Source organism: Myripristis murdjan, chromosome 16 (genome assembly GCF_902150065.1).
Source record: "Myripristis murdjan chromosome 16, fMyrMur1.1, whole genome shotgun sequence".
NCBI lineage: Eukaryota > Metazoa > Chordata > Actinopteri > Holocentriformes > Holocentridae > Myripristis > Myripristis murdjan.
Window position 1 is genome coordinate 23,863,259 of NC_043995.1, and position 70,944 is coordinate 23,934,202.

The 70,944-nt window shown below is 41.3% G+C and overlaps 4 protein-coding genes across 6 annotated transcripts; all 4 read left to right on the forward strand.

The window, feature by feature from the left end:
• Window positions 1–1,087: 1,087 nt before the first annotated feature.
• Window positions 1,088–12,501, forward strand: csf3r (colony stimulating factor 3 receptor). The gene is made up of 17 exons (XM_030073505.1): window positions 1,088–1,199; window positions 3,823–3,910; window positions 4,739–4,813; window positions 5,068–5,361; window positions 6,484–6,616; window positions 6,841–7,007; window positions 7,725–7,894; window positions 8,027–8,177; window positions 8,465–8,547; window positions 8,678–8,885; window positions 9,018–9,206; window positions 9,431–9,532; window positions 9,847–9,993; window positions 10,075–10,215; window positions 10,841–10,940; window positions 11,027–11,105; window positions 11,290–12,501. Exons 3-17 carry the CDS (start codon window positions 4,750–4,752, stop codon window positions 11,773–11,775), a joined length of 2,514 nt encoding a protein of 837 aa, XP_029929365.1. The 5' UTR covers window positions 1,088–1,199; window positions 3,823–3,910; window positions 4,739–4,749; the 3' UTR covers window positions 11,776–12,501.
• Window positions 12,502–12,848: 347 nt separating this feature from the next.
• Window positions 12,849–18,717, forward strand: mrps15 (mitochondrial ribosomal protein S15). Its single transcript, XM_030073156.1, has 8 exons — window positions 12,849–13,143; window positions 16,203–16,271; window positions 16,389–16,464; window positions 16,633–16,681; window positions 16,816–16,900; window positions 17,027–17,085; window positions 17,886–18,077; window positions 18,407–18,717. Exons 1-8 carry the CDS (start codon window positions 12,984–12,986, stop codon window positions 18,509–18,511), a joined length of 795 nt encoding a protein of 264 aa, XP_029929016.1. The 5' UTR covers window positions 12,849–12,983; the 3' UTR covers window positions 18,512–18,717.
• A 2,973-nt stretch (window positions 18,718–21,690) lies between these two features.
• Window positions 21,691–29,810, forward strand: oscp1b (organic solute carrier partner 1b). 2 transcript variants are annotated; one of them, XM_030072724.1, is made up of 11 exons: window positions 21,691–21,926; window positions 22,861–22,902; window positions 23,486–23,640; window positions 24,175–24,342; window positions 24,668–24,748; window positions 24,918–25,021; window positions 25,556–25,684; window positions 25,830–25,899; window positions 26,587–26,726; window positions 26,866–26,929; window positions 28,635–29,810. In XM_030072724.1, exons 1-11 carry the CDS (start codon window positions 21,815–21,817, stop codon window positions 28,752–28,754), a joined length of 1,185 nt encoding a protein of 394 aa, XP_029928584.1. In that variant the 5' UTR covers window positions 21,691–21,814; the 3' UTR covers window positions 28,755–29,810. The 2 variants fall into 2 exon arrangements, with proteins under 2 accessions (XP_029928584.1, XP_029928585.1); XM_030072725.1 differs by lacking the exon at window positions 22,861–22,902 and having other exon boundaries at window positions 21,694–21,926.
• A 2,069-nt stretch (window positions 29,811–31,879) lies between these two features.
• On the forward strand, window positions 31,880–51,297 carry stk40 (serine/threonine kinase 40). Of its 2 annotated transcripts, XM_030071974.1 has the most exons (12): window positions 31,880–32,105; window positions 35,496–35,527; window positions 35,732–35,858; window positions 36,451–36,536; window positions 37,206–37,349; window positions 38,511–38,735; window positions 39,056–39,108; window positions 43,890–44,005; window positions 45,815–45,959; window positions 46,552–46,671; window positions 46,985–47,069; window positions 47,378–51,297. In XM_030071974.1, the coding sequence occupies exons 3-12, from the start codon at window positions 35,741–35,743 to the stop codon at window positions 47,594–47,596; spliced, it is 1,311 nt and encodes a 436-aa protein (XP_029927834.1). In that variant the 5' UTR covers window positions 31,880–32,105; window positions 35,496–35,527; window positions 35,732–35,740; the 3' UTR covers window positions 47,597–51,297. The 2 variants fall into 2 exon arrangements, with proteins under 2 accessions (XP_029927834.1, XP_029927833.1); XM_030071973.1 differs by lacking the exon at window positions 35,496–35,527.
• Window positions 51,298–70,944: the final 19,647 nt, after the last annotated feature.

Here is a 70,944-nt window from a genome sequence, read left to right on the forward strand (position 1 = left end):
TGAGGTGTAATGACTGTCCCTACTACACTAGACCTTATCTGTAATCTCAAACACCATTTAATTTTGCCACCGTAAATTCAATTACAGTGTTTTTTTTTTTTTTTTTTTTTTTTTTTTTACAGGATTAAATAGGGCATTCACGACTACTGGATTTCATTAGTCATCGACTGCTCACAAAAAGTAGTTGAGTGGGGGATGAGGCTGTGCTGCTGGGCACTAAGGAAATTTCCACCCTGGGCTTTTTGGTTATCTGAAAAGCTTTAAACAGCCTCCTGTGTGCAATGGGATTTTGATTGCGAGCACTTGCCAGTAAACATAAATGTCCCAAGGTTGCATAAAGTTTACAAATGTATTTGTTCATTGAAACAGATAGTATTTTAGCCAGTTCATTAGTGGACAGAGCTAAAATTATAGCCAAAATTACAGTCTAGCTGACACTTTTGCATAGTGTTGACTGGCAGGGTTGTGTGACCTACTAACTGACTAATCTTTGAAAACTCTTGTTTTAAATTGATAACTAATCGACTAATCTGTGAAAACTCTAGTTTTAAATTGATAACTAATCGACTCATCTGTGAAAACTCTAGTTTTAAATTGACTTAAATGCCCGTATCATATTTATCAATTTATCAATATTTAGAATTCACTACCTATACCTACACCTCAAAACTGATCATAACTAAAACAGTTTCTAAAGCAGCAGACATACACTCACACCTAAAAGTAAGTCTGTGTCTGTTTGTTGGTTTTCTTGTTTGTTTGGTTTTTATTGCTCTTATTCTTACATCTTTTATCGTGTCTCCAAACACTGAAAATTAATGATATGATGATGATATATGGCATCAGAATATTTATGAAATGTTCTGTGTATATGAATCTGGCTCTATACAGTGTAATAAGAAGTTTAAGTTCACTTATGGAGAATATTCCAGATGATCAGTTTAACTATTCAGCTCTTTTATTTCAAGAACATCCTGACTCAAACCCTCGACTTCGACCGGGGCCCCATCAGTCATGTGTTTCATCCTGGAAGTGGTCAGGTTTCATAAATTCAAAACAAGGATGTTGCCGCTGCTGCTGCTTGGTTAACACACAAATGTCCTCCAATCTGATCTGCTTTGAGCCGCGCTGTTTCATCTGATCCTATCAGGCCTGATGACAGCCTCTCCTGTTTCTGGGTCTGCTGCAGCTGCTGTGTGGTGAGTGGCAAGTCTCTCTGATGGCTCTCCTTTATCTTCACATCAAGCGATTTACTGCTCCTTTCATTCTGCTGCTAATGCCAGATTAAAAAGGAAAAGCCTCTCAAAAAATTGTTTCTGAATGACACAGGTTCAAGCCAGAGAGTTACATTTTCATCCAGTTTATGGACAGATCAGCATAATGTGTGGATGAACTTTTTTTAAAATACTTGTTTCATCTAATTTTGTTGGCTGTTCTGTACTGTACTCTTGCCAGTTATCATCCTTTATTGTTTACTGTGTAATAATGCCAGTTTCTGCTTTTCGTTTGAATCTTTTTACATTAGATGGAGCTTCTATAAAGTATTTCAAGTAATGGCATTTGAAGTTCAGCACTCAAAAAAGAAATAATAACACAAGTGATTATTTTTTAAAAAGCCTCTAAAAAGGCTCTTTGTAATCAGAGATAAAAGGGCAGCAAACATATCAGTTTTATTTTCACAGCAGTCAACTTATTAGATTTGTTTTTACTTGTTTGTTTGTTTGTTTGTTTGTTTGTTTGTTTTCCCTTCAAATTATGGATATGACCTTAAGGGATTAGCTCTGACATGAAGAATTAGATCTAAAGTATAGATCTAAAAAAAAAAAAAAAATGTTCACGCAGTGGCCATCCATTGAAAAAAGGATGTGAAACTGATTGCTTTCCTCCTTTCTTATATCAGGAATTTTAAAAATGTTGACACAAAGGTCACCTTAGCTAAGCTTGGCCAAGGAACTGCGCTGTGATGAATTTTCTCAAAACACAAACAGCATATTTCCATTAAACCTTCTCAGATTCATTTACCACACAGTCTTTGGGGTGATGAAGAAGATGTAAAAGGAGAAATAGAGGCAGGTTTGTCATTGCACTCCCCCATGAGGATATTGCCAAATCCTGAAAGTGGGCGTTTTGTAACTCCTGACTGTAACAGAAAAGGAAACACAGGGTGTAACAAAATGGTGGGTATAACAAAAACATCCAGAGTGTACCAAACAGTGAGCAGGGCCACTAAGACACAATTATGCTAAAAACTGAGCACAATAAAATATTTGCATTGACATATGCGGTAGATTATTAGTCAATACACAGGAAATGGGCAGTGTCATTTTATGCTCTCATTATATTAAGCATATCAAATTGTGTGTGTTGACAAAATGCACTCCAAATTTAATAGCATCTCTCTCTCTCCCTCTCTTTCCTCTCTCTCTCCCTCTTTCTCCCTCCCTCTCTCTCTTTGGCGTACTTTTTGTCCAAGGCAAAGGCAATTACCCATTAATAGTAACCAGAAATACTAAAAAGGAAGGCAGAGAAAAATGGAAGGCTTTCTGCATACAGCTGATAAAAAAAAAAAAAAAAATAGAGGAAAAAAAAACCCTCCATTTCTTCCACATCACTTTCACACAGACTTCACAAAACAGTAAATTACTGTTGGGCTATGGGCTGAAATCTGACAGTGGGTTTGAGTGATAGTTTATGAATTATTAAAGTAATATTTCCTAATCTTATGTGGCTGCTTCCATGCCATTCATTTGAGCATTTTAGCTACTTTCAGGAAATACGCCTGCCCAAAAGTAAAGATTTTAGCCCAAAGCTAGAGTTTGATTTCATCCCAGAAAATATGTGCCATAGATCGTCAGGAAGACTAAACTTATGTGTAAATCTGGAATAATCTTAATTTTCTGTTCCCCTTGAGAAACAAATTAAATTGAATCTAAAAGTGTCTGTTGTCAGAAAGTGTGAGGAACGCAGAGGAACAGACTCCAGATACTTTTCTCACAGAACACAGACAAAGGACCTGGGAACGATTGGTGCAAGACCACAGGAAGTTTCCCAACCCTGTGGTCTCAGTTGCCTGGCATTAGACTGGCTTTGTGTGTGTGTGTGTGTGTGTGTGTGTGTGTGTGTGTGTGTGTGTGTGTGTGTGTGTGTGTGTGTGTGTTTGTGTGGGGTGTGTTGGTGTGCGTGTGTGCTTCTACATCTACGTCATGTGTGTCTATGACTGCTTGCAAGCATGTGTGCAACTGTTGGCGTGTGTGTGTGTGTGTGTGTGTGTGTGTGTGTATGCGTGCGTGTGTGTGCGTGTGTGGTTGTGAGTATTTAGATGATGACACTCAGGATCCAGAATTTACACACCAAGCACTAACTGCTGGTGAAATTCCTCTTTGGCTGATAAATAAATAAAGGTCACTGTGACAAAGTGGTCAATAGGCGAGACGATTGCATTTGAATGCCTCTATTATTTTGAGCTCTGTTGCATTTCTTAATAAACATCAACCTCAATCCATTATACAAAGGAGTCTATAACACAGAAATATTCCTTATGTCAATGTGAAATTATTGGGCTTTTTTCAGTATTCAACAATCAAACAGGAAAATACAAATATAAAAGACAACATAAAGACTTGAACTGAACTGAACTGAACTGAACTGAATTGAATTGAATTGAATTTAACTGAGTTGAGTTTTATTTTTTACTATCTCATTTGTTATTTATTTCAAAGTTGGGTTTTGTAAAATGAGTGACAAGAATCAATTAGTAACCAGCCGTCCTTCCTGCTCCTACAGGAGTTTTCAAGACTGATGACTCTCTGTCTTTCCTCCTAGACTGTAAGAGAGACTCAGGCATGCTCTGACGGCAGCCATCTTGTGTCAACAGGATTAAGTGATTTCAAACTTTCATGATTGTGGAATGGTGAGTGTTTTGACAAGAGGACATAGCACCTTAGTCAATGTTTATATGACTTTTCATATAGGACTACAGCGCAATTGTCCCATTTGAGTCTTAGACTTAAAAACACAAGTTGTTCATTGCTGCCTAACATCTAATTATGTTTACTTCCGTCTGCTAAGCTTACAAAGTCCCATCTTCTGCTCAGTATCTATGGAACATGTGGCCAAAATCAAAGTCGATTGCCTTAAAACAACTCTGGTAACACTAGTTTCCCAGCAGTTTTGCAAAGTTTTACCCATCTAACTGAGTGAGAAGCAATAGAGTATGTATAGGCAGCCACTGGTGCAATCTGTTCATTCTACCTAGGGAATTTAAATTTCACTTTGTATTAGATAGGAGAGCTTTAAATGTCAACTAGGCTATGTAATCATTCTACATGAATGTGTAATGAAGCTGTCATAATTGTTGATTCTTCATTCACAGGGGCGTCATGTGTCAGGGCGCAGGTTTGTTCTGAGCGAGCTATGCAAACACCTCACAAAAAGATAGCCGTGCAGAGTTTCCACCGCTTGGCTTTTGGACAGCAGCAAAACCTTTGTTCGGTCGTGTGTTTATATTGAATTATTATGTACCATGGAGATCACATCCTCACTCACAACAGCCTGTCATGCCAAACACTTGAAACACCACAGCGTTGATGTCCTTTGAGCCGGCAGACATTATCACATTCAATACCGCTCACCCAATCCAGCCTGTCCCTCGGAAGGCATGGCAGTTTAAATGCTGTTTTGATAAGGCACGAAAGTTTGTAATTTAAGAATAATGCCTTTTCTTTTGGCTGCTTAACAGGTTTTATCAAGATGACATCCACGTGGGTATCAGTGATTGCCATGCTGCTGGCTTTTGTGAGCGGAGCAAGAAATGGTGAGTGATGATCCTGAGAGCGAAACAGCACGTCTAAATGGAAACATCTACAGCAGTTACAAAGGCAATTGTTATCACACATTCCCTCCCATTGCCTGAGAAGTTATTAAAAAACTAAATATAAAGCCTCAGCACATTTGGTAATTATGAGAATGTGAAGATTGAATTTGGACAAAAAAAAAAAAAAATCCCCTCAATCTGCTCAGCAAATGCCAGACAAATGTTCTGCTTTAAATTTAATTTCTCATTGACAGAGGATGAGATGCTGCCGTGTGCCAGCGTCCAGACGTCCAGCTCAGTGGTGGTCTTGGGGTCACCTGTCACAGCCACCTGTGTCATCAGAGACGGCTGCCCTCTGGCCAGGGGACAAGCTGTTCATATAGAGTGGCACCTTGGCCAGCGCCTTGTTCCCAGCAGCCCTGCAGCCAATGACAGCAGGACTTCCATGGTTGTCATACCAAGCTTCAATGACACGATGGCTTACCTCACCTGCTGTGTCCAGGCCTCTCCCTGTCAAATAGTGGGAGGAGTGGCCATCAGAGCTGGATGTGAGCGTGATTTAAGCTGCCTGCACATTTTTTTGCTGATGTACATTTTGTTAGCAGCTACAGCATGAGTTCAGTCAGATCAAAATCAAATTACTTTGCATCGCACATGTTTATCTGTGAGCCATCAAAACAAACAGAAACAGATTTATATAACCTGGTAAACAAGATTTCATTTTATTTTAGCACATGGCTTCAGTGCTGCAAATCTTAAAGTGTTTATACTGGTCAAGGCATCTGACACAATGTTGTGGCTCTATAGATCGGTACAGTTTTTAGAGACAATGACTTTACCAGAGGATTCATGTAATCACATCGAAGAAGAGGCTGCACATTTTATTCTGGATGAATCTAAACGTTTTAATCGGTGTTCATGTGGCCAGGTATAGCTGTAGAACTTCAAATCTTTTTAAATGTACAATGCACTTTTAAAAGTATAAATGATTGCATGTGAATAGTTTAGATTTGTTAGAATTAAATGCAGATTAAAAAAAAGCAAAACATCAGAACAAGAATGAAATAACAATAGATTGTGCAGGTGAGATACAGAAAACCCCTAGGGGCTTATAGGAGAATCACACCTCAAAATTTGATTACATAAAAAAAAAAAAAAGAAAAAATGTCAACAAACCAACAAAAAAGGGCAAATATACATTAAGTCAACGCAAATATACATTAGATCAATGCAGTAAATGTGTGTAAAAGTGTGTAAAAAAGAGTGTATAGACCTATGTGAGTATGTGTACATGTGTGAGTGTACATGTTTATGTATGAATGTGAATAGGAATACGACTGTGTGAAGGCAAAATACGAAACAAGAACACCAAACCCCAACTACCAAAATAGTAAGTTAAAGTTGAGTTAAATCTATAAAACTTGAATTGGTCCGCAGCTCCACCACTGCTCCTGCAGAACCTCAGCTGTCAGCCTCAGCTATCATCCGGCTAGGAAAATATGGAAAATATGGGTGGAGATTGTGAGGGAGTAGTATCTGTGGTTTTGGCCTTGAGCAAGACACTAAACCCTCAACTGATCCAGCTGCTTGTGTTGTTGAAAAAGAGAAGGCAGCTTTACATGGATATATAAAGATTCACATGAACCTCTAAAAGTTGTATCTATGCACAGATCCACCAGCGGTCCCACAGAACCTCAGATGTCAGACAAATCTCACCTTCCCCAGCACCCTGACCTGTAGGTGGGACCCTGGGCAGAAGGAGACCCACCTACGAACAAACTACACCCTTCATACAGAAATAAGGTAATATTTTCTTTATCATTGTCCTGACCATCTAGGTTATCAAAAAAAAAAAAAAAAAAAAAAAAAAAAAACACTCTTTCTGTAGTACCTCAAAGAATCATCAGACAACCATGAGAATTTTAGGATGGGAATATCTAGCTTAACCCCAAAAGAATCTCATTTTCAAAATACATCAGTGATGTTGCATAACCGTGTTTTCCATCTCATCATTTCCTCATTTTCAGAGATTCGCAGGAGAACCATACTTATGAGCTGTCAGCAGGAGTCCACCACTACACAATACCTCGCAAAGACTTTTCCTTCTACTTAGAAATGACAATAAGTGTGAAGGCAGTGAATGAACTGGGTGAGGTGTCCTCAGAGCCTGTCATTTTGGAACCTCTCAGGTCAGGTAAGGATTAGTGCGTGGGTATAATTAAGAAACTGACCACACTAAACATGGTACACATAGTATACAGCACTATAGAGGCAACAAGAGTTCGGCCAAAATGGATTTTTAATGGAGAAGGGGTAACACTGAGCTTTAACCTCCTTATGAAGCATTTATAAAGAGTGTATAAAAAGCATTTGCTTACACTCATATATATAAAAAAATGAATGTTGGGTTGGTGGGGTTAAAAATAAAGCATAATCACTGAAGCTGATTTGCCCTGAAGCGGCTGATAACCAATATTTTGCACCAATATTCAGTATCTCCACCAAAGTATTCCACCAAGTAATGAGAAGTGCTCTCTATTGCAACCCATACTCATAATGCATTACCAACCTTAAATAAATAAATACAAAAATCTAATATTAAATAAAGAAATAAAAAACATGCATAGAAAAAAAAATTATGAGGATAACAAGTAACCTCCAACAAATCAGCAGCAGCTGACTGCCCTTTATCAAATATAAATATGAAAGGCTGACACTGGTCCAGTTTATCAGTAAATCAATAGTCTGACCAAACTCAAACAGTAATAATATTAACTTTTGCTCAACTCTTGTGGTCTATTTATAAGCCCTTTGAAATCTTCAGAGTCATGTGTCCGCTGATAGTTCCCAGTGTCTATGTTGTCAAATTTTTTAATAGAGTGTCTAATAGTGGTTCACGGCTTCATTTCAGCTAAATTTGACCCGCCGAAGATCCTGAAGGTTCAAGCTGGACTTAAAAAGTACGGCTGCCTGGGGGTGAGCTGGAGCTTGTCCCAGCAGCAAACCTGGGTGACCATCTCCAGCCTCAACCTGGAGGTTCGGCTGAAATCTGCTGACAGTAATCAGTGGAGTGAACCGGTGGTGAGTACAAATTGTTTCAGTGCCCATACATTAAATGCTCCCGTTGTGTTGAATAAAATGACAGCCATACTATAATATAGTCAGTCTGAACATGCAATCATGCGCATGCTGTATGTTATACATATATATTAGATCCCGATGACCCGTGTAATGCTGAAGAGACCTGTGGAAGTGTGTCGTCTGCTCCATGGGACAGAGTATTACGCCCAGATTAGAGTTAGATACCAACAAAGCCCCTGGAGTGAATGGAGCAGCCGCCAATCTGGAGTCACCTTGGAGAAGGGTAGGACTTGGATCAATTCAGCAAAACACAATTCGTCACTCTAACATTTTCCAATCTATTACCTTTTCTTCCATTTCCTGGTCTTTTCAATATATGCTAATGTCATGTTCTACATCTCCCATTAGTCTCTTCTATAGCACCAGCAGAATTGATGTATTGACTTTTGCTGCACACTCGAGCAGTGAATCTATAGGCTTGTCTTGTATGGAAAAGTTTTACTTTCTACTGAGTGAGAGGTACAGGCTTTTGATGAGCTGTGAAGTTGACAGCCATCTCTCTCTTCTCAGCTCCCACTGGACGACTCGACTCCTGGATGAAAGTATCAGGGGACCACAAGCAAAAACATCTCAAAGTACACTTGTTTTGGAAGGTACATACACGGCATGCAATGCTTGACACCTGTCAAAAACTGACATATTTGCTGTTATACCTCAGGTTGTGATGGTTGTTGTGTGTGTGAAGCCTGCCCCTGAAAGGTCTCCTCACTTTTCTTGTTTTAGCCATCAAAACAATTCCGCGCCAACAGTCAAAATGTGTCGTACATTGTCTCACTTCAAAGACTGCGGGGTGAGAGGAGACAGGTCTGTTTCTCGCTGGGACACTACTGTAGTTTCCAGCTTCCCACAGGAGCAAAGAAAGTGTTCCTATTTGCTATGAATGCAGCAGGGAAATCCAACCCCACTGAGGTCCCTGTGTTTCAACAAAAAGGTAAAGGTAACATCTTTAAATATGCTTGAATTGGTTCAGAAAATGACATAGCTACAATGTGGTATGATAAAAAAAAAAAAAAAAAAAAAAAAAATCAGTCCACAATATGCACAATGCGTTTTGTGTCTCCAGCTGGCACTGTGATATCAGATGTGACCGTCCTTCCTCGTGATGACACAACCCTGCTTGTCCAGTGGACCAGCCTTGCCTCCCCTGGCCTCACTGGTTATGTGGTAGAATGGAGACCTTTGCTAAAATCAGACCCCTCCCTCCTTCGCTTTGAAATCACTGACAGAAACCAGTCAGGCCTTGTGATAACAGGTGTGTGTGTTACATAATTTGCATTGGAAATCTTAGGGTGCATATACCATTATTATACACAACCAGTATTTGTCTACATTTCTACCGTGAGAGCGTAAGTACAATGTCTAATACTACTAAACTTATGCAAGATCTACTTCTTTTCCTGTGTGTGATCTGTCTGTACATAACGTTATATACTTACAGTCACTGATCCACTTTAACTTCCTCACTCTGGTCAATAGGGAACTTTGAGCCGTACCAGCCCTATGGGATCTCTGTGTATCCCAGGTTTAAGGACGGGATAGGCCCCCCTAAGACTGTTAATGCCTACTCAAGACAAAAGGGTAAGTCGCCGAAGACACCAAGAGGATCACACAAAGAGGAGAAGTGTCTCCCATTTGAAGAAGTGAGAAAAGAGCTTGCCAAATGCATAATAAAAATTAGTGTAACTCATCAGATCCACTTGACTAGTGATATCATAATGCCCTCTTGTGGATAAGTAATGAATAACACTTTTTGCCAGCCCTGAAGTTTCAAAACAAAAACCATGAGCACTGACAATAATGTTGAGCTAAAGGATAATGGTTAAAATTCTCATAACCCAATAAATCCAGCACAGATTCAGAGTGGTTACTAATGAAGACCCCTCTTTTTGCAGCACCATCCATAGTACCAAAAATATGGGTTAAAAAGACCTGGCATTCCTATATTGAGCTTTCCTGGGATGAAATCCCATTAGGCCAAAGGAATGGAATCGTCCAGAACTACAAGATCTTCTACTGGGATGAAGAGGGACACATTGAAAGTAGGAAGATGGTCTATATTTGTGACCTTCTCAGCTGTTTTGTTGTATATGCTGGATACTAAGTTGACGTGTGTGTTTCAGTTGTGAATGCTGACCTGGAAAAGAGGAAGATCACCTTGAAAGAGCTCAACGCGATGTCCTTGTACGAGGCGTTCATGATGGTTAGCACAGAGGGTGGAAGTCTGAATGGGTCAACGATTAATTTCAAAATTGAGCCCTTTGGTTGGTATCAGCATTTATTTATTTATTTCACATTTTATATCTTTATATATCCTTTGTTTAGCCAAGAAAATCCCATTGCGATACAAGTTCTCCTCTTCTAGGGAGTCCTGGTCAAGACGGCAGCACAGTTAATTTCACATAAAAAAAAAAAAGAAAAAATCATATGATAGCACACGCAGTGCCGTCGTATAGGGGGGAAAGGTGATGACAATTCTAAGGGGCCACGGCCCACTAGGGCCCACACACAGTTAAAAAAGTGCCAATGAATGGGAGAGGGGCCCACACCAATATTCTTTCAGGGGGCCCAGAATTCCTTGCAACTGCCCTGAGCACACATACAAAACATAAAAGCAACACAAGGAAAATAGTTAAAGAAGAGAGGCATGCAGGCTATACCAGCGATATTCAATTAAGTCCTCCTCGAGTCAGTGCAGTCATGTAAAACAGCAACATGTTTCCTTCCCAGCAGTTTGTAAAAGACCTTGAAAAATAAAATAATAAAAGATGGGAGTACTTCTAGGGTAATGGTATTTTTTATTATTATTAGTCTAGTAATGGCTATGTGGAAACATTACAAGGAAAGTGTACTCCTGTGCTGAGATTTCATATTTATTAATTTTCCCAGATGCAGTCGCTGTTGTTGTGATGATTGTAATTCCATGTGGAGTTGGACTGTCACTACTGATTATTATCACAGTCATGACATGCTTCTCAAACCACAAGAGGTGAGAGCTTATCCAGCCTATAAACCGCTGTGCTGTAGTGTGGCGTTTGTGCTCAAATTAGGCTTTATTTGTTACCTCCTCTGCAGGCTGAAGGTGCGTTTTTGGCCGATGATCCCTGACCCGGCCAATAGCAGCATCAAGAGGTGGACATCGGAGTCTATGCAGGTGCTCAATTTCTGTCCTGTTGCTGTGTGGGAAATCACTGATAGGGTGTTTTTTAATGCAAAGCAATAAAAAAAAACAACACTCACACATCATCACACTGCCATGTGATGAGGTGATTTGCTACAGGCACAATGATTTGTTGCTCTTATTTAATGGCAAAGACTAATGCACTTCCCTTTAACAGGATATCCCTGCATTCTCGGACTTTGAGGAGCCCAATCCAATATACCTCTCCCACCTGAGCTTCCTGGACCTACCCAAAAAGTTAGATAAAAATGATGATGTCCATTGGTTACACCGTGGTTCAGAGGACACCAGTGACCTGGGAGAGTCTATTTGTGGTTCACCGCTCAGCCCCAGTTACTCAGGAACAAACAGCGACTCTGTCCCGTATGCCACCGTGATCTTCTCTGGTCCGTACACAAGTCAGTCCGCCAACCAGCCGCATGTCTACCTACGCTCTGAGTCCACACAGCCCCTCCTGGAGATGGAGGAAGTCTTCAGCCACAAGAGCTACCAGAACATGCCGACGGATGGGATGACCACGGCACAATGTTTTTTTGGGCCAAGCCAGGATGATGGCCCTGAGGAAAGGGCTGATGCAGGCATTCTTTGGGGTGACTTTCCTTTTCTGCAAGCATTAACCTTCAATGAAGCTCAAATTGACTAAGAGTGCTTCACTAACTGTATGGTTAACTGCTTTAGAAAGGTGTTCAATGCAAGGGGACGCATGCTTGGGTCTATGTAATGACCTTATTGAGTTTAACTATATTATCCAGCGTATCCTGTCTAAAAATGCATATGATTTTGATCACATATTATACTATAGTGATTATGAATACATCACCTTCCTGTGAAAAAATACATTTTTGTCATGATGTCAGGTGCTTAAATGACTCAACGCCTATAACGAACTACTCCACCAACAACTTACACAGAGCTAGACTTCACACTTTTATTTTAGCCTTCCTCAGTCTGTCAGATCAACATCAAAATCACAGGACATCTTAGAAGTTACCCGTGACAAGTCACCTGGTTGACAAATTTTCGCCTTTTTTAATAGCTTGGCTCAGAAAATTGTGCAAATTGTGCATTGATCTTCATGTAATGTGCAGGGTAAGGGTCTTTTTTTCCATAAAAGTAAGATTCAGAGTACGGGCATTGCTTTATTTCTTTGTCTAGTTGATAATTATAGGACATTAATGTTGAGATCATTCTAACACTTTTTTTTTTTTTTAATTGCATTAACCTATTAAATTTACTTTAACTAACATCAGTTAAAACTGCTCAAACCAGAGTTTCAGTCTATCCCAGTACAGATATAGTGTAGCATAACACCACATTACTACTGTTAAAATATGTAGAATTAGGTGTGCACATGTGTGTGTGTGTGTGTGTGTGTATGGGTGTGTGTATAAACAGTAGTAAAAGAAAAAAAAGTACAATAACAAAATAAATTCACAAAATAAAGTGAATAAAGAAAGAAAAGCCTGGTTGCTCTTTTTTTTCTATGGTGACTGATCATTTACCGCTGACAGCTCTGAACATGACCGAAATACATGCTTATAGGGAGCTTACATAATTAATTAAAGCAAGTAATACTTAATTCCTGCGTTAATACTTCCATGCACACATAGGCTTATAGGCATAGATAGGCACAACTCAATCACAAGGAAAATGTAGGCAGGTATTATGGAAATCCCATAATTGTCCCATCGATGCGGTCTGACATCGATAGCGCAGCAACTTATCCTCAATCGGCTAGTTTGGTCTAGCCAATATGGCGATCCTCATGTAGGGGACGAGTGTTATTGCCTGTCACATTTTCGGCACTTCAGACCTTTATTTATTTTTATCTTTAATATTATCCAGTCCGTCATGTTCTCCAGCGTGGCTTTACGAGGCGCTGTGAAATCGTCACGCGTCGTTTTGCGGGAAAGCGGCGTTTTGTCAAAGCTGACAGGATCCTGCGCGGCGCTGTCATCGAGAAACTGGACGTGCATCTCCGCGGTAACATCTAGACCGACTGTCAGCTGTGGTGAGTGTGGACAAATAGGGGAAAAAACACCATGCATATCTAGTAGTTGGCTAGAGAGGCGTGTAGCAAGTAATACATGACATTAGTCTGTCTTTCATTCACACCGTAAACATTTCAGCTACACGCTCATTATGTAACGCTAACAGGAGTGGGCACTGTTGCTACATGTGAGGACGGATAAGGTGATGTAAAATAACACATGCATGCCATTTTACGGCACTAACCAAGACAACACACACACACACACACACACACACACGAGGGCCATTTAAATTTAATTTGGCAGCATGAGTGCCTATTCTCAGTCAGGGTCCCACTCCAAACTTATTACTGATACAAGTGAACTGCACTGAAACAAGGCCAGGGAGGATATATTATTGCACTGGTTGACCCGCTGCTCATATAAAATGTTGAAAACCTTTTAATCCTCTTCACTGGCAGCCCTCTGAACTTATGAACTCATTAAGAGGATGTGGATAATAATAATAGAATTTCTTCCTCATGTCAAGTGGAATGTGTCAGCTGGATTTCACAGGGCTGCATCCTCTCCAGCCTGCTGACAGAGGAACACGCATGCATCCACTGTACACTCGTGATTATAACCCCAAAAAATAAAATAAAATACATATGTTGTTGTGAATCATTCATCATCACACTCCCATGAGAAATGAGGAGGAACAGAAGTCACATGAATAACCGCAATAACAAATAAATAAATCCTCATTAATGGTCTTCCAACCCCTTGTCATTTTATTGGTTAAAAATAAAAACGTATAAAAAAAATCTCTATATATGTCACTTTGGCTAAAAGTGTCTGGAAAATGTGAATTGCAATTGTAATTGTAAATTATATTAGTGCAAAAGTACTAAGAAAAGATAACATGGCACAAATAGCCAGGTATTCTTACATTTTGTAGCTGCCAAAATGAAGGTAGCACAGGTTTATTTTATTTTATTTTATTTTTTTGTTGTTGTTTGTTTGTTTGTTTGTTTTTATGGGAAGTGAGCACTGACCCACAGCACAGCACAGCAAAGTTGTCTGTGCGCCTCAGCAAAGTTTATCTACGTGTCTTTGATTTTTAGAGGCAGGATGCGATGCCAGCCTTTCACAAAAATTCGATCATTTGATATTTTGATAGAGATAATTGTAGAAAATGCCTTCTGAGGCACCACTGTTGGACCTCCAGTGAATCAGTAGTTGTTTTGAGATCTGGTGACAGGGACAGCCATAGTTTCCATCCTCCTCACACCATTGTTAAATGATTAAACTCAATGTAATGCACTGATAATACACACAAGTATTACCATCCCGGATGATTCCCGTCATAGTAGAGATGCTTCACCATTTAACTAATGTGGTCAGTCACATTGGCTTTGCATTTATGACTGTATTTACTATGTTTTACAGTGTTAAATACAATGTAACTATGTTTATAGCTAATAGACTAATAATGGAGACATTTAAAACTGCAGTGGACTAGATTTTTTTTTTTTTTAAAATATGAGGTGACAACAGAGAAAAGCATACCATGCCCCCTAAGGTAGACGCTAGATTTAGTCATGTCATTATCATGTCACAAAATTATTGTGCTAGGTGTGATCACTATCAGGAGTTTTTCTCCGCATACAGGAGGTGACAAATCTAAACTACAGATCGTAGTCAACTGGAGACTAAACTTACTCAATGAAATCACGCGCACATTGTGTCCACGAAAAAGCTAGACTCACTAATATCAGACATTTAGCCTCTCTCATGTCTCTCCTGAAACCGTAAGAAAGAGCATCTACCGTTTGTCTGAGGCATCACGAAGGTGGATGATCTTCCTTGCAGGCCCTGCTTCAGAGCTTTCCATCCAGGCTCAGTGATGTGTTAGACCTGCTAGCCGGGGAGGCATTTGCTTCAGTCCTGATGCTCATGAAACCGGTCTTCAATTTGTGTATGGGACATTATCATCTTGGAGAACACTGTGAGAAATCAGTGTTTGGAACATACGGTGTCTTTGGTTCTGTAAATGACCCTGTGTGACTCATTATATGACCATGCAGAGCAATCAGCAGACCTAATGAATCATAGATGGCTGCCCAGGCCATTACAGAGCCAACACCCTGTTTATTAATTTTCAGGAGACATTATTGCGGGAAGGATAACCCCAGGCTTACTTCATAGTCCAAGCCTGTCCAGTTATTGGAAGAGGGTGTAGAGAGATATCATCAGATCACATTACTACCTCCATTGCTCAGGTCCAGCTTTTGTGCTCCTATCACCAGGTTATTCTTTTTTTTCCTGTAAAGATTTTCCAAATGGCTGCTCTGATATAATTACCTGCTTACCAGCCATAATTAGCCTACTTGGTCTCCTCTCTCTCTGTGGTCCCTCTCGAGATTTCTTCCATATTTCACTGTCCACCTCTGGGTTTCTGGGGAGGTTTTTTTCTTGCCCACCAGGATGATTAAGTCGGGGGTGTCATCCAGTCATGTTTGCTGTAAACTCGTGGGCCTGGAAAGCCCTTTAAGGCTGTAATCAGTGATTTTCGGGGCTCTAAATAAACTTAAACATTGTGAAGCCTCCATTTTGAAACTGTGTCAGACGTTTTTACTCAGTTCTGTGGTATTTTTTTTTTTGTACTGCGTGAAGTTCCTGCCTGTCCCACTCAGCTCTGACTTGTGACCACTTCTGCTGATTCAGTTTGTCTGTGTTTAACCAACAGTGTCATGATTTTCATCACTGTTTCCTTGTGTTTGTTTCCTATAGTTGTATATTCTGTCCTCATTCTTAAATAACTGCACTAGCACCTGTTATGCATATTTATTTTCTGTAATAGCACTATGATTGTGCTGTGATTATATTGTGACTTTATGTAAAGCACATTGTGTTTCCCTGTGTGTGAAGTGTGCTACATAAAAAAAAAGAATGTCGCTTTTTATCTAGGCTATATACATTCATTATGTATTTAATATGTCACACTTCTTGTCCAGAGTTTTTCCTGTGATGTCTTATGAAATTAATTGATATATTTATTTATTTATTGACTTCTTTTTTTCTCTTCCTCTTTTGTCAGGTGGAGGGAGCTTTGCTTCTCAGCCAGTAGTGAGACATTATGCCAGTGCTGCAAAGAAAAAGAAGACAGGTATTTGATTCAGCTAGGAGAGTCTCACGTCAAACCAGCAAGCAAGCAACATTTTAGCAGTGGACATCTACGCAATTGGTTTAATTTTGTTCATCAAGCATTTGTTTTCTCTTCCAGTCCTTGAGAGCCAGCTGAGCGATCTTCCTCCAACAATGCTGAAAAAAGATTTTGCTGCCGTTCCCCTCGCTCAAACGTATATATACATACATACATATCATACAGTAGCCTATATAGCAAATAAGTAACATTGTACAGCTTGCATTCATAAGTGTAAATCTGCATTCCTAAGTCTTTTTTATGTTATTGAATAGACTTAAATCTCTATGCCCCGGTTTGATAGTGGTGTATCTTGTGTTATTAGGACTGATGATGTTGTCAGACGACTTCTTACATTGGAGTTAGCAAGCCATGTAAGTACTGATATTCCTATGGATTGCCTTGCAATGTTTTTATCTGCTCTCTTTTTCTCTGAGAAAGAATCATGGTGGACAGTAATAAATTTGTTAAGGCCCATCAGGCTGTTTATTTCAATGTATGTCCTCAGAAAGAAAAGCTACAGCTTAAAAAAGAACAGCTGATTGCTAAAGTCCAGAGGGATGAGGATGACCACAGCTCAGTAGAGGTCAAGGGTGAGTTTCTGTTTTTCAGTCCTGGTGTAAGATGCTTTCACTTTGGGGAAAAGTAAAACCAAAAAAAACTTTGACTAAGTTCTTTTGCATTCCCGAACCATTGTTTTGTTTTGTTTTTTTTTTCAGTGGCCATTTTGACAGCAAGAATCCGAAACTATCAGGAGCACATGCAAAAACATCACAAGGTGTGTTAAAGATTAACATTAACAATATCAAATTAAGACAATACTGTTCATGCTTTATACGATTACACTGAGAAGCTCTAAAGGTCTTTTCCCCCTTGCATTCCACAGAGGGAAGTTTGTTATGGGGCAGGGCGAACTTCAGAAATTTCTGTTGTGTTGTAATATGTAAAACGATTGTTGAGCAGCACTACTAGAGTATGAATACATCGCTTCACATTTCCTCTCTTGCCTTCCTCTGGTGTGAAGCATGATAGCACAACAGGATATCCTGTGTACGCCCCCATATGACAAAAGAGCATAGCACGGTCAAGCTAGGAAATGACTATTTCCACATGTCGTGTTCATATATGTTACATGTAGATGATGAAACTGACCTAAATATGGACCAAAGTTTGTTACTTGGTACATGAAATTAACTCTCACAGTACTGATTATTGTTAGTATTATGATACTCTTCATACTCAAAGTCATACTGTTTTTATACTAATACCAGTATGATGGTGCTTATATTGCTTTTTATAGTCTATTAACCTGAGCTAAACTAAAAACTGTCTCACCATACCATTTGTCATAGAATAACTCATGTTATGCAAATAATGGCCAAGGCGCATCAATCACAAATCCCAACAAATGTGTGTTTGGTGTACCATGGCTGTTAATTAGACAGCTGCCAACGTTAGATTATGCTCTGTTGTAGAGTGTTTGATGGATGTGTATCAGCTGTACTTAATTTCCTCATTTCCCCTGGTTTGAGACTGTTTGAGTCGCCTATATTTTCTCTTTGTCTCATTTCATTCCAGGACAAAGCTAATAAAAGACGGATGCTTATGGCCATCGACCGCAGGAAGAAGCTTTTGAAGAACCTCCGGCTGGTTAACTACCAAGCCTTTGAGAATGTGTGCCAGCAGCTGGGCATCACCTACACCTTCCCCCCAGAGTACTACAGACGGGCCACCCGCCGCTGGCTGGCCAAGAAAGCCTTTTGCATCAAGGTAGCAAACAAAGTTATTGTTTTTATGCCCTCAGACAAATGTGTTAGTGTGGTGTAACAATCTCAGAACAAATCGTTAAATTTGTGTGACACATAAATCCTCCATTGAAACCATTACTAAAAGATTCTTTGTGGCGAGGTGCCTGACCCTGCCTGTTCAACTGTGATACATGTTCGTTAAAAATGCGCTGGCACTTACAAAGTGTGATACCAAAGTTCTCACCTAAGATGATGCGTGCACTTGTCTGAACAACAGCCATGGAACGAAGATGCAGAAGGTGTCACTTTGTGCCCCCAACTGATGGTAGGTCATGTGTGCCTTTCTCTCAGGTTTTCAAAGAGGTGCAGAAACAAAAGGCTGAGCAGAAGCTGAGGATGAGTCAAAGCCGGGCCAGAGAGGAGGCAGCCAAGACAACAGCTGCTGAGACCCCGTGAACATTGCAGCATATTACTCTAAATGCTCGTCCAGAATAACATCTTCACCTTCTTTAACACCTTTACGTTACCCTTGGACCATGTGGTACTGTGGGAATGGATGATCTTTCCCTGCTTGACTTGATACCATCATGCAAAATGAGTTCTTGTTTGTTGATGTGACCAATTAGAAGTCAATGAAAATAAAGACGTTTGAAACAGTGATATTCAAATGATGTGTGTAGTCATTTTTATGTTTATTTTAGATGACTGTCGATTAAATGTTTTTAGTGGCTTTGCAGTTCTTACTTGACTAGATTGTGGAAGTTTGTCATTTAGAAACTGCAGCGGTGAAGTTCTTTTCCCACAGCCATCATATCAAGTAGAAACAAACGTCATCAAGGTTATTGAAGATGCATGAAACAGGGAGCATGATGCTTTGTGGGTGTTATATAAAAAGGGTGGTGCAATATTCAGAAAACCACATGACTTCCCTGAACCTGAACCGAGCTGATCTTGAGCGTGTGATTGGAACGGCATCTGAATCAATATTCCTCCACTTCTTCGCAGCGTGCTCAAGATATAGTGCGGCGAGCTGTTCTTGAGTAAGATTACTTATTTACTAGACACAAGGCACAGCAGCCAGAAATTCGTGTTAATTGCTCTGAGTATTGCCTGTGAATCTCTACAGAGGAGATCTTTGTCATCCACAGAAACGGCAGTTGGTAACCAGCACTTCACAGCTTACACTCATCAGAGCTTCCTGTGTGGTGAGTCTCATTCTGATCTGGAGGAGTGCAGAGTAGCAGACTGTTCTGGTGAGTGAGATCACTTTTTCCCTCACATTTGTAGATAAACATGAATTTACGACATACATTCTAAATTGCCTCGATCAGGCATTTTTGTGCACTGTGCATATGTTGTACTTACAGTTTTTGTGTTCTCACAGTTCTTGTTGATGCCACTGTTACAGACTAAAAAGCATCATTTTGTAGTTCGGAGCAATAATTACATTCATCTTTAATTTTCCATTCCTTTTGACATCATTTTTGCAGCATGTGGCTCTGAGTGACAATCCATGCTTTACCTCTGAAATGGTGACATTTACTAGTGCAGATCACACTGACAAATGCCTTGCTTTTTTTTTCCTTTTTTTTTTCTTTTCAGGTTGCAGACATTTTTTTAAGTTTAAGTTTAAAATCACTAAATGTAACACAAGACATCTATTTAACAGTTCATTTAGGATTCGTGGAAGTAAATATGTCCCCCAAGAAAAACGCCAGAACTCGAACTTTGTTACTAACTGCATTAGTGTTAAGAGATGAGGAATTTTATTTTTGTACATGTGGTGTGTAGATACTAAGTGGTCAGGGTCAGGTGCTATGGCTGTATGTCACATTTGTAGGCTCTGCTCTTCATCTTCTGTGCTGACACTGTAAGCAGCTGCACTGGTGAGACGCACTTGTCTCCCTGTGGCACAAGGCCTCCAGCCTAAGGTCTGTTAGATGCAGGGAGACATGGCCAGGCAAACTGATGCTCTATACACACATATAGAGGAGATGACCCCTCGCTTACATAGGTAATGATGTCTCCTTTAAATAAGGTGTGCTGGTGAGCAAACCTCAGAATTGGATGCTTCACAGTGTTCACACCTGTAGAGCTTAAATTCTTCCCTGTGTGAGACATTGCAGCCTTCACTCTATATTTCAGGTTCAAAACTATAAGAAATGTATTAAAGTATCAAACGTCGAAGCCAACAAAATCATCCCACAATCTTCCTCAGATCTGGTCGATGCCCCAATCAAAAATGCACATACATATATTTCCCTAACTGACTGATGAAAAGGGTTAGATTGGGTTTGCCGAAGCTGCTTGCAACACTGTGTGTCCGTTTGACAGCAATATCTTGCAAATTGTGAAACCGTGCTGTTGCTCAGTCCTAGAGGTAACAGCAGCTTTAATTGCATAACAGCAACATATGTTCTTTACTAGGTGGCTAATTGTGGTCAAGCAAGCCCAGTGATCCAAATGTCGAACCCAGTGATTACCCACCAGCCGGCCGCAAGCTCCTATGGCACAAATGTTCAAACCGGGGAGTGGAGTACCGGCCTGTGCTCCTGCTGCAGCGACCTGTTTGTCTGTGAGTCAAAATCAATGTATTTTCTAAAACTGTATGCCCATACAGAGGTGCACTTGGGCATCAGTGAACATTTCTCAGGTATAAATACTTTTTTTTTTCTTTCAAGAATTCACAGTTAAGTACATTTCCTTGTGCAGGTGTCGTGGGTTGCCTCTGTCCATTAGCACTGAGCTGCTATACAGCCGATAAATATGGAGAAAACTGCTGCTTGGGCTGTTTGCCAGGAGGAATGACAGCCATGAGGACTCACATGAGACTGACCTATGGTATCCAGGTATGTTATTCATATTAAAACAATATGAGTATACTTCTGAAACTCCTCAGAGTGCTTGCTTTCATAGGCTACTATCTTGGATAAGGCTATCAATCTGATCACTTTTAAATCTCATAAAGGAAGTCCTATGTCCAAGACCTTAATTCTATGAAAAACAATAGGAGATTTCATCAGTGTGTACAAACGTTTGCGTTTCGCATCATTTGAGAAACATAACTTGCATAAGGGTTTGTGATACAGACTTGAGGTTTTCCATCACGTGATTTTGTTGCAATGCTTCACCACAGGGGACAATATGCAACGACGCCTTGATGACCTGTTGCTGTGGAGTTTTCGAGGTGTGCAGGATGGCACGAGAAATGCGTATCAGGAATGGAGAAGTTACATTGTAATCCAAAAAATAATGAGGATCACAACCCAACTATCCACTTTTGATTTCTTTATTATATCTTGCTTGCTGTTATGGGAATAATCATTCCATTGCAAACAAAAAAAGGAAGTGGAGCTTTCGTATTAAAATGTAATTTTATGCAATGAATGAGATGTCTGGAGCTTTGAAACACACAAGTGCACATAAAGAGGCTTTATGTACTGATCTGCATTAGTGTAAATAAATCACACTGCTGAAAATGTATGACAGTTTACTGATTTTATTCATGCACCATTCAGCAACACTATATTATCAACACTCATGTGACTGGACCACAAGAAATCATAGCGCTGCCTGTTGACTCCTCCCCTTCCGTGTACGTTGCAACGCACAGAGCTCTGATTGGCTCTTTCCTTCGTGGCCTGGCAACCAGAAGCTTATCGAGCCCCTATCAACAAGGATACGTTTGTTTGGAGGCTAGCTAAATTCGCTAGCTGCCGCATTTTTTTTCTGGTGGGATTTCACCATCCACATTTAAGGATGTCGTCAAGGACTTTGCCCCTGCTCTTCATCAATCTTGGTGGAGAAATGCTCTACATCCTGGATCAGCGCCTTCGAGCCCAGAATATCCCCGCTGACAAAGCTAAGAAAGGTAGCTAGCATAGCTTAGCAGCTGCCTCGCTAATAGCGTAAACGCCATCCTCCATTGAAATGTGAAATATTGTTAGCTACACATGCGAATTGGGCAGCCCGTCTGCTTTACTTGTTGTTGGATTGATTGTTAGTTACACTGATTCACACTCAATGGATTTAATGAGAATAAACAAGTGCTAGTCAATTGTATTAAGGGAAAAGTCCACAAACTGTAATAAGGAACATATTATTATTATTATTATTTGTATGGCCTGGCATACTATAAAGTCACCACATATTTTCAGATGGATGTGGTTATGATTCACACTCCTTATCGCTTGTTCACATCTATGAAAGACATGAGGAAGTGCTCATAAATAAGGACTGAGCTGTTAAGAGATTAGATCTTACATGTTTCACGGCAGAACCTAAGTGTGTTTCTATTAATGTTTCAGCTAATGGAGACTAATTTCTTCACCCACTGTCCAGCATATAAAACACTGACCCGTCCATATGATGCATGGAGCTAAAGTCTTAAAGTCAGACTATGCAGTTTCAAATGGCAGGGCACACCACTTTGTTTACTGATGCTAAATAAGAGCCTGATGAAGGATAAAGCTCCATAGGTTCATGTCAGGACCTTCACCCCATATAATTAATGTGACACTTGTAAATGCCTGATGGTGTCAATTGTACACAAAGACATAAACAATAGAGCAAAATGCTGATATTGGGGGTTATGACGGGGTAAAATAAGGAGCTGTGCTGAACTCCTGAAGCTTTTATAAATTATACTCTCTTGAGAACTGAGTGGCGTTGGTTATTCTTTACCACATCCTAACACGGTGGAGTACCCTCCCCTCTGAAACTGCGTAGTTCTCCTATTGTGTGTGAACAACGTGCCAGTCAGAGCATCTCCAGTTTGTTCATCTGTCTCCTTTTAATTCATAAAGACCCCGTTGTAGCTGACTGGATAGAGGCGGACAGAAGGAGAGGTATTCATACATAGCTTATGCAGCAGCACATCAGTAGCTCTCTGCTCTGCTTTGGCCTAGAGCAAACCAATAAACTGAGTAAATGAGAAGAGTTGGTGGATGGATGACAGAATCCAGATGGGGTCTTACATACTGCACAGATCAGCACTGAAATAATGTACTGTGGTTGACCCCTGCACCTCAGTACATCATTTGAGTGGCTGGGCCTACATGGAATACAGACTCCACAAAACAAGTATATATAGTCATCTTTTGACTCAGACTTTAAATGCCTTCTGCTGCATAGCCACATCAATAAAACAAGGAATTGATATTTGAAAGTGGGCCCAGTTGTGATCATTGAATAAGTCCAAATTCGATGATTCTCAGCCCAAAGAGCAAGCTGTTATTAGACTACATGGCTGGTGGCTATCCAGGCTGCTGCTTTGTTAGGGCATTTGGGAGTAGGCTTAATTTGAAACAGTTTTGCCCAGCATATAGCGTGCTCATCTGCCTGCTTCTAAACCAACAGTATGGCAAGTGCTTGTGTGTAATGTGAGCTGCTGTTTTGAGGACTTTTCTGTTGTACTGTTTGCTCGACTAGTTATGAATGACATCATCACCACCATGTTCAACAAAAAGTTTCTTGAGGAGCTTTTCAAGCCGCAGGAGCTTTACTCCAAGAAGGCCCTGCGGACCGTGTTCGACAGACTGGCCCACGCCTCCATAATGAGACTCAATCAAGCCAGCATGGACAAGGTAGATCGGTGTTGCATGTGTAACACTGGTCCTGTGTGTGGATACAGTTTTAGAACGGTATACTGCCCCGTAGCCTGCATGTGTTGAGTTGTCAGGATTCTCATTCCTCAGATTTTTGATCAAAATATTCATGCTTTGCACAGTTGTCAGCCAAATATCAAGCATGTTTGCACATCAGCTCTTCAGTGAAGCCAATTCATCAGTCAGCCTCAGTCCATTTATTTTAATAAGGCTGTAAAACATTTTCATTCACTTGGCTTTCGACATTTCAAGCTGTGTGAAATTCACTGCAGTGGATAACTGGAATAGTCAAACATGTTTTGGACAGAGACTCAATAGCTTGCTTTATAGCTCTATAATAAGCCTGCACGCACAGCTCAGTTGTAATGACAGTAGGTCAAAACTGATCATAGCCATTTAAATCTAATAAGTGCTGTATGGCTCCCTCTGCTGTTTATTATATAACAACAGCATGTAGTTTCTTTTGACTTACAAGCCAATGGCCACGCATCTGTGCTTCTTCTCTTCTCGCAGCTGTATGACTTGATGACCATGGCCTTCAAATACCAGGTGCTTCTGTGTCCACGACCCAAAGACATCCTCCTAGTCTCTTTCAACCACATGGATGCCATTAAAGACTTTGTCAAGGACACTCCCAGCATTCTCAGCCAAGTTGATGAGACATACCGACAACTCATAGAGGTATGACATGCTTGACTTTCTTGACATGTTTTTTGCACTGTCTGCAGACCACAACATCTTGCAATACAGTGCATGGCTTACTAGTGTTTGACAGTTGCAGAGAATTCTTCTATCAACCCATTTAGATTGTTTGCATATAAAGACATAAACATTTGGATCTACATAAATGATAAGATCTAATGTGGCAGCTGCAGATTTTGTTCTCTATTGTCACATATAAATCGGATGTCAATTTATCATTCACTTATTATGTTATTGCATCTTTTGTATTGCTAATTTTAATCTTTTTTTTTTCTTTTTTTTTTACTTTTGTTTTTTCCCTAAGATCTATACACCCTTGTCTAGTGGTGAATTCCAGTTGATCAGACAAACTCTTCTCATCTTCTTCCAAGACATGCATATAAGGGTAAGCCCATTAGTGTATTTTACCCATTTTTTTTAATATTGGGAAACCTAATTGAGAAATTTTACCTGGAGAATATTCTCTTGTGTTTCTCCGTAGTGTTTACCAGAGTTACCAAAGGTTTTCTATTGGATTTCTGAAGTTTCCCTGTATGTGTGTTGTACTGTATCAGGTGTCTATCTTCCTCAAAGATAAAGTGCAGAACTCCAATGGCCGCTTTGTCCTCCCCACTTCTGGCCCTGTACCTCATGGCACACAAATCCCTGGCCTGATCAGGTATCACAGCCTACAGTTGTCATCACCCACACCCAAACAAACTTTACAGTAAAACTTGATGGGAAACAGTGTGAAATACAGTTCAAACATGCAGCGTCATCAGTGAAAATGGTTGTATTTTACCCTTTGCTCCTTTTGATCTTTTGATTTCTGCTTTTTCTTTTTGGTCACCTGTTTGCTTATCTTTCCCAGACACTCTAATCTTAGGTTAAGTAGGCCAAGCTTCAGCTAATTGCATTACAGAGGGTTTGTTGAACAAGCCTTCTCATTCTTATTTTAGGCATGCTGAACTTTTAGCTTGGCTCAGTAACCCAAGGAGCATGTGCACTAACACTCTCAAACACCATGAAACATTTAACTCATAAACTAGCATTCACAGTTTTAAAAATATAATCAACGTCAAAATCAACAATGAACATACAGAAATGCCCCTGTAGCATGTGACTAGTTGTTGTCACCACTGAGTTGCTTTCACTTGTTGTGGGAAATTGCTCAATACAGATAACCATATGTTTTTGTATTTGATAACTGCAGGATATTTAGCTGCACTGGTGAGGAGGTGAGCAGACTTCAGTTCTCTAATGGAGGAAACTACACCAGCGCTCTGCGGGAGGGTTCTTTGGAGATGTTTGGAGACCGAGTCATCAAACTAGGCACAAACATGTAAGATGCCAACAACATAAATCAAAATGACTTTGTTACAATAAATTTACAGATATTTGTCCAGTGAGAGTGTCCAGCAAGAACAACAAGGTGTAATGCAAAACATTTAATGTTGTTTCTTTTTTTTCTCCTTTTTGATTCTCAGGTACAGTGTAAGTCGCCCGGTGGAAACCCACATGTCAGGAACATCTAAAAACTCCTCTCAGCACACTAAGGTGAGTAAACAGGTTCATTGCACATTCTAAACATGAATAATCCCATTAACATTAACAATCCTTTTTTTTTTTGCCAAAAAATTGTTTGTACCTGAACATCATGCACACAATTTAAATTGAACAAATGAATTATGGCCTATTTTATTCCTGCACATGAGTTTATCAGAATAACACTGGCACAGAGAACATGACAAAAAAAAATATGAATGAATCTACAAGTAAAATGTTAAATAGCAACTTTATGTCAAAAAGCAGAAAAGCCATCTGTTCCCCACTTGCCTTTCACTGATAAAAGGAGCAAGCAAAGATGGTGCTTGTCTTTTCTCATACATTATGATATAAATTACTTTTTACACAATGCTTTGCACCTACTATGATTACTCTGCTTGTTTTTTGTCTTTGCTTCTATAGTCCTGGATGTTTCATTTCATTTTATTGTATTTATTGTATCTTCATTTTAATTACTGATGGCTTAAAATAAGCTTGTATACATGTGTATAGTCTCTAGTTTAAAACAAAAGTCTGATAATTATATTGTTAGAGACACACTGGCAGTTCCACAGTGAATACTGACACATCATCATTAGTAGGAGGACCTCAGATGCATTGCAAATGCCTTGCAATTCCAGCATGAATACCCCGGAGGGGGGGAATGTTAATGTGCATGTTGCCATTGTGTGTAATCAGGTCAATACCGCTCCCAACCCTCTGGCCAAAGAGGAGCTGAACCTGCTTGCTCGATTAATGGGAGGCTTAGAAGTCAAGAAACCTGGCAACACAGAGAGTGGCTTCAGAGTAAACCTCTTCGCTACAGATGAAGAGGAAGAGTAAGTCCCCTTATTTGTGTGGTTTTCATCATTGTGATGAAATATATTACCACAGATCTGAAACTGATACTTCTTTCCCTTTGTGAAGAAAAAAGTGTTGAATTATTCAAAACTGACATTGCTCTCTTCTTTATCAAAGGGAGGCATTGATATCAAGACCAGATGAGCTTTCATATGGAGTCATAAACATTCAAGCCACAAAGGTAAATTCTAATAATGTATCCACACAAGCTACTTTATCTGAGATGCTCTTTGGATAGCAAATTTATTTGTTGAGCTTCGAGAAGATAATCTCTGATGTAAATTTTCCACCTGTCAATTAGACATCATCCCCACTAGATTTCTGGAGGAGGTACTTCAGACAGTTAGCCCACACATTCTTTCTGTTACCAGCTGCTCATTGACAAGTGGCTTATTCCCATACAGTTTAAAACATTCAATAGTTCAACCTCTCCCGAAGAAACCTACACTTGACCCTCTTGTTTTAGACCAATTTCAACCTCACCTTTCTTGTTTAAAATTGTAGAAAAGTCTGTTGTTCACAATTAATTTCACACATGAATTTTAACAGTAATATTTCTGAGCAATATCAATCCAGATTCCATTCCCAGCACAGCTCAGAAGCAGCTCTGATTAAGGTTACTAATGATTTACTGCTTGCCACTGACTCTGGGGCTTGTTCAGTTTTAATTCTGCTCGATATGAGCTCTGCATCTGCTAATCAACTAAGATATCCTTCTAAATGGCCTGGAAAACTGGGTTGGCATTAAGAGCACTGCTCTTGCCTTTTGCCACTACATCTCTAATAGATATTTTTTTCTGTTGTAATGGGAAAAGTCTTTTTATCTCTATCCCCCCTCTCACATGGTGTTCCCCAAGGAACAATTCTTGATCCAGTATTATTTTCTATTGATATGCCTCCTTTGGGTTGGATCATATATAATTTATAATATTAATTTCCACTGCTGTGCAGACAATGCCCCGCCCTACGTCCGCCTTATAGGTAGTGACAAAGACAAATTTTCATGTGTTATGGCTTATCTTTCTAATATTAAGTTCTGGATGTCACAAAACTTCCTCTGGTGTAATGAGTCCAAATCTGAGGTCATTTTATTTTGTCCCCCATACCTGTTAAGTATAGAATTAATTTTACTAATTAGGCCCATGTGTAAAGCCTTACAAGGCCTTGCTCCTACTTATATTATAGGTTTACTAGTGCCATATGAGCCTAGCTGCTACATACGTTCCTCAAGTATGACCCTTCTGACAGTTCCCAAAGCTTGCCTTGTTACAAAAGTAAACCAGGCGTTTTCCGTTAGAGCCCTGCAGCTGTGGAAGTCCTTACCTGAGGAACTTAGGTTAGTGTACATACTGCCTTCTTTTACATCACTTCTCAAAACGTACTTTCACGAGGCAGCTATTGTATAGTAAATCTGTTGTTTATCTGTTTTCATCCCACTTTTATCACTTTTATCTAATTTGTTTTTACTACCCACTTTATTTTATTTGGTCTTATGTTTTATTTTTAGGTTGTTGTATCGTGGTTGTACAATTTTATCTTGTTGTTTAAAGCACTTTGTAAATTTTGTTTAGTAAAGTGCTAGACAATACAGTTTATTATTATTATGATGATGATAATTATTGCGCTATTATTATTATGATCACTCACATCATGGTGCTTGTGTAGTCTGTCGGGGCTATAGTGTGCCGGTGCCACCTCGTACTCTTGATAAACGATTCATGACCAGGCTCCCTGCCCAATCACGGCTTATCTCAGTGTTGGGCTAAAGGTTATATAATGATCAGAGATGTGAGGCTCTGCCAGTCTAACAGGATTTACTGTAATAAGCCATAAGCCCCTCCACTGACGGTTCAGCTCTGTGTTTGGTGGACAACATTGTCTTGCAGGACCAGCAGGCCAATGCTGAGCTGGCCAAGATCATGGGGGAGTTCACAGAGGCTGAAGATCAATCTCCCCATGCCAGCAGCAAAGGAGATGACCTTCTGGCCATGATGGACGGCCTGTGACGTGGTCTCCATGGCAACAGTGCCAGTCTCTTCTACTGTAGACGAGTCTGCTGTCTGTACCTGTGAGAACGCGGTGACAGTCTTACGTGAAGTGGGCGACCCTCGTGTTTTGGGTGTCCAGTGCTCATAAAACACAAATGTAAGCAGGTGATTTCATTTGTTGGTTAAAGATGAACGTGAAATATGCAGTTGTGTTTAAATTGCAAGGGAGAAAAAGTGGAGAAACAAGCTTCAGGCTTTGATACACTCATAATACTGTAAAACTTTTTTAAACTGGAAGAGTTTCATTGGGTCATGCAGCCCTCTGTCATTGTATTGTACATGTATATGTGATGATAGTAAAATACAAATTATAACATATTGACATTGTACTGAAATTTTAAAAATTTAGACCAATTGAGATCTCACCAGTCCCCAAAATGCATATTCCTTTAATTTTACACAAATGTCATTTCTGTGATGCATTACAATTTCAGATCATTTTAAAGCTAGTCTAGTCATTCTCATACATTATGTAAAGAGAGTTTTGCTCGTTTTTTCAGTAATCTAATGAACAAATGACTTACTTAAGATACTGTGGTGGATCGGAGGGAACCCAAGTGCTCTTTTGATTGTGATTCATTGTATAAATACTCTATTTTGTATTTATTTATTTATTTATTTAGTCATGTATGGTACTAAAGGTGTTGACGTTGCACACTGCAGTAGCACCTTTACATAGTGTATGAGGAGATGTTTATAAGAAAACATAAGACATCCTTTTGTGAAATATTATTACATTTGGACTTTTCTGTACTCAAAGAGATCTTTGAGTGTTGAGCAATGGCCCAAAACGATGACGGGTGCCCCACTGTCCTGAAAATAATGGCAATATGAGTGATTGTCTAATATGTTAATATGTATATGGAATAGTTTATTTATTTGAAGGTATTCTGTGTTCTCTGTGTACTTTTGTCTGGGATGCAGGAACTGGGTTTGCTGCAGTTGTAAAATTGTTGATAAAGAGTGTTCATTTTTTTTAATGCATAGGTTGAATAAAATGAATTTAAACACAAACAATGCCTGTATTCCATTTTATTCTAGGGATCTCATTTGCCTTGGCAGTGATGCAATAGGGTGTTAATAATGGCTTGTTCCTTGTAACCGCATGTTGTGGTAAAAGAAACATAACATTAGGGGGAGCCATTGGCTTTATATTAAACATGCTAAATGCTGTACAGAATTGTTTCCCCCAAGAAGGAACAGTCTCTTAACGACCTTTACTTAAATAATTCAAAACACCACTTCCTTACACACAGTGCAATTATGCATTTTATTATGCAATCATGATTTATTTCAGTAAAAATGCACCAAAAGTACTCTTAAAACCATAATGGGATTATTATTTATTTATTTTTTTTCATTTTTAAATAAATGACTCATTAAACAAGGGAAAATGGCTCATGAGATTAAAGTTGATAGATTTTTCTATACTTAAATATCTGATCAAACTATCATAATGAAAGTAATATGTATGAATGTAATCCAAAATTAGCCCAGCCTTTAAAACCAGCATAGACCCAAAAGAAGCATTGCTATGACAACAGCTATCTATGCCCAAGTTATTTGTGTGCAGTCTGCCTGCAGACAAGTCAAAGTGAGACTGTGATAGTCTGCACACGTCTAATAACCCACTCGCTCCAGTCAACCACAATCAAGACACACACACATACACACACAAACGAATGAACACTGCATACCATGCAGACAAAACGTGCTGAGACATTTCTTCGAATTGATCTGGGGGTGGAGCGTTGTGCTGAGGTCTTCCCAATAATCTTGGCAAAGGAGAGACAAGAAACACTACCTGCCCCGAGGATACAACCTACCTTCAAAACAAACAGGCACAGGAGCTACAGTAGAGTCGATGCCAATCACTCTACAAGACACTGGATTCAACTTGCCAACTCAATTCACTGGAAAGGCCTGTTTAAAAAAAAAAAAAAAAACATGGATATGCACTTCACAGTAAATTACAACTAGTTGCAACCAACAAAAGGTCTTTTTTCCTAACAAAGTTGAAAAAGTGCATGAACAAACCACGAGTCGTGAACAAAGATCAACCTCTAAGAAAGGCTGCTGGCTCCGTGAAGGCCACAGGTAATCAAACAGAAATACAAATGCACATCGAAAAGTACGGATACTCACGACTAGAAGACTGCTATGAACTAAGCTCGTCTTTCTTAAACAGGCCCAAAGAGCTACCAGACGAGGCATTTCTCCCCACCCCTGCCATTGGTGGGATGATTCAGTTTCCTCCTAAGAGCTGTGGGCAAGACACTGTAAAGCCACAAGCTGACAAGTGTTTCATGTGGCCAAAGGCATATGCTCTGCTGAGTCAAGGCAGGAAGACGAGAGCAACATAAGTAAGCCTCTGCCATTCAGATTTCCCTCATTTTTGTACAAGTCTTCCTCACACCTGCCCACTGGTTTGAAACTGGAAGGTGTGGGTGGCATTTAACTGAAAAGGTTGTCTAAATTGGGAACATTCTAGGTGGGCTTTCTGACAGTTATGTTGAGGTTGCTGGTATTTAAAATGTTAGATGACATTACACTGAGTCACTGAAGTAATTCTAGCGAGAGGAAATATTATTATTGGCAGACTTTTTCTGTGAACTCTTTGACCTCACTAGTTGACCTCACCCTACACTTGTTGCATTGAAGTGATCATCAAAAATGCTCTGCCTATTTGAATTAGGCAATAATAGTATGAAATCCTGTGAAGAGACACTGATACTCTCAGCATATTTAGAATCATGGGAACGTATCAACCCAAGTGATGACTGAACTCAGGGACCGTTTGAGTCATATGGTTATTCTGAATGAAGTGCAATATGATATTGTTTGAGGTAACCTTTGCCTGTGCTGTTGCTCCCTAGCTGCAAATGTCTAAACGACGTTTTGATTTATTAACTTTGCAACAACCATGATGTAATGCTGCTTCATTTTGCCACTTTAATTATGCAAAGCATTTCATCATCAGTGCGCAATCATTTTACCAGGGGAAAAAAAAACACACTAGAATAAAACAACGCATTGCATTGGTGGAAAGCAGCTGTCAATCACGGAGCCGTGTGCGTCATTTCCGTTGTCAGGTGGTGCTGTCGCTGTGGAAAGATGCGATCAGAAAAGAGCGGAGGCTTTTCCTTAATTGCTCATTTCGGTAACAGAGGCTAAAACAACCTGAAACCAACCCACCTCGGTGTCTTCTGGTCGGGAAACAAACTCCACATGCATACAGCAGCGTTCACCCACGAAATGTCCATGCTGTAACACGACAACATAGACTTTACCCGGCGGTTTTGGCTCGAGGTAAGCGAGGTGACGAGCAGAAATAGGTTGCTGTACGTTAGCTCTAGCTTGCTGGCTCACACACGGCTAGCCAGCTGTACCTACTTTGTTTAAATGGCCTCCCGGCTGCTCTGCAGCTTCAGCTGGCGTTAACGTGGCTAGCTAGCCATCATGTTTAAACCTCCACGGTACATTCGGACATATGCTGTGGTGATTGTTACCTATCTCTGGTTAGTGTTTGGGGTAGTTTGCATCGAAATCCTAACTCCTTGTTGTGTTGCATTACTTGCCCCTTTGTGTGGCCAGTGTGCCTGCCGCTGCTGTGGCAACGTCTTTAGCCGAGGAATTTACTAAGCTTTGTCGTAGTTTATATGTGCGCTTAAGCTTGGCATTTTAGTACCGACTCTTAGCGATGCAATGTTGCCAGTGGAAATAATATGTCAGAGTACATTTGGTTTGCATAATAGTAACACTCGTAGCCTCACAGTTGGGGCATATCGTGTAATGGGATCTGCGTGGTTCTTTTGAAACGACTCGAGGCGGGCAAATAAAGACTGCTGTGGTTATAACATAGTGGCCCCTGGCTTCTCACCTTAATTACTGTCTGTCCGAAGTGTCAAGTTGCAACTTTGCAATTTACATTCTGTGATTTCTTTCGGCAACAGTAGTGTCGTCACTTGCCACAATAGATGGCTGTCTGGGACCTTGCGGTTGTAAAATGGCACCAAACAACGTGTCTAATCTGCCCTCTTTGTAACTAATTATTTTCATCAAATGATTTGCAATTTGACCTTGTGGCCCCAGCCTGGTCTTGCGGCCAAGGACATTTCGATTGTAGTGCTTTGCCCAACAATAACAGGCAAGAAAGACAGCCACACAAGGGAGCAGGATGGCACGATTGATTGACATTTCAATCAGGCAGCAGGACTGAAGCCTATATGACCTTCGAGTTGCAAGAGTAATGGCATTACTGGATAGCCAGCCACCTCTTTGTCCTCACTAGTGTGTTTAATCAATGTTTGGATCGATTTGATCATCATTCCTTTTCCCTGGCTATATATTTATCATATGTTTTGCAGGCAATCATATTTTAAATTTACATCCTCACGCATTCTTTGTCTTCTTTGCCTGTGGTATGATCTGCAATGAAGGGGTTCTTGCAAAGCCAGACAAGTGGCATGCAGCCAGAATGGCTGCTACAATAGATAGTCTCGTGGGTGGATCTTCAGGCACCTATGAGGTAGTTTTGTTCTAATACTATTTAAGGAGCCCACATTCTCGTGGGCACCGACATCGTGTCTCTCCTCCTTTGTGTGATATGATTCACAAGCTGTATCTGTTCTTGTCCTCCCTCTGGTACAGTCAGAGGCAGATTAGTCTTGCTTGCCAGATCATCGACTATGCAGGGAGGCACACTAGTGTCAAATAAGGATAGGCCTGGGCTGTCATCACACTTATGTCATTTAGGTCAGTGTGCATTAGTTGGTTGCTTTGACCTTTGCTTTATACATGTGTCAGAAATTGGCTTCACAGCAGCACAGGTGGTGCTAAGTGGGTGGACAAATAGCCTAGGGTCCATATGCTGTCATGTGTAGCAAGTTCTATCCTTGAGTCAGTTTAGTATAGGTTCAAGGTGCATGAATTATTTTAATAAGATTTGTAAAAGCTGACTTAATTGCATGGTTCTAGAGAAAAGGAAGTACGTGCAAGGTAGAGTTACAGAAAACTTCATTAGACATGTGGGAAATCACCACCAGATAGTTGCCAAATGCTGGTAAATTTGGCACTGTCTGCTCATTTTGCATAATCTACCAGCAAGTGTGACACCTAATCAACCACAAATTGTTTTGGCCAGTTGAATGTGCCTATCACTGTGGCTGTTTTGGACAAAAAACTCCTGCCCAGGAGCCTCATGATTTGTAGTAGTTGATTTGCCATAGCTCTGCTTTGAGTGCTTTAGAATAGGCTGCTCTCTTACTATTGGCAGTGTGACTTGGTGTCACTCTGGCTTGTGCCATAAATGCTGTCACATGAAAACCTCAGCTCATCAGACTCAGTGGGTGATGACTAGTGGAGATGGAGACAGATGGGCGAGAGACATGATGATGACACTGTCTGCTGTCTGGGATCACAAAAAGCCTCATGGAAGTGAGAATTCATATCAGCCCATACCGACTGCCAACTGTCCTGCCTCCTCTCTGCTCAAAAATGCCAACTGGAGAGTGGTGCACAACCAGAGTTTTGAAACAGGAAGATGGCTGAATTCATTAACCAACTATATTTTACTTTGTTTCACTTGCAAGACTGGGCACATATTGTGGAAAATTTTTTGGAGTGTTTTTCACCTCACTTCCCAACTTTTAAGCAGGTGTCTGATTGCAGACTTTTCAGCGTACCAGATGCTATAGGTTTTATTGGTCTGAATCACCTCACTGTGGGGTGTTGCTAGCTGGCCCAACTTGTTAATGTATCCACTCAACTGCTGTCAACAAATCGTGTTTTCACTTCAGATATGTCCCTTTTGCGTTGCCTTTTTTGTTGACGCAACTTATTTGTACCGTTTTTCAGTGTGCTGCACATAAAGGAGGCTTTGGGGCACATTTCATGCTCTTCTTTGTGTCATCACCCTGACATTTTAGCATTTCTGTCCATGGCAACCCCGGGACGATTACAGGGTGAATCATTCCTCTCGGTTCTAGGCACTACTTCCCTGTTACGGGAACCAGAGGGGGTTTCATCACATAGGAACTCGGTATCTGTAAACAAAGCACACCTCCCGCTCACAGAATCCAGGGACACAGGTCTGCGGCGGCAGTTATGATAGTTTTGTCATGACGTGTCACATATTGTCACTGGTTATTCTGGCATGTGAATCTAGCTCCTTTATAGTGTAAGGGCTTGGCATTTTTGTTTCAGCCCTGTTAGGACACGTATATCTTCTCTAGGAGAAAGGCATGCCTCGCCAGACAGGGCTAGATAAGCCGGCTGCACAGATTTTCAGATAAAACCGTGCAGATTAAGAGCGGAAGGATTTTCAGAATACATGGTTATTGCAATACGAAAAGCTAAAGCCAGACATGTGTTGCAATGCTGAAAAGCAGAAAGTAAATGTTTCTGTTTTCTAACCCAGTTTGTTACAAGAAACGAGGTCAGAGTAATGCATTTACATGGTTGCATTTTCCATTTGAATTGCAGAACATTCCCATTACTTGTTGTAGGGATTGAATCTGAGGTGTCACCCTTGGCGCCAGCAGCCATCATCCTGAATGGAGCTGTAATGGCCACACATTCACACTGAGGTGTTAGTAAACATGTAGGAGGAATATTTAAAATAGGCTGGGAGGAGCTGCCCTGAGGTTTACCCCCTTTTGCTCCTGTCCTCTCTCATACCATTAATTGATGTGCTTTCAGTCAGCCAGGAGGATTACTGCTGAAGGCCAAAGGTATAGCCTGTCTTTTTGAAGAAATACTCCATTAAAAATCATTAATGTTTGCTTGTATATTACAGTGTTGATGCTGTTTTTGATCGTACACTTACAGGAGCTACTTAAGTCCTGTAGTCTTTGTATCTTCGCCGTCACATGCCAGTACTCACCCCTTTAACTTGACTATCTTTATCCTAAGTAATCTGATTTATTCCCCTACAGAGCTCCAGAATGTCTAAGCGGCGCTCGTCAGAGAGGGGGGCTGGAGAGACCTCAGGCAGGGCCAGCAAGCTTCTGTGTCCCGGGATATCTGGTAGTAACGCCAAGAGAGCTGGGCCCTTCGTTCTTGGTAAGGGACCTGTTTGGGTTTACTCAGACTTACATTTGGGAAATGGTACCCTTTCAGAGTTGTGTGTGGTGTACAAATGCAATTTTGCGTGTGTGTGTTTATGTGTTTATAATGCTCAGAAAACCAGGGGAGATGTTGAAGGGAGGGTGTGTGTGTGTGTGTGTGTGTGTGTGTGTGTGTGTGTGTGTGTGTGTGTGTGTGTGTGTGTGTGTGTGTGTGTGTGTGTGTGTGTGTGTGTGTGTGTGTGTGTGTGTGTGTGTGTGTGTGTGTGTGCACTTTTGAGACAAGAATGTAAAGAATTTTTCTGATCCCTATGACATAGGCTAGAAAACTCAGAGTCTGGATTTCAGGAAGGTTGTTGTTTCCTCTCTTCTTTAGGAAATGTGTCTCTTTCCTATGTTCTCAAACTTCTCTGTTTTTCAGCACAACACTCCTGCACTGTTTGCAATGCACAGTGCCAAAGAAAACATTACACGTAGGGTGTTAATCAGAGCATGCACATGCAACCTATAATGACTTGGAGTAAGAGCACACACTCCAGCATGTAGCCTGCCTTTTGGTCATGCAGCTGTTCCTTTTCTTTCACTTGCAGGGCCTCGCCTCGGTAACTCTCCCGTGCCCAGCATAGTGCAGTGTCTGGCCCGGAAGGACGGCACAGATGACTTCTACCAGCTCAAGGTAAGTAAGTGTGTGTGTGTGTGTGTGGCTGGCACACTTTTCTCCACCAATAGCAATAAATGAAACTCACAGTTTTATAGCAATTTGAGCATAACCTTCAAAACAAAAGCTATTATGTCCCAATAGACATCTGAACCTTTGACCTTCCTAAACACAGCTTTGTGGGTGTTCATTTTATGGTCTTATGGTTTATGGCCTTAGACAACAAACCACAATTATCTTGGCTATTTCTTTATTGGTGCTATAGTGATAACTTTTACACAAGGGGGAAGCTTTAGAAGGGGGCAAAGAAAGGAGAAAGGTAGCGCCCCACCTGGAATGTCAACTTTTAACCCCCACGTCCATGTGGTGAGTCATTCTGTGACCCTCCCTCATACCCGTGACTGCAGCGCCTCTGTGTCTGCTGCACAGCTTGTTTACTTCGCATTGGGACATGTGCCACTATTTCAAAGCTGCAGCTCAGTTTTGCCATCCCCCACATTCTAGATTCTAACCCCCAGCTAAATGCTGGCAAGCTGATGATTGCTTGCATTTATGTGAATGTTGGTGTTGGCCCTAAAGAATTCCTTAATATGGAGTGGTTAAAGTTTTCTCTCCTGTCTGATCCTTTCTGGGCTCATGTCTTGTGACCTCTGACCTTTGTTCCAATCGCTTGTGTGGCTGTGGCAGATCCTGACACTGGAAGAGCGAGTGGACTCTGCCGGGGAGACCCAAGAGGAGAGGCAGGGAAAGATGTTGTTGCACACAGAGTACTCCCTTCTTTCTCTGCTGCACAACCAAGATGGGGTGGTGCACCATCATGGCCTCTTCCAGGTAGCTACCAGCCTGCAGACAATTAGCATCTAAATTAATTTTTTATTTATTATAGTATATTCTTTTTTTTTTTTCAAATCACCAATCAGTCAGTCATATCAGTAGTGACAATCAAAAATGTTACAGGCAATACAGAAAAAGTGAGACATTGTCTTGTAGATTATGTGGTTAGCCTATTACTCAGCACCTGTGTGGGTGAGCATTATTTATGATTGGGTATGCGAAATATGCCAGCATCAAAATGGAGAAGTTTCTGTTACTTCATACTCAGCTCAGAACATGACATCATCATGAGCGAGTCCAAGTAGGAATCCGCTCTTATCCATTCAGTAATGGCAGAGATGAACTTGTCATTAGACCAGTCAGTTGCTTTCATTTTCATGCTCAGGTTTGTGTCGATGGAGAGGTGGGAGTACCATTGAAAGCCGTATTTATCTGCAGTCATTCTCTATTAACAGGCCCATCCATTCACAATGAGTCAGCCCCCACCCACCCCCCGCCTTTCTTCCCGTCTGCCTCCTCTTCTAACTTTGTTATTGTTCCATCTGTCTCTTTCTCTCTTTCTTTTTCTCTCTCTCGCTCTCTCTCACATCCTGTCTCTTCCATTCTGGCAGTGTGCTCAGAATAGCAGCATTGAGCTGTGCACTCTGTGATTCATTTAAGGCCTGCAATATTGATTGGATTATTATAGTGCATCTCCACTGTGAGAGAACCAGTTAATAATGAAAGCTTTCAGGGGCTTTGGCTGTATCTAAAAAAAAAACTGACAACCTGATACAGAAATCAATAGGAAGTGGTGACTCTGCTAAGGTTGGAGTCGTAAGACATAAGAGGAATGACCTTTGTTATTGGTCCTCTACCACATCCACAGTGTGGAGGGGTGGATGCGTCTTATTCACATTTGAGATGTCTACATGCAAGATATTGATTTATGCCGTCTCCACTGCTGAAGTCTGTGTCGCCTCATGAACGAATCGGCTTTATCAGCTGCTTTGCTACAGGAATCCATTTGGTTTGATGCATTTGTGGGTGTCTGAAGTTATGATATTGATTAGAGGCTGCTGGAAATTGCATTGAAAATACATTACATCAACAACTCTGTCAACTTACAAAGGAAGTGACTTCCTGAAGATAGCTGCTAACTCCTCTTTTGTGTCCCAGGACCGTGCCTATGAGATCGTAGAGGACATAGAGGCTAACAAAGTGCGCAAGATGAAGAAGCGGATTTGTCTAGTACTGGACTGCCTGTGTGCCCACGACTTCAGCGACAAGACAGCTGACCTAATTAACTTACAGCACTACGTCATCAAGGAGAAACGACTGAGTGAGCGCGAGGCCATTGTCATCTTCTATGATGTGGTGCGTGTCGTGGAGGCCCTGCATAAGGTAAGTCTAGACTACACCAAGATAAGCTGTGTTTCTCTGGAAAGTTAAGCTTTCATACCCTCAGCTATGTGCTTGAAAGCTGGTTCATTTGTTTATTTATTTATTTATTTATTTATTTTTTCAATGAAGGAAGCTTTTGTCAGCTTTAAGGAGCAATTGCATTGTTGTTGCTGTTTGCTAGTCACACATCCTTTAGGATGACTCATTTCACATTACCATGTGCCACTCCCAGAAACAAGATGAAAGATTGTTTTGCTACCAGTGATTCACTAAGCACAGTATGACCAGTTCTTTCTTGCTTCTTTCTGTTTTGCCTGCAGAAAAATATTGTGCACAGAGACCTCAAGCTGGGCAACATGGTGCTGAACAAACGGTAAGGTGACACTGTCAGTCAGTCAGTCCATTCCACCCACTGGGCCTTCTCAGCTGGGTAACTAGTCAGTTACCTCACTGATTAGAGCACGTCAAGTCAGGCTGCCATTCTCTTTAGACTCAGCCATGTATGAAAGGCCCAAGCCTTAAACCCAAGCAGGGGTCAAATTCTCAGACCAAGAGTGAGAGAAGCTATAGCAACCTTAAGCTATGCTGTCCTCCATCTGGCTTTGGGTCCTCCATGTCTATGTGTTGAGTAAACAGTGATGATTCATCTCCCACGGTCAGGTTTTTGGAAGCAGAGGGGGGACCGGACTCTTGTGCAAAACGGAGCAAATGAAAGAACGTGCCACTGCTTTGTTGTCTGTGGGAGAGAGGAGGGTGGCAGTAGTGTGTCTGTTCATCTGTGTTTTGTATCAGAGTGCAAGCTGTTGCTGTTTTCCTCCTTTGCACAGCAGAGGTCTGAATGTGCATGCTTGGAGATACTGGAAAAACACGCCACAAAAAAGCCAGTCTTTCTGTGGGATTGCATGACTAACACTAGACACTCTCACACTCTTCTCCTCTGCATGCTTACACAAACCTGCCACATCCAAACATCCATGCTTGTATCAGACAAATGCGTGTGTGCATTCATGGTTTTGTCCTATAGTCTGCTTACTCACTTGTGGTACCTCACCTGCACATGTGAGCACATGCTTTGAAAATGTCATGTTCCCAGCTTATCCACCCACCACACATGCACATACACATACACATATGCACACACTTTGTCAGGGCTTAGAGCCCGGTGCCCCCACCAGCAGTGGTGGTGATGAAACAGGAGAGTGTTTTGGCCAAGGGAGGAGGGTGGTGGGGAACGGAGCAGACGAGCGGAACACTCCGTCCCAGCTGGAGACAAAAGAGAGGCCTGCCAAAGGCCCCATAGCTCAGGACTGACTCACACTGCAATGCACGTCACACACACACACACACACACACACACGTGCACACACATTCAGAGTCATCACTCTATTTACCCTGTACTCTGCTCTTTCCTCTTTTTTCTCCCTTTGCTCTCCTGTCTTCATTCTCTGTCTGCTTTATCCCCTTTGTCATGGCTCCTTTCTTCTTTTCACCTCTCTTGTCTGCTTTTTTGCCACATACTTAACTTCCGTGCATGTTTCTTCTTTCACTCCAAACGGGATGTGTATGAATGTACAATACAGGAAGAGCACAGTAAATTTAGAGGAAGACCACTCCCAAAATGTGCTCCCCCAAGGCTTGTCATCGCATTGGGAAATGCAACGTCAACAGGCTCTGCAGTTTAGGCAAAAATTATGCGATTTCCTCTTGCAAAGCCAGCTGTTATGAAAGCAGGATGTTGTAGATCAGTCTGTGTGGTTGAGTTACATATGTTGAGTTGTGTTGACTTCCTTGGTTTTAATTTTGAGTCACTGGTTTGGGACACAACCATTTGTAAATGCATATGTCACAGTAAGGTGTGTTGGGCTCTGTTTTTCCACACAGCTCTTGTCACTCTAGATCAACAGGCTCTCATGAGCCATGTCGTCCCACCATTTCAAAGATATAACTCCTTGCACCCCCCCTTAAAGTCCAGTCAGCCTTTTCATTCTTTAGTGATGAACCGTGTTAAACTGTTGTTCAGAAATAATTGTCCAATCCCTTTACAGCAAACTTGTTTCATTCGGAGTTTTCCAATGTTACTATAATTTACATGTTTTTGTTTTCCAATTTGTAAATTGTGGTAACGCACTAACACATACTTTACAATAGTGGTAGCTTTGATCCATGAGAGATCTTATAACATTTGGTTATTAAAGAAATTTATTTTGGGACATGCAGTTTGCTGGTCTCTGTGCAAAAGATGCCCTGTATTTAACCTCATTTCTCATCAGCAAGGTTATTTTCAGCAGGAGGTTGTGGGGAGGGAAGAGAAGGGTTTATAGTCATGGGGGGTGTTTAGGTTTCTGGTTTCCTGACTACTCAGGTCACATGACCAGGAAGCGGAGATGGTGTGGTCTCCCCAGTCCTCAGGGACCCTTGCCTCATGAGGCAAACATGCAATCTCATTCAATCTCCGGTGCAAGAATAGCAGCCTCAGTCGTGATGCGCATGGACAAAAGAACAGACTCCTTGATAAAGGAAGCTTTTATGTTGAGGGTCCTTGAAGCATTGCACTCCATTTCTCTGGCCAATCCTTGTGTAGATCACAAGGCCACTGTATGGTTGCAGAGATTTGAGTGGTCGGAGTGCATCAGCAGATGGAAATTGTTATTTGGACAAAATGTTCACTGGGAAGATTGAGATTAGAGCATTTAGTTGAATGTGGGTGTTGGACAGGAATTGGCTCCAAACACCATAATGGGTGCATTGAGTATGCAGTTGGGAGCAGGGTGTGAAAGTGAGAGAGAATAGGGGAAGCTGTTGACCTCAGTCTCTTTTGAAAGCGGATATGGGTGAGGAGCGTGATCCTGACTGGACCCAGACTGTGTAGTGTATTTATTCATGTGCTTTTGTATGCATATTTAGCATGAGAGTAAATTTGTGGTTGCACTTTGGAACACATTTTAACTTTTCTTTACCTTATATACCCGTTTGCCAACCCATTGCCATGCAGGCTTAGTCATCCGGACAATTATCCCAAGCCACAGGTTGACTCACATGTTTGTCAAAGTGCGGCTTTTTTATTTTCTCTTTCTCCCTCAAATGAACAGGGAGAGATAGAACAGTCCATAGTCCCTTGGCTTAAATACTGTAAGGTTTCAATCAGCCACACGCAAACTAAATTTACCTTGGATGAGTCAGGCAAAAATCTGATAGTCCCACAGTGTTTCCACAGAAACCAAATTAATCAAACATCGCTGGTAACAGCAGTGGAGCTCCTCAGACGTTGGAGCGCCAGTGAGTCTGGTGCGTTCAGAGGATATCATAGGCTGATGTAGGGGGGTGGTCATTATGATGTGGCCAAGATGATGATGTAGATGATGACAATAAACTTGCCATACTTTATATATTACTTACCTTATTGCAGCTACATGAGTTTACAATTGCTTTACAAGAATGCATAAAAAATAGAGTGAACTGATAAAACAGGAAACACTGACAAGAAAATTGTTTAGGAGAAAAAAATACAAATACATAAAAAGAAACTAGCCAAAAAAAATAGTGCATGAGTGAAAGTGGGGCAAATCTAAATGCATTATGTAAAAGGAAGTCATTTGTGCATTTTAAGAAGTGATTTGATACAATACTGAATTACCTAGCCAAATTATCTTGGGTGTTCTGTACTATAGAAACTCTTATTGCAAAAGTACTTCTTGCAATCACGCTCAGTCTGGATCAAAGGACAGTCATAATGTCCCTTGCTGAGGACTGCAGGCAACTCTCTGACTCATGAGGAAATAAGTGTTTTGCAGTATAGTATGGGCTGAGACTAAAAAACAAAAACAAACAAATACATAAATACATCAATATATGAATGTACAAAATAATAAAAAATAAATAAATAAATAAAATGAGTACAGGTTGCTTCCCATTTTGTGCCACCCACATCTCAGTTTGGGAGCTCAATAAGGAATAATGCTTTTACCTACATTTCATTGGTGAACTTCATGAGGAGTTAGTGTCCTTATTTGTCTTTTGTTTTTTTTCTCTCCCCCTAAACCATCCGGTGCATATTATGCAGGATTTGAGATGAAATGCAAGAGTGACTTTAGAGTTAGGCAGCAATAGAGGGAGTTGCAATAGTCTAAACAAGGTGAGATTAAAGCATTCATGACCTTATCTAATTCTGTGGAGGAAAAATACAAATTGATTTGAACTGTATTTCTGTATCTAGAAGGGACTTTATAATAAGGCTTTCAGATCTTGCTGTTGTGGTGTTATTGAAAGTTGTGAGACATCCAAGACTTGATGTTTGTCAAGCAGTTCTTAGGAATAAGTGTCTTTGCCGGATGAATGGTTTGAATCATCAGGTTTAAATGTTAAATACTGATAATGTGAGCTAATAGATGTAACTGTATTGTCTATGTAGCAGTCAAAAGAGACGACTTTATGAATGACGTTGTCAAGCCGAAGCTTGCAGAAATGGAAAAAGACTCAGCCCAGCATTGTGTGAAATGCCACACTAAGCATTAGGACTAAGTAGTTTCCTGCCTCTGCTTTTAATAAAAGGTTGTTTGTTGTGCTATGTAGTCTAAAACCTGTTTGTATTTAGGCCAAAACATTGTTCAAGAGAGATGACAGTTGACTAAAATGTGCAAAGTGTACCAGCAAGATGCATTTATAGCAGATAATCTTTGAGAAGTTTTTGGGAGCAACAATTAGCAACTAAAACATCCAGCCAGAGGGGGATTTTAGGAATGGTGTACTTTATTTTTTTTTAGAATATTGTTTATTGTTTGACAATAGTAAGAGCTCCTTACATTTATTTTCAAGTATCACATATGCAGGAGATGAAAGACATTTATTTTATTTTATTTGGTACACTAGTTTCTTTGCATCTGGGATTTTATCAGATTGTGATGTAGTTTCAAGGCCCGTTGAATCGTAGAAGTGTCAAATCAACGAGGCCTGTTAGCAAGTTCCACCTAATGGTAATTGTACTGTCAGCCTGTGTCAGTTTTCTACTTTAAATTACAGAGTGCATTTCACATTATAAGCATATTTTCGTTTTAGTACTAGCATTTCAACTACAATAGGTCTATTTGCTATGCTTTGATTAAGTTAAAGTGGAAATTACCAAATTTATGTTCATTTGAGTTGTCTCTGCGCTTGCAGGACTCACCGTATCACCATCACCAACTTCTGCTTGGGAAAGCACCTGGTGAGTGAGGACGACCTGCTGAAGGACCAGAGAGGAAGTCCAGCATACATCAGCCCTGATGTACTGAGTGGTGAGAGAAGATTTAATATTTTGCATGCATCATGACCTACGCTTAAAACCTGGTGTTTATTGAGGATTTCAAGAAGAGAATCACAAAAATGCAATTGAAATGATGTGGATAGCGCAAGCTTTAAATGTGGTGATCAGCAAGAGAGAGCATGGGTACTGTCATTAGGCAAGTTTGAAGAGAACAGGATGGAAAATTAGAGCAATCTATACTGATAAGAAATGCGTACAGCGAACGTGTGCATGCATGCACTGATGGCAGCAGTAATGCTTCACTAACAGGGGCACCTTTCCCATCAATAGGGTTTTCATTATCTCTTTGAAGCTTTATGGTGAGGGAATGAATGCTGTGTACACCCACATACAGACTCATTTTTGCACTCTATAACATTATGAGATGGGGAGACCTCTTAAATTGAGTTGTGCCTCTACTGATGTATCAACACAGATACTACTGAAGTTACACAGCACCACTCCTGTAACAGCTCAGCTTGCAATATAGTAAATAGAGATGAGAATACCAAATAGCTGTGTTTTGTGTCCTCAGTTAACCTTGGATGAGTTATTCATAGAATGATGTTGATATTTTCAGGTGATGGTAAATGGTAGATATGTGAAATGTCTCGGTGTCAAGTGTGTGTTCCCTGTGTTTACTGCAAGTGAAACACACAGTAAGCTCCCATTTCCTGTAATGTCAGACTTGAAAGGCAGGCAGCTCCTGTTAGAAGAGTGACCCTGCTTAATCCGAGCCCAGCTGGGTTGCTGGGAGTCATTCAAGAGCATTGCGTAATGTTGAGCAGCCGGTCTTGTGTTTGATTTTTCCGGTTATTAGGCAAGAAGAATGAGGCTGTGTTGCAATCTTGGATGATTGGCAAAAGCTAGAAATAGGCTTCTTCTTGTGGGCTTGATCATAGTGATGTTTGCGTTTTCTCATGGTATGTTTAGAGGAAGCTACATAGTTCTCATTCCTTTTATGGGAAACACAAAAATCACCTTTATCTGTGAAAAAGAGAACCGTTTTGTCGCTCCTTTTTTCAAACTGAATGCACAGACCTAAGAGCCTCAAACCATTCCAGGGGATGCTTGAGCATGTGCTTCCATGCTATATTATTCTGTAAATTTAAACACTGATTCCCAGAACATCATTTTGGATACTGTAGAAGAGTGAACAGAATAAATCCAAATAAAACCAGTCTCATAAAAACTGCAGATAGAAGCCGGGTGTGTATATCAGCAATAACGTGACAGGCACACAATGAAACAGAGCTTCAGTGACTCACACACTGATGACTCACTGGAGGGAAACTACTCCCATCTACCCCTCTTCCCCTCCCATCCCCATCCCCTGCCTGTGTGTGTATATATGTGTGTGCGTGTGTGTCATAAGCCTTAACATAATTGCCTGCTGCTGTTGCTGCCGCCTGCCTGGCTGTAACAGCACTGCCTTTGGTTCTGCACAGCCATCAGGCTCCACCCTCACCAGCCCCTGTTTACTCATCACCTTTCCATGGCCATTTTTATGGCTCAGAGTTAATGATCCTAACACTACTTCTATGTCTGATGTTCAGTGTTCTAGGAAATATGATGGATGTGGAGTCACAACTTGTGTTTGTGTTTGCTCATCTTGTTAATCATTTCTACTGGGTGAACTGACAGGAAGTGATCTCTGTTTGTCGAGCATGGCATCGCATTTTGTTGCACTCTCTTTCAGAATATTCAATTCAGGGTGCCTTATTTTTCCAACATGGTAGGTGTTCCATTTGTTGATCTGCACTAACACTAATCCTGCCTCCTCAATCCTTCCTGTCCCCAGGTCGGCCATACCGTGGTAAACCCAGTGACATGTGGGCTCTTGGTGTGGTGCTGTTCACCATGCTATATGGCCAGTTCCCTTTTTATGACAGCATACCTCAAGAGCTCTTCCGGAAGATCAAGGCTGCTGAGTACTCCATCCCAGAGTGAGTATATGCCATTTGGTGGAGCCTTGCATCCAAATCACCCTGCAGTGCCCTGAGTACATACATTTTATGCGCAGGGTTGGCCCTCGTTGGAATTGAACCCACTCTTACGACACTTTTGGCATATTAAAAGCACACGGTTTTGTAGTTTTTTCCTCTCTATTCATTCAGCTGTGGTTCTCCAACACAGCATGAAAATGACCACAATTGCAGTTAGGCGAACTGTGTAATTTTCAAATTTCCCTTTCACACACAAAGAAGTGTAGCCCAGATGTTTGGAATTAATGTTTGTTGATGTTTGTTTGTCTTGTTATGACAAAGCATCCAAAGTAGTTTTAAGCAAATAGGTTTTAGTACTTCAACCTGCACAAGTCATAAATGTGACCAAAACTGGTAGACACAAGAATCCTAAACTAAAATTACCTCCCACTTTCACTGCTACATAAAATCACAAGACAAACCCTGATGTGTAGACTGACATTGAAACCTACTGAACCAGAAATGACACAGCATTACTCTTTGCTGACTCTTGACTTCTGGTCACATCCTGATGTATAGCTTGTCCCTTCCTGTTCTCTCCTTGTCTCATCAGGGATGGGCGTGTGTCAGAGAGCACAGTGTGCCTCATCCGTAAGCTGCTGGTGTTGGACCCTCAGCAGAGGCTGACCGCAGGAGAGGTGCTGGAGTCCCTCAGTGCCATCATTGCCTCTTGGTAAGTGCTCCCTCTGCTGGATGATGGAGCCATTACTTGGAATTTGTTTGCTTCAAGTCTTAAATTGCAGTTGCTTTATTGTAAATGGTTAATTACAAATAGTTTTGCAGTGTGGATATTAAATTGAGTACTAGTTGAGGTTGTTCTACTGCTTGGCATTCAAACATATGAGCTGATTAGGATGCTTCAGGCACCTAGATTAGATGTACAAACATGCAACGACCATTAACCTCACATTCAGGGTATTGTAAAATGTCAGACCTTCAGTTATCAGAAATGAACCGTTTTTGTGTTTACTTTGTTTATATTATAGGCAGTCGGTTTCATCATTGAATGGTCCCCTCCAAGTAGTGCCGGATATTGACGACCAGGTCAACCACCCAGAGCATCTGCAAGAGGTAAGGTCCTTGAAGAACATGATACTCCAAGCGTCTCCTAGCAGCCTGTAGGCCCATACACACTCAACCACAGCTTGTCAGGAAACACAAACCAGTATTAATTTGTCACAGACTAATGCTTGTTGCATGGCTTGGTCCTAACATCTACTGCAGTGATAACCAACAGGTTGCTATTATTCACTTAAATCCAGTGCATAAAATATTTGTTTTACAGGATTCCAACTTTTCTAGACACACCAAGAGGAAACAGTTTATTTAGAAAAAAATCAAACAGGGACTTTGATCAGAGTTATTTTGTGTCCCCTCAGGCCAAGGTGACAGAGGAGTCTTCGCAGTACGAATTTGAGAACTACATGCGCCAGCAGCTACTGTTGGCTGAGGAAAAGAACACTATCCACGAGGCCAAGAGCTTCCTCACCAAGCGCCAGTTTGGCAGCATCCCGCCTGTTCGGCGCCTGGGCCACGATGCCCAGCCTGTCAGTCCCCTAGATGCCGCCATCCTGGCACAGCGTTTCCTACGGAAGTAGCCCCTGACCACTCACCCCAGACTCTCTGGCCTCCCCCAGGTGGTGAGAGACACGTGGAGTCCAGAGAGGCCTGAGGAGGATAAGCCCCAAAACTGAACTCACTCATCGGAGGCCCGGCCCAAACCTGGGTTGGGGAGCACCTTTAGGTGGGCTTTAGGCAAGCTAAGGGGAGTAGGCACGAGGAGGATATGAGAATGAACTGCTCACCTGGAACTTCACTCGCCATGTCTTGGATCCTCGAAAAAAAATGTAGCGGGGAAGGCCTGGAAGAAGATCTGCACCAAAGGTTCCTCGCCCTCAGATCACCCACAGTCAGATCACACCATGCAACAACCTAATGGCACAGTCACCCATGGGCTACCACAGTGCTCTGCCTAGAGTATTGAAGAGACTATTAACCCCATATTCCTGCTCCTTTGAGATTTCCCTACTGTAACACTTTCGCCATCTACTCTGGGTCCTCTGAGCAATACAGGACCAGAATCATGTAGCAACCCCCTCTTCCTCTAGCTGTCAATGGTATTGCCTCAAGTCAGATCACCTGATCAGAGATGTCACTCCTCTATACCTCCACATCCCATCCTCCCTCTATTTCCTTCTTTCTCTTCCTCTCTTCTATTTTCCGGTATCCAAAATGATCTTGAGTGGTCCTGTCTGTAACTATGACTTCAAATCAATCTACCTCTCTGTCTCTCTTCTCTGTCAGTAAACCATGCTCACTGTTCTTGAGAAAAACAAGGGATTGTAAAAGGGGAGTCGTGATGCCACCATTGACATTAAGCATTAATGTTTTCTGTCAGTGATAATGGTTTTGAAACCTTTTCAGTGGGTTACTCTCACAATCTGAATAAGCTTTTTTCATATTAACCTTAATAAGTAGCATTTTACCCCTTCTTTTGACATTGAAGATACTGAATTATCAAAGTATATGCGCACGCATCCTTTGATATTCACAGAAAGCATTGTCTCTTACTTTTGCTCATACCTGTGTAAATCTATTTTTAGCACCTAGGCAGCTAGTGTCAGGTACCTGGAAGTCACAATGCCAAGAACTGAATGAGGAAACACTGTTGGATCCTCCCTGCCAAGGCATGTTGGTGGTAACTTTTCCTCAGTGCCCTTACAGTGAAGATCAGGCACTATCATATTTCTCTTGCCAAAAATCATGTCTTAACAAATTGTTAGCCAAGGAACTGATACCTCCAGCTTCATTCAGAATCAAATGGCTTCCAGGTATTCCAACTTCCCTGTTTCTCTTTATCAAGACAGATCATGGGACAAATGTTTTCAGTATGAATGTGAACTATCACGCAATGCTTTGATTTGTGTGCAGTATCTGTGAGAGTGCGTGTGTGTGTGTGTGTGTGTGAGAGGGAGAGAGAGAGAGAGTGTGAGTGTGCGTGCGTGCGTGCGTGCGTGCGTGCGTGCGTGCGTGCGTGCGTGTGTGTGTGATTGGGCTAGAGTGTGTGTCAGGCAAAGATAAGGGTCTGCAGTGTTGAAGAGTTGTTAAACTCTTGACAGTCACAGACCCCTTAAGCTATCCTCCAATCTCTTTTATCTGGCCTGCCTCAGTGGCAGACACTGTGAAAACCAGAGCAGGCTTTGCTAAGACAGGGGCTTCGACTGAACGGTTCAGCGAATTCCCTCTGTCATAAACGCTTAGTTAAGATTGGAAAGTATCACATAATATCATCCCATTGCCATTCACAAGCCCTTGCTTTAGCTTGACTTGTACATGCTTGTATTATCTCGCTCTCTGAGAGACTAGCCGGTTGCTGGTAAACAATACTGTAAAATTTCATAGAGAAATCAAAATATAAAATCATAGGTTTTAAGTTTAGTTGGTAGGTCCTTTTGTCTACTGATGCATTCTCATCTTTATCAAAGGGATTCTCCTAAATATGGCAAAGCTACTAACCTGTGACTATGTTAAGCATCTGTACACTGCAACTTGCCTTTGCGTACTGGTATCTGCTTTAGGCTTTTTAGACTTCTTCCTATTTATATCCAAACTGATCGCATGAATAGAGGCTCTGGCCTATTTCCAAATGTCTTTTCATACTACTTTCTCCTTTCCTTCTTTGTAATTTCATGCAAGTTGATATGTTATTTATTCACTTGTTTAGACTTTTTTTTTTTTTTTTTTTTTTTTTTTTTTTTAAACCCTTGAGCCATTGGGGCAGGTATCACAGACATGCATTATGCTTAGTCAAAAAGGTCCCTTTGAATGGAGATATCTTTTGATAAAAGTTTCATAGTCTAGGACTAGGCTTAAATTCATGTCCACGACACAGTCCCCAAATCTCTTTGCTCTCACAGCTTTAAACAAGAAGTGTTTGCAGTTTGAATAGTTTCTTTTAAAATGTTTCCACTTTAGCCATTGCATTTACTTCCTTTTCAGCCGCATCTGAAAGAGCAGCATCTGTATTGTTGTTGTGTTATTTTTTTCCTCCTTAATTAAGTTTCTTGCCATTTTGCCACAAACTCTGTGGCCAACTTAAGCTACACTAATAATGAGACTGACTTTTGCATAGTTCTATTTTTTACAGAAAACAAAATGATATTCGCACATTATCTTGATTTACGGGAGTGATTTGTAGTGTTTTTCTATCATCAGCCCAGACCCATACAAGGCTGCACTCTCTGGTCAGTATGTAAATATGTACCATCATGACTGCGCCAGTCATATTGTATGTAGTGCCACCCAATGAAACGTTTCCAACTCTGTTTCAACACACACCGATTGACATGCATTAGAGGCCACGTTGGCCATCAACCACCACATTTGGAGGTAACAGAAAACGTAATGAGAACTGATAGCTTGCTCCCACCTCAATGTGAATTCCATGGGTATAAAGCAGTATTTTAGTAGTGTAGGTTGTTCATCAGAAAAGGGTGTTTCATGAGCACCATAGTCATCGTTGAACACTAACATAAAGTGATTGTCTGTGGCAAACATCAGGCACCATCTTCCATGAGGCCCAGTATAGCTGTTGAATAGTAACTATAGGCTCGATAGACCTTTGATATTGATGTATTATCTGTCTCCCCTTATCAAAAAGTGTTTTTCACATCCTAGCTAGTGGATTTTACCACATTTGATGTTTGTTTTACAGAGTTGTATTGGTAGACTGCAATGTTCTGTGGACTGAAAAGCATGGAAATAGTGTGAGGTTAAACTCTTTGTGAAAGATGTGACTTTTGCATGATTTTGAACTTGCAAGGTGTGCCACAACAACCGATACAAATCAGAAAATAATTTTTACTATGGGTTTTACAGAAAAGATCTACAGCAACAGCAAAAATCTCTTCCTCAGTTACCGTACTGTACCGTCGTCTGCCGCTTCCTCAATTAAATGACTGATAAAATGTTTTTTTTTTTTTTTTCCAAAAAGTTCAATTTGTATACTGATTTTCACCCTGATTCTAAAATACACTCTTCAGTATATAACTAATATATTGGCCCTTCTGACTATTTCAACTGGAAACTAGATAATGGTATAGGATTTGATATGTGGTGGTAGATAGTTGAAACCCAATGGAATAATGTGTTGTAAGCTGCTTGGTTGGATATGGGCATCTAGATACAAAAAACTGCGTAATTGTACAGATGAAAAACACGTTTGTATAAAAAACATATTTTTGTACTTCATCAGATCTCTACATGCATGTCAGCAATAAACTTTGATATGGAAACATTCCTTTTGGAGATGTGTCTGGTGGTTGAGTTGACTTTGTCTTCTGACAGTTCCTTTCTTGGCCAGTAGGTGGGGCACTTTCTTAAAAAATGGATCCATTGTCAGCTGAAGCACCATACTAAATGTTCTTCCTGGTGACATGCAGATCCACATATTTCCCTAAATGTGTAGACTGTATAGTCTACAGAAAATATCCAGTTTGTTTGAGCCCTTTGGTACTATGCAGGTGCAACTTCATGCTTTTCGTCTTATGAGATCTCATAATTATGTGGGCTGAAGACGCATGTAGACGGAGAGTATCCCTACACAGTAGACTCTCTGTCTACATACGCTCACTCTTGCGGTGAGCGGGGTTTTGGATCAGGCGAGGTAGACATGCTCAAACAGGAAGCCTCCTGCTGACTCTGACAGCACTGGGGTACCCTGTGGGCTGCTCTCCTGATCCCCCGCCTCACCTCAGCCCTTTGAACACAAACACACCCTCTTGAGCTGGGCATTAATTCCATTAGAGAGACAGGGCTGCGCCTGCCAAAAAACCCCACACAGACACACAGGGACACATGGAAATCTCATCATAAACAGACTCACTGAAATGCATTTCACATCCAGACAGATTGGCTTAGTTCCCTGATTATCACAAGTATATTACTGTTACATGGGCACACAACAATGGCTAATTCACAGTGCAATGAATGTCTTTGCATTCCCTGCTGATCCATGTATGTATGCATGCATTTTAGCAGAGCTCAGCAGAGCACAGTGGTAGTGCACAAGTGGTGAAAATGTGCTGACTCATTAAAAGGGCAATGACTGAAGACTGAATAGGCTTTCCCACCCCTCTGAGACGCCCAAATCTGAGCATGTCATGGTTGGGTCTCTCCACTGGCGAATTACAGCCCCTCCCTAAGATCTCAAAGCTGGGGGAAAGTCTCGAGGTCTCAAAGGTCAAAGCTGCACAGATGCAGCGTCCCTATAAACTGCGACCAGCTGGTCTGAAGGCGGTCCATCCAGGAATTCATGTGTGTCCCAAACAGGAGATGGTTCATTAGAAACTACGTCATAGATCAGTGATATTGTTACTTAATTACCTTAGAGTATTACGTATTCCGTTTTGCTGGAGAAAAACAGGCTTTATCCATCAGGGCATGCATGACACAGCATAAACAAGGATGGACGTTTCCAGATGTGTGTATTTTAGCTGTATTTTTACAGCCTGTGTGTGTATATTGTACTGGTAATAGTTTAATTGTTTCAAATGTATGGGAAATAATTGATTTTGAGGAGTATCGCCAAGCTGCATCTGCAATGCAGTTATTACATTGTGTGTTTACGTCGGCTGGAACGTGAATGTGTCTCCAGCTGTGTCGAGCCTGCTGGGGCTTTATGTTTCCCCTGGTAGACACAAGCACACCGACAAACACACAAAACCTTGGCCCCTGTTGACGCTGCATTTGCAGAAAAAACAAAACATCTGATTATTTACGACACTGAGTCACAGATGTGATGTTCATATAATGTGTTCAAGCAGGAAGAGACCATATGGTTAAAATTGCCCAACTTATGCAAAAATTAGCCTCATAGGGTTAAAAATCAGATTTCACACCCAAAGTCAAGCCAGATCCAACCACGGTATCTGTCTGAATAAATAAAACTTATTATAGGTAAAACAAACAAAAAAGTCCTGTGTGAATGCAACATGAGAATAATCCTCACCCATGCAGAGTATACACACAGTCTCCTATTCAGAAAGTACGAAAGCTGGACAAACATTTCCAGTTGAGTTTCCAGTTGATAAACCTCCAAGTTATTCATACAAGGGAAGAGAAGATGAGATTAACAGCATTAACATTAACGCTTACGGACATGCTAGACAAAGTTCACTTTTATTGGCCAGCGCTGTTGGCTGAAGAGGCCTGGACACAGTATGTGCATAAGGTTCCCATATGAGCGGCAAAAATCCACAGAAAGTGTCTTTGTTTTACTTGTTTTTCATTACTTTGCCTTTGGGTTTTGACTCTTAGCTTTTGAGCATTAAACCAGAAGATAAGAAAGTTGACTGAAACGCAATAAAAGCACCATCAACCACTAAAACAGTGAAACAGTATCAACCAATGACTAGAAGCATGTCAAAAGCATCTTACATGTTCATGAAACCTTGTGCAGTGACTCTGTGAACCAACATCCTCTGAAGCTGAAGTTCATTTAATTGCTCATTTCTAATGTGTAACTAATTTCTAAAATCAGTGTTCATGCTTCCTTACTAGTACTGAAGGTCCTTTGACATGAAACCAGTCCTCATATTTCCGCCACATTAAAGAGCACTTCAATGACAGACAGTGACTTGGGAGGTTGTTGTAAAACTGGTGCCAGCAGAAGCCAGGACTTTGTTGTGGCATCACAGGGTGTAGACATGGAGAGCCGCACGGCAATGAAATCAGAGCGCCGCACAGAGTTGCTCATGTAGTTGATTAAATATTTTCCTCTTATGAATTAGCTGTTTCATTGGCCATTTGGCTGTAAAAACACAGCAAAACTGCAGTAATCAATGCACAAAGTTGCAATATTATAGTCTGAATCACCATAGAGTTCAATAATCCACTGTTAACTGCGAAGGGAAATTTGATTTACGTAACAACAATGAAAACTCACTTGGTATGAGTAAAATCAAAGATGTCACAAAGTCACATGCTTGTGTGGTTCTCTTGTCTTTTGTCATGGACGCCCACCGGTTCTGTGCACTGTGGGGGCAGGGATCTTACCAGAAGGTATTACTGCTAAACCTTCACATGGACCCAGGGCATAACCCCTCTTACTCATAATCATCTGAAACCCATCAACCCATGGAGGAAGATTGTTTTCAGCTGCTCTCTCTCACTCTCTTTCCTTCTCGCTCACTCTCTGACCTTGGCCCCCTATGTGAGAAAGCAAAACGCTGCTGGTTCATGTCTTTTTGGAGAGGATATCTTGGGACTTCCATACATTCTGTAATCAAACCATCGAGTTTTTGCGTTTGACATGTTGCAGGACAGCGAGGACGGACATATGTATACCTACACCGTGCATTGAGAAATAGCATGTTCTTGCATAAATCTCTCTAGTGGAAGAGGATGAGATGAGCCAGGCTAGCTGATGGTGAAGTGGTATGGAGTTAGGACTTGGGAATATGCCAGAACTCTCTTTTCTTTAAGGCTAGATAAGTTTATAAATCTCCAGCTCTTTCTACAGTCATTTCAAGAGATCTTCTCATATCTGCCCTGCTATCCCTAAACATCCAAGTGATAAGCAGCTCCACGTGTCGCCTAGACTTAACATCTGACTGGATTGTTTAGCAGAAAGTCAAGCAATCTCTCGTCCCTCTCCTCCTCCAGCCTCTCTTCACCTCTTCAAGCCGTGTGACAGGACCCGTGCTGGAAATCTAAAATGGCGTGAGAGTGGATCTGTCATTTTCAAACTGCCCGCTAAGTCTGAACATCTGGTCCTCAGGGGAGGAGGGTGACCCTGTCAATGGGAGCCCTTGTCCAACCTGTCAACACCATGCAAACGGCCCGCCATGAGGCGAACAAGGAGGCATGTGTATGTCATAGGAGTGTGTGAGTGTGTGGGACCTCATATGATGGACTGACACTGCTTATTGGAATGAGGTACAATAGGCATGGTTCATGGTTTACGTGTGCTGTGTATTTATAGAGAGACCAAGTTTGACTGTATATTTCTCCGTAATATGCCTTTAGACGACAAGAGGCTAATTTTGTATATTCTACATGTTGTTTTTAAATTTACCTTGATGTCCAGTTTCTCACCACAGGAATGTTGACCGTTGCCTTAACAAGAACCGAATTGAAGTGTGTGAGTTATGTCACTTATGAAGCTTGATAATGTGCCCCATCCTCTAAAACTACTTTTCCTGAAAGGCCTCACTCAGTTTTTAATCGCAAGGCTTACCGTTGTCCAATCACATACTCATATTAAAGCTGCACCAGGTAACTGTGATGTTTGTGGCTCCAAATGGCAGCATTACTGTTTGAATTTTAAGGACTCCAATACCCTGAAATCATGCACTGCAGGGTCAGTAAACTCCACACAATTTCTTATTCTTTCTGGCAGGTGGAGGTAGGAGGAAATGTTGAATAAATGTTTCCATAGTAGGCTCAGCTACAGCAGGTGAGTTATGACTCACTGCTGTCAGGAGAAAATCTTGTACTTACTATTTTCTGTCACTTCCTGTTCAGCTTCCTGTACCTGACACCAACATTTACATATAGATGCTTGGGGAAAAATCTGTGCCAGTGCTATTAAGCGGGATGGAATGCAATTTTCAGTTTCATGAATTTACATTGGACAACCTGGAATAAAGTTTCGAAACATTTCAAAAGTTTTTTTTTCTTCCTTCTGTCTAGACTTGCATTGTAGCAGAGAGCGTTAAAAAAAAAAAAAGGTGCAACACATTCCATCTTGCACATAAGAAACACATTTAATTAATGATTGGCAAGCATTAAAAACATCTGAAAGCAATAGGCTACCAAGTACCAATGTGTTCCAGCTTGATTGAGCCTTCGCAGGGACCCTTGCCAATCATTAATCAAAGTAATTTCTTATGCAAGACAAAGTGCCGTGGAACTACCTTTTTTGGAATCTGCGACCAATGCAGCAAGTCTATGCCAAAAAGAAAAAGAGCTGATCTTTCTAACTTCTTGTAAATGGCCCTACCCGAAAAGCACCTGTGCGCCTTTTCACGCAGCCTCCCCAGTCCCCCGTTTTTCTTCTACGTTAAAGACAAAATAACATTGAATCTGGCATGGACTTGACGCCACTTGAATAAATTAATTGTCTGGTTTTATCCAAATTCCATATGTTGAAATATGATGTTAGTAGGTCCAGGCCTCCAGGCTTTCTTGAAAAGGAAACGGCATTTAGTCTTAAATCCCACTTGTTCATTGTAAATCCAACGTGCAAAAACCTGAAATGAATGACACACACTAACATGAATGAATCACACACATACACACACACACACACACACGTACACTTAATACACATGCCAATCCCACAGAGGTTAAGTGTTGGCCAATTGTGGGGAAAGGGACTGAAGACTTGGGAAAAGAGGGCCCGTCCATCGGTGGTGATTACGGCTCTCGCAGCTGTCTCCACTCACAAAGTCTGCACAGTAACCAAGGAGGCAGCAAACTCCAAGAGCACTGCAAATGCTGCGGAAAAGCACTGGAAAACACAGCTGGCTTTCCACACCTCTTCATCCCTAATGATGTTTGGATTCACACCACATTCTCTCCCTTGGACAGAAAGAATGAAACAAAAGAGACACATTATTAAATCAGATATTGTTTTTTTTTTTTGCTGCTGCAATTGAGGGTTAGAGTGTGAGGTTTCCTCTGGGTTCGCGTGGACATTATAATTCATGGGGACAACAAAAGTGATGACAGCATTTAAAGGAACAGTTCACGCAAAATACAAGAAAAGATATTTTTCCCACCCACCGATAGCGCAATTCATCCACCAAGATCGTTTCTGTGTGATTTGGTGAGGTTTCCACTGCGCCGTGATTGTCCCTGTCTGACCACAGTTCAGTGGAACTGGATGCATATTTATTTGCGGAGCTCAAACCGTCAAAAATTTACACGTGAAAAACTCAACAGCAGCAGCTCTTTCCAAGAAACAATGACGCGCATACTTGACATAATCCACAGCCCTCGGGAGTGAAGAGGTTTGTTGGCAATTATTTTGTGCTAAAGAACACCAGCAAACTGTATCTATCCACCCCTTGTGAGTACATATTAGAGGACTTTTTTTTTCTTTGGAGGGGGGTTGTTGATTAAGCTTTGCGCTCTATAAAGTCAATTATTGCTAGCTAGAGCACAGAGTGGCCTTCATTGTTCTGCATTCAAAAAGGAGGCCTACTTTTAGGCCCCTATTTTGGGAGGCCTCAGGGCTTGTAATTTGACATGAATCAACTGTTTTTCAGCACCTTTGTGAGTGTGGGACAGCTATTCTCACTTGACCCATTACCATATTATGGAAAATGGATGAAAGTCTGCTGAATAGATTCAGAACTTGAAAGTACCTGGGGCCTTATCATATTTGTGCATTGGCAGGAACATGAGGTCACTGGCGGTAGATCATGAAGCAGTGGGTTTTGGCACCTGCTGTGTGGGCGTTTAAGAGCTGAATCACTTATAGAAATCAAATGATTTTGTTTGAAATGTGAGAGAGCAAAGGGGGGGGAAAAAAGCCCACCAGCACTGTGTTACAAGGAAACCACAACCCTTTTGTTGAGGCTATGATGATCATGATGCCAGTAAAAAACTATCTGACTTACCAAAGATCGGAATATATCCTGACTCTCCCATCCTCCTCCTCCTCTCCTCTGTTCCCTCCTTTATCCCCTGTCTAATGATGGCAAACATGACTTCCTCTACTCAAGCTGCCCCATTAAAACCAGGCTTTGGTGTGGGCGGTCGAAACACTTCTCTCTTTCTCTGTGTATGCTGTAAATATTTTCTGCAATCAAAGAGTCAAACATCAGAGCCTGATGTAATCTCCAAAAGCCCATCAGTAAGACACACATCAAAGCACAGGATGACACAGATGAATTAAGTGAGGGAGAGTGCACGTCTGTTTGACTTTGTGTGATGTGTGTGGTAAGAAGGTGATAATGGTTTAATTTCTCTAATTCAAAGGTACTCAAAAGTCTGCGTATTTTGCCATGTAATGCTTCCTGTGTCACTAGTTTATATGTACACAAAGCATCATTTATTTTTGGCATGGCGTGCTTCTATCTTGCAGCTTTGGCTTAGCCGCAAGTGTTTGCGCTTTGAAACCTTCTTTGAAATGCTAGAGTCAGTCTTTTTTTCCATTACAGTACTCTCTCCTTTGCTGGTTACCATGCATACGCTTAGTCTAAAATGTCCTGTTACAAACAAATGCGTTTTGGAAAGTTTGAATGCTGTCTCTCTCTCTCTATTGAGATGCAGACCACTTCATTTCTTCGTCTCTGGGACCCAAGAAAAAGAAAATGCAAGAGCAGGAAACAACTCACCTAACACTGGATATCATCTTCTCTTTTACACACTCATTTGAATTTTTCTCTGAGCTGTAACTCTTACCACAGAGAGCCAAATACAGCTAGAAGTAGTCATTATAGGCTTTCCAGGGTAATGCTTGACTGACTGGTCAGGTCTATTCTAGCTCTGTCAGGATAAAGTGGATGCAGGGTGGTTCTCAGCTGAAGTTGGGCGACAAACAGTCATATAGGGTGCAATTCTTGTGGTTACATCTTTAGCCTCAGTGAGGCATGGGTGGAGTGCCACTTACTAAAACTTCTACCAGGATATCCTATGTGGTTCCAAGCACCCATGGTGCAGAAGCAAGTCTGGACCAAGTTTCGTAAAACACTGGCCCAGATGTGAATTCCACAGGGGTTTGGTTTGGTATCTGTCCCATCCTGGCTGTTGGTTTGCGCTGTACTTCCAGATCTTTGCAGGGGGCTGGGACAGTTCCAACAGCAGGCCATAGGAAACAGGGCTGAAGTCTCCTGAGGTCTGAGATTATGTCCATGTTTGGAGATAGACTGTGAGGGTTACCTGATGGTGCGGGCCCTACACAGCAGTGTTTGGGTTTCAGGTCTGTGGTTGCTGTCAATCATTTGGGAGGTTTGGTTAGATAGAGATCGGTCTGGACTGTGTCATGGACTCTCCAAGCAGTTAGCAGTGTGTTTATATATGCATTCTGGAGTTATTGTATCTGAAAAGATAATAAAATATAATGTTTCCTGTCAAACTTTGCTATCTGCCATTTCTTTGTCTGAATGCCATACTGCCATACAGTATATCCTTCCCCTACATGCATCAATCTAAGTTACATTTATTATTATACATGAGAAGTTGGAAGAACATCTGATGGTGGAAAGTCATTTAACATTTTGATATCAACATGACAGCACATATCACTGAATATGAAAGGCTCTGTCCTGCAGGCTTTGTTTAGATTTATAAAGTGAGCACCTCATTTTACTCTTTTCTTTTTTTTTCCCTCAAGGGTGCTCTGCTTATTGCAAAGGCTTTAGTAGCTGAAATTCCTGAAGGGCTATCATTTTCTCTGAGAAAATGTATGCATTTTTAAAAAAATGTGCGGGTAAAGTCATGCCATTTTACTTTCCCTGGATGTGACGTGGACTGTTCTGCGTTAAGAACACCAAACTAACAGTTTCAGAAGGAACAGTTTCAGAAGTCTGAATATTGCAGAGATAGCATCTCTTCCTGTGTTAATTGAATTCAGCTCTGGGAATATTTTCAACCCTCCAGTGCCTCTTTTTTTTTCAGTGTTTGACTTGGACGTGATCACTTTTAAGTTTTAATCAGTAATTTGATCAGCTGAAGAATGGTGTAAACCAGGCCATAAACAAAACAATTTGTCATCAAGTGCGGCACAAAAATACGAGGAGGCCATGCTGGAATTCAATACCTCAAGTGAAACAGAAATTGAAATGCTTGAGCACTCTCCAAAGAGTAATAACGTAAGTTTGACTCCTGAATTTCACCATGACAGTATAACCTCTCCTCTCTTCCTCCATCTGTGGAAATGCTTTGGAGACCGGCGCCAAAGCCCGGATTACAATTTTGCTCCAGTGTTCTTGTTGAAAAAGGAGCCCTATACTGTAAAACAGGCTTTAAAGGCAGTAGCGGGTCCCTCTGTTATTTATTAGGCCCCTACTGATCGCACTCCTACTTCATCCTCATGCTCTCCACTTCAGCACCAGGTTAAAGGAACGGAGGTCTTTATTTCAAACCCTTGGGTCCATCAGGAGCACCTGGAAGCTAGCAGGAGGCCTTCGGAGAGCGCACAGATTCAGGAGAGATTTCTGTCCAGGGAGAGGGGTGAAGGTTTGGCTGAAAAGTGAGGAGGGCAGAAATAAAATAGGGGGCAAGTGCCTGAGGATCCTTCACTGTCACAGACATACAAAAAGGTCTGAATGCATGTGTATGAGTGTGTTGTCCATGTTTGTCTGTGCTTGTACATGTTTCTAGGCGCAAATAGTCCATACTAATGCTGTATTTCACTCTGTGTATTTGTGCATCCCTCATTCAGCATGTTTATATTCGGAGTGCTTCCAGAGTCAAGGGTGCGCTGGCAGATTGGTGGATTTTTTTTCCTCACTCCTTGACAAAGTGTCAGCTGTGTTTATGCTCCAAAATATATGTAAAAAAATGGCTTAACCACCTGTGGTTTAGAGTTCAAGCTGTACTCCCTCCCCCCTCCACTAAACACATGCCCACACACAAACTGTCCAACACTTCCAATGAATAGTTTGTGAGCCTGTAACAGTTTATTTTCCTCGCCTCTCTGTCCTGGGGTGAACTCAGTGCTCTACCTCTCCACATTGCAGATCTGGCCTCACTGAGCCCCCTGGCCAAACATTACCTCCTGTGATGACCAACCAAGTCAGAGCTGCTGAATCTATTCCTGTCTGCTGAATATGATGTGACGATGAGTCAGCCTGACCTCAACATGCCAGAAAACACATGTATGATGATCAGACACACCTAAGTTTGTATGAGAAACATTTTTTGGGCCCGTAACAGAGGGGAAAAAAATCCCAGTTGAGAAAAGAGTGCTCTATGATCCGCCAGTGTTCACTGGCCTGTGCAACATGGAACTCAGTCCAGAATTTTATTAAATATCCATTTTAGGCACTATAGCTGTGCTTTTTTCTTTGGAATGAATACAGATTGAAAATGAAACATAATCTCCTATAAGCATCATAGGTCTTTAATACTTTGGTGCAGAAACCAATCAGATGGAACTATTTGGCTTGGAACCTTCATAGAGCAATGTTCAATGTACACTCAGTGTTTCTGGACTTTGTCTGCAAGCAAATTCCTGTATATCCTTTTAATTTCCCATGCTGGCTCCATCCTCATGTAATACAAATTATACTATTACAGCTACCTACATTGGACCCTGGTCTAAAGGGGATGGAGTGGTACGTGTTGTTACAGAGGTTAACCATAAGGATAGGTGGAGATTGGAGCTGGGGTGGGAGGGGCACCTATGTGTCACATAGCTTTGCCCTCATTTCTTTGTAGTTGGTGGTGACAGCTGCAGCTGTGGAATTTAATTCTGTAAGGGGAGATGTTTATTACGTTTCACCCAGTGAAGCAGAAAGGGAGATTTCCTGGGCTGGAGTGCTTCAGTGAATGCCATGAGCATCATGGTATGAAGATAACAGATCAGCGCCATGGCAGGCCAGCATTCTTCATCAGTCTTTTAGGATTTACCAGTCCATTCTCACATTTCAAAAATTTTTGAAATAGGAAAAAAAAAGCTAAAATGTTTGAACAGGGTTTATAATATCACCTTTGATAACAAATGAAAAATTACATAGGTTATTTAAATATTTATTAATATAAGATGTGAAAAAACTATTTGAATGACATTGCATGAATAAAATATGTTCTGTCCCATTCAGACCACAGCAGTTAGAAGTAGCAGAAAACTGCACTGCTCCTCTATCTGAGCAAAGCATTTTGGCTTATTTTCAGACGACAGATCACTGACTTCATCGGTGATAAGCATCAGACTATTTTTGGGCTGCATAGACACCGGGGCCTTATACAGGAAACTGATTTATGAAGTCTTGCAGGCTTTTATTCAAACTATGCAGCCTCAATGTAAATACCCTGACACTGCACAAGCTGATTACAAGTGAGGCAGATGGTTTCCACTCCAAGGGAGTCATGTTTTTGCATTCCCCTGTCACGGGAGAAGTGAAAAATGCAATGCAGCACACACACAGATATGTGCACACACTGCCTACACACAAACTTACAAACATGCACTCTTGTACATTGGCTCACACATACACAAGTACATAGATATTCCTACTGGCAGGTTGCACAGACTCTTCTCCCTGGATTTTCAGGTCATGATATATTATGTATGCTAAAGGAGAGTCTCAATCAAAAAATGACAGTGGTGGGTGCATTCCCCTGAGAGGGTCAGGGTGTTTTATCTTTCTAACAATTTTGCTGTGCGTGCTACTTCTGCCTCGAAAGAAATTTATTTGAAGCCACAGGGCTTTGCACTTAGCAAATTATATCAACATGTTGATTCCCTAAATCACCAAGATTCAAACTTAAGCCTTGAAGATAAATTTCTAAAATGGATATCCCTGTGCAATGAATGTGACTAACTCTGGCCATCTGTGTATGTTACAGACATGCTATCATACCGTGAACTAGAGATATCAAATAATCCGTGAACTCAGGAGCTCTGTGTTTTGATTGACAGTAATGAGAAAGAACTATCTGTTCTTGGTCACACCTGAAGGAAACAGCTTACAGTAAAAGGATGCTTTGATATGGGCTGCCTGTGTACAAGTGAGACCTGCCCCGTGCATGTCAGCTCCTGCTGCAGGACCTCATGGGGTGGAGTAAATCATTAGCTGCTAAAGCAGACTCAAGAGGTGTGAATGCATGCACTGAAGATCAGGGCTTGCTGTTAATAGATGAGGATGTGAACACTGGGGATTGCTGTGCATCTGATATGCAGCCAGTGGCTTGCAACCACAATCATTTCCGGTTGCTCTTTCATCTCAGTTCAAGGAAAATAAAATTCCACTCCAAATTGCTCATGAGGCTCTATCTGCAAACCAAAGTTCTCTAATAACTTAACAAGGAGGGACATTTGTTTCCCAAAACTCTTGACAACAAAGCTTGTGGCCAATTTGTACTTGTACAATTACAAGCTGTTCGTCCATGTTTGCCATCACTTTGCTCCTCTGGCTGTGTGAGGGTGTCAGAGAACTCATTTTCTAATGAAAACCAGCACAGCTTGTTATCACAAGTGTCAGTGTCTGTCGGCGATATCTGCAGGGGTTGTTCCGGTGAAGAGGTAAATGACCAGCAGGCCACGGCAGTGACCACAGTCCAGATGGATGCCTCTAGCTCAGAACTGTTGATTCAGTCAGCCATGAGTCAACAGTTCTCAGCAGAGGGGATAACGGGATGGAGGGACAGAGGAAGGGAAGTGCAATGGTGTTGAACGATTACATGGGGCTTAAGCTTCTGCAGTGGGGGCAAACAGGAAGTGCATGCCTGAATGATTCAGAGGCAAAAAGTATGTGTGTGTGTGTACCAAGATGTGGGGTGGACACCTCAGAAAGTGTTGCATGGCCATGTGTTTGTGTGCATGAGCAAGCTGTTCCAGGAAAACAGCTTGTAATTGGATGTGCTTGCTCCTGCTTTGCACAGTCTCAAATCTTTTTTTTTTTTTTTTTCTTAAAGTGATTGCAAAAAATTACCAGTGGGATGAGATAATACCACTTGTTTCCAGTGCTAATCAACTTGTTTTGAATTTTCTTTAATCACCCACTGTTGGGCTCGTGGGCTCATCTGTCTTATTTTGCCCTTATTCTTACTTCAGGAAAATCCCTTAAACTTCACTGGAAACAAGTGGCATTATGCCAAGCTACTGGTGGACTTCTTCACTTGTTTTGAGATAAATAATATCTTAAGACAGGACATGAGACTAAATAACTTGTTACGGTGGAGAATTTTCACAGTTCACACAAGACATGTGCAAAAACTGTGTGGATCTCTGCACTGACACACTATTCCATCCACTTTAAAGTAATCTCTCTCCCTCCTGTCTCCTGGCTTGTTGGATCCTGTCTCTAAAATGTGCTGTCTAGCAAACGGGGTGCTAACCTGCAGTTCAGCACGCAGCAGAGTTGGCTGAGAACCTGGCTGGGCTCTCCAGTCCCCATCAGCAGCTGTGTGTGCAACCTTGTTATTATCCTGATTATACTCCTCCAGCACTCTCCTCCAGGCTCCACCTTAATGAGAGGGAGACGAGACTGCAGACACATGCATACACACACATGCGCATGCACCCACACACACACATGGTCTCTTGGATGCACATAGATAATTGCACATGTATGTAAAATGTACAGCATATACGCACAGATATCCACGCCTACGGACAGACACATGCACTGAAAATCTCTCACTTTCTCTCTCTCTCTCAAACACACACACACACACACACACAACACACACACACACCCTCACTTTCGTCTTCCGACCTGGAAATGGATTTTTCAACACTTATTGTTTCCACGCAGTTTCTCTCTGAAAAGCACGCACTAAGCAAGTGTGTGTGTCTGTGGCAATTTTTACACCCTGCACTCTGTACCAGCCCGGTCACATTTTTTCTGGACCCTTAACTGTGGGAAAAGAATGAGTGAAAACAGATTGTTTGTTGACATATTATTGATACTAGTCTCTATGTTATTATGCAGAGGCTTTTGCGAGTGCTCCGCTGCTGCACAATTGTTTGTGGTTGCTGAAGAAATCAGACCTACCCCACATCTCTGCTTTCACTTGAAAATGTTCTCAGCACAGCCATAAATAACATTCGCAACAGAGAATATTGTAGGCTTGTATTTTTAGGTCATGTGTGGGATAGTTCAAGTCCCCATTCTACAAGTCTATCTATCCCTCTCTCTCGCTGTATAAACGGTGCATGCAAGGCTAGAGGTGGCTCTGCTCTCATAAATGGGATGCCTGTGAGGTCCAGCATCCTTTGGGACCCAAGCGAATCCAGGAAGTGTATCACTGAGGCATGAACAAACAAAGGGAGGGGTCTTGTGGATTCATGTAGCACCTGATTGACAGGTTGAGTCCCAGTGGGGCAATAACTGGCAAGAGAGAAAGAGACTGGGTAGGAATGGTAGAAATATTGTCTTTTTGCCTGTTTGTCAGACATTTTAAAACTCTCATTTTCCCTTCTATAGTAGACTGTTTCAAAATGAACTGACTGACCTACTTGTATGCATAGCAGTCCGTAAAAAAAATCCCTGTTTCTTTCTCTCTGCGAGACAGACGGAAACCAAGTCAATAAGAATCTGTTTGTGCCATTAGCTCAGCATTATCACAAGACCATCACAGCCTTCGGGTGTTCGCCAGAATGAATTGATGCCACACTTTCTTGAAGGCTAGAGCCACGAGGAGCTTTATTATTTGCAGTTAAACAAGAGACTCTTTAATTGGGCGAGCCACACAAGGTTTTTTTTTTTTTTTTTCAACAAGAAATTATGGCCTTTCAAAGAATTTCTTGACAGGGTCTCCAGGCACGCTATCAGCCTGGAAACCCTTTGATGATACGGGTTGATAATTATGACACATGATTTTTTGTAACACTTCATAATAAAAGTTTATGAAGTTTGACAAACTATGAGATAATGGTGATATCAATATAAACAAGTTACTTACAATATAGACCATCAACACTTTTTATTTCTCCATTGTGGATGAATGGTTGTTGGATGTGCTGATGGATGAAAGCATGAAAGGATAGATGGACTTTGTCATCAATTTGGTACATTTGGATGCTTTTTGGAATTTTATTACTGTGTCGTGGGGGACCAACACGTTGTCTTGTTAGGTCATGATTTCATAAGACATAAATTCTTGTTCTTCTGGGCCAAGTGTAGCTAAGATAGCAAAGAATTTGTAATATTTATGTGTAAACAAAATTAGCCCCTCTGTGGAAATTTCCAGGAGTGTCTGAGGAGACAGGGGGATGATGAGAATGAAAGCATTTTTTTCAGAGCCGAACTGTACAGTGGGTCTGAGATCTTGGGTTGGGTTTCCATGTAGGAGGCTGAGGGTCACTCTCATGTTCAGACCTTTAAGCTCATTAAACAATGTCACAGATGAAAAGTTGATATTAGAATTACAAGAACACTATAATTGTATGTATGTCAGGCTTATGAACGGCCTGTGTGAACTTGGTGTTATGTGAAGTTCATTAATTAAATTAAATAGCGAAGGCACAACATGTAACAGGTCAGCGCAGGAATCTGAGGTCCTGTCTTTGTCCATTTTTCTTTTCCTCCCTGTTTTCTCTTCACGGCCAATTAACACAATGTTCCTCAGAGAGATCTGTCATTGTATCCCTATTTTTCTTTAGAGTTCATCCATCCAGTGTTTGGAAAGGGTCTGTTTTGCAGTGCCGGAGCTAATGAGGAGGCAGCGCTGGACTGGAGGCCAGGTCATGGGCTCAGCTGGTTGGCCGGGGCTGAGGAAACAGAATATTAGACGTGGTGGCCAAGGAGGGACACTGTCACATCGACAGCTGCTCTATGTCTTTCTTCTTTTTTCTCTGTCCTCCCAACCTCCCTCTTTCTCCCCTTCTCCCTCTCTCTGAGTGTGTGTGTGTGTACGCATGAGGGGCCATCGAACTGGCTCCAGCATGCTTTGGGACTGATGCCTTTATCAAACCAAAATAACTACCCTTGATGTTTTTAGTGTCAGCCTCAAATGTTATACTGTGTTAAGTGTTAGTGGCTGTGGTTATACCCTATAATGCTCAGCGCTGTCCTGTAAAAACTCAGTTATAATCTTTGAGACATGCTGGCTGAATTTCTGCTGCCTTAGCAACACAACTTTTTCCTCTCAGCAATGTTCAAGATATCTAGGGAGAGAAAGATTTTTTGTGGAATATGTAATGTCAAAAATAAGGCCTTTGCAATGAAAGTTATGAATATTTCAAAGCTGACTCCTCGTCTGCGTATTCTGAGTACCACTGGTGTTTTTTTATAAGGCTTAACAAGGAAAACATAAGTCAGCTTGGATCACCACGACTCAAACATACGGGCATAAGACAGAATTATGCGAGTATTTCCACGTCTAGACGCAATGGTCCTCTTTCATAATTCTTTTGAAATATTCTGTGTTTTTGTAGGTAATCTCTGACGGATACAGTGGGTAACAGACTGATTTCAAACAGCTCCAGTGTTTCTGCTCCTCAGCTTGAAATAGAAACCGGCACTTCAGCAACCGAGCTGCAGTAATTCTATGATGGAGGCCCTAAACACAGCACAGTGTTGTTCAGGCTTATCCTCTGCTGTGTATCGGACCCTATATTTTTCCTCTTTTACTGTTCTTCATAAAAGAAAGGCCGTCATTATGTGTAAACAGGCGAGTATTTTGGTGTTGCTCGGGTGGCGCTGGTCCTGGACGGTGGTGTAAGTTATGTATTAATTATCTGGGAGTGCAGCTGATCCCTTGACTGGATCCCACTAAGCAGCTTGACAGCAACTTCATGTGATGGGCTGTGCTGCTTGGGACATATTACAAGCTGATAATGGCACACAGCGGAGTCCGCTAGGGCTCTCCCTTTATATGCAACACTTCAAGGCTGTCAGAGGAAGTTGGCCAGTCACATAGTTTCCACACTCGCAAACACAGAAGCGTATTGTAATACACATTCATGTAGGCTACACTTACATGCACACAAAGAGCTGCTCTTGAGTATGCAAATGGATTTATGTTTGGAAAGACAGTCATCTTAAAGGAGCAGTTTTACTAAAACATCCACGCAAACTAGCAGAGTGCAGCTCTCTGCCATCCTATCTCCTCTTCCCCGGACTGTCGGCTGTTCTATGTGCTTAACAAAACTTGGGAGAGACTCAGCAGCCATTTGCAGCAAATTAAGTTACTCTGTGGTTCAAATATAATACAATACGGTAGAGAAAATATACCGTAAAACTCCCAAAGCCTCATAAATTTTGCTTTTTCTTCTTCTCTCTTTACTTGATTCGCTTTATTACACACATTATATCGGTGGTCTGGAACCTATGGCTCACATGCCATTCTGGATTGATAGACTGCACGAGGGGTAAGTGTATTTCTCTTGAACTGTTCCCTTAAAACTGAGACACTCTGATTTATGTTTTGCATGGAGCGATCCTAGACATTTTAAAATAGCTGAGCCTCTCTCTTTTAATTTGAACATTTAATAGCACCTCACCTGATGTCAGTATTATCATCACGACATGCTGAGCAAGAGGAATGTGAGAGGTGCAGCTAATGTGCTTGGATTGGATTCTGATAATAGGGGCCTTGAGGGTTTTTGGCAATGAGTGTCAAGAAGTGAGGAGAAAGGAGAGAGGGTGAGAGAGCAGAGGAGTTGGAGACGAGGTAGGAAGAGCGTTGTCGCGTTGCCAAGGTGCCGAGGTGTTTATGTAATCCCACCCCGCTCCCCTCAACTTCTCCAATCCCTCCGTTCCAAGATCAGCGCCTGGCCTGGCTGCACTAGTTTAATCTTTGTCAACCGGTCTCTAAGGAGTGTGGGGGGTGAACACTAAGGCCTTATCCTCGGCCCACAGCCCTGAAGCTGTGAGACCACTGCCCACCCTATGGAGGGACCGCCTGGGTCTCTCCGAGCTCCCCTGAACCATTTCCTGTCTCAGGCTTCCCTCCTAATACCAAACAGACCTCTCCCTCTGTCTCCTGTCTGTCCCACACACTAAATGGGTGTGCCGGAACTTAGGTGGTACGCCCATTTCTTGATTCGTTTCCAAAAGCTTAAGTACTGTACAGGGGAAGCAAAGGCAATTCAAGTTACCTTGGGTCAGTCTTTTAGGAGATGCGGTAGGGGCTTAGACCACACGGGAAAAAAAAAAATCACCATCGCAAGTAAACACAAGTAATTTAGTCTTAGAAAATTTTGTTTTGACCTAAAACAAGTGAAAAAAAAAAAAAAAACTGCAAGGGGGACGAAATATATATCCCACTTGTTACTGATGCAGTTTCACTTTTTCAGGAATTTAAAGTAAGAATTTAATTAGAAGTGGGAACAAGTCGTTGTTTTGCAAGTTACAAGTAAGTCAAGTCCTGACATTCAAATCCCAAGTCAAGTTGTAAATCAAGAAGAACATCAAGTCAAGTCCTGAGGTTTGAGGTTTGAGTCATAATGCGCTCTTTACCAATCACAATAATTTATTTAAGCTCTGTCTTCCCTTTGTTTGTAAATTATTGCACAAGGTCCATTAGAACACCCCAGTTCAAGTTGCTAGTGTGTCTTAACTTTAAATCAATTTTGGAATAAGTGGTTTATAAGTAGTTTATTCCAAATAATGGCAGGGCCTACTTCTTGAGTGAGTGTTTTATTATTATTTTTTTCCAGTTTCTCCTCTCACAACTGACTTCCCTTTCTCTCCTCACCACACATGAACACACACTCCTCTGCCCTGTTCTGTCTAACACAGTTAACACAGTTTATGTCTGTGGTAATATCTTAGGGCTACTGCAGGCCGTTCATCAATAATAAATACTTAACCTAGCTCAGACATCACTATTGGCCTCTGTGGATCTGGGACATGAAGAGCTGATTTACTGGTTTCAGTTAAAGTCTTATTTGCAATGAGAGGTCAAGGGTAACTTCCTTAGCTTTCCTTTTTCCATTAGGAAGCCTATCAGCTCGTGTTAAATACATATTATGTAATTGTTGGTTTTGGGGAAGAGTGGCTTCCAGTCTTTCCAAGTCATTGATGTCCAAGTCAAAGTCAGGTCGCAAGTCCTTCTTTTTTTGTCGGATCATGTCTAAAATCATCAAATTTGTGGCTTGAGCAAGTTGAGTCGAAGTCAATCTGATCCAAGTCCACACCTACGTTATAAATATGCTGAAACAAGGCAGAACATGGCAGATCAGCCCTCTAGTATTAAAAAACAGACACGTGATTCAAGAAAAATCTGGGAACAAGGTGGTTACCATTGGAAACAAGTGGGATTATCTCATCCAGCTGGCAGATTTTTTCACTGGAAAAGGGAAAGATTTGAACACTTAGTATGAGACTGTCTTGTAAAGGTTTTTGCAGTGCAGACTATACAATAGTATGTATATGTATATGTATGTATATGTATGCGTGTATACACATGCATGTGTGTGTGTGTGTGTGTGTTTGTGTGTCTGCATTCATATGTACAGGTGATTTGTTGTTTATGTTTGCAGAGGAAGTGGAAAATCCCAGCAGGAAGGACACCAGACTTTTGATCACAAAAAGGAAGCGTCATGCACAGGAGCGCCTGCGATGAGATCCTATCTGTCAAGAAATGACTCCTGGCTGTTGCTCCCAGTTTGCTTTTCATGGTGGTGGGGCAGACGTGAATTTTCATGTTTTCATTAGCTCTCGACTAAATCCATCCACAGGTTTGTAGAGGCTGTTTTAATGAGCAGTTCTCAAGTGCCAACAGGGTTGCAACCTGATGGGACATGAAAATCTCAGAAACAGTTTTTTTTTCTTCTCTTTTACCCTCCCTCGTTTGCTTCATTTTTCCAGCTTTCTTGCAAGATTTTTTTTATTATTTCATTGCCAGCTGAAATAAGTAATCAGAGCTCTTAGCAACATGTGTTTGCAGTTTGATATCCTCATATGCTTCTGATTTAAGAAAGAACTATGCTAATTCTCTCAGGGAGCCCTCCTATGGTATTCTTTTCAGTGTTCTGTGTTTTATACCAGACAACAAATTCTTCAATGTGAGGTGTTTTTGACTTGTTTTTCTCTGAGGTTGTGGATGGAAGGGGAAGCCTGACTTGGAATATCGTCCATGACAATCATCAGATTATGGCTTTTCCTGAAAAAGTAAATAAATGCTCTCTCTCTCTCTTTTTACAATTAATTAAAATTTCTCGAAAGGCCATGTGTTGTGCTTTTTTGCCTTAGGAAACTTCTGAGCCGACCCAATCCAGCCCTTCATTATCAAGTGTTTCCATGCACCATTCTTTCAGGTTTCCACCTGTCTACACTGCAACACACCAGCAAAAGATCTCTGTGGCAACCTGTATAAA

Coding starts and splice junctions, on each gene's coding strand:
- csf3r (XM_030073505.1), top strand. CDS start 4,750: ATGACATCCACGTGGGTATCAGTGATTGCCATGCTGCTGGCTTTTGTG. Junction 6,617..6,840: donor ACCCTTCATACAGAAATAAG/GTAATATTTTCT, acceptor CCTCATTTTCAG/AGATTCGCAGGAGAACCATA. Junction 11,106..11,289: donor GGACATCGGAGTCTATGCAG/GTGCTCAATTTC, acceptor TCCCTTTAACAG/GATATCCCTGCATTCTCGGA.
- mrps15 (XM_030073156.1), top strand. CDS start 12,984: ATGTTCTCCAGCGTGGCTTTACGAGGCGCTGTGAAATCGTCACGCGTC. Junction 16,272..16,388: donor TGCAAAGAAAAAGAAGACAG/GTATTTGATTCA, acceptor TTTCTCTTCCAG/TCCTTGAGAGCCAGCTGAGC. Junction 16,682..16,815: donor CATTGGAGTTAGCAAGCCAT/GTAAGTACTGAT, acceptor GTATGTCCTCAG/AAAGAAAAGCTACAGCTTAA.
- oscp1b (XM_030072724.1), top strand. CDS start 21,815: ATGTCGTCAAGGACTTTGCCCCTGCTCTTCATCAATCTTGGTGGAGAA. Junction 25,022..25,555: donor CAAATCCCTGGCCTGATCAG/GTATCACAGCCT, acceptor TGATAACTGCAG/GATATTTAGCTGCACTGGTG. Junction 25,900..26,586: donor ACTCCTCTCAGCACACTAAG/GTGAGTAAACAG, acceptor GTGTGTAATCAG/GTCAATACCGCTCCCAACCC.
- stk40 (XM_030071974.1), top strand. CDS start 35,741: ATGTCTAAGCGGCGCTCGTCAGAGAGGGGGGCTGGAGAGACCTCAGGC. Junction 37,350..38,510: donor ACCATCATGGCCTCTTCCAG/GTAGCTACCAGC, acceptor TTTGTGTCCCAG/GACCGTGCCTATGAGATCGT. Junction 46,672..46,984: donor AGTGCCATCATTGCCTCTTG/GTAAGTGCTCCC, acceptor TTTATATTATAG/GCAGTCGGTTTCATCATTGA.